Below are 72,089 nucleotides of genomic sequence, written 5' to 3' on the forward strand. Positions count from 1 at the left end.
TACTGTGTGGCTGATGTACTGTGTTTGGGAGACAGTTTATGGGCATTATAGTATATGTGGGGGCACATTGCTATGTGTGAGGCAGTATGGGACATCATACTGTATGAGGGGGCACTGTGGGGACATCATACTGTGTGTGGGAGGCAATGTGGGGGCAACATACTGTGCGTCAAGGGCACTGCTGGGGCACCATACTGTTAGGGGGCAGTGAGGGGGCACCATACTGTGTGTGAGGCTCTTTGGGGCATTGCACTGTGGGTGGGACTGTGGGAGCATCTTACTTTGTGGGGGGGGCACCACACTGTGTTAGGGGGCACTGAGGAGACACCATACTGTGTGTGAGGCACTTTGGGGGCATCGTACTGTGGGTGGGAGTGACTGTGGAAGCATTGTACTGTGGGTGAGGTCACAATACTGTGTTAGGGGGACTGTGGAGATATCATACTGCGTGTGGGACACACTTTTTGGACATCATACAGTTCGTGGGCGGCAGTGTGAAGGCATCATACTGTAGCGCCATCATATGGTATGTGGGATGCATTGGGGGTGGTATTGGGTCGCGCTCCCAGGGCTGTGGGGTACTCGGTACCGGGCCGGTCCTTCAGAGGGGAATGTCACAGCAGCGGTGACGCGGTCCGTGGCCATGGGCGCCCATGTAAAAGTGATTCGTGACGCCACCTGTGGTGTTCGACAAAGGAGGTGTTAAGCCGACGCTGCAGACAGATACTCTGGGACAGATGGTGGGGTGCAGCAGTGATGTTATAGCCCTCCACAGGCAGGGCTGTAGTCCCAGGGCAGAGTAGATGAAGAGGATAGGTGTTGAGGAAGAGGGTGCAGTGTCTGGAACAGAGATGTAGCAGTGCTGAAGAAGTTGCAGGAAGAAGGTAAGGACACAACAAAGTGTAGTTTCTTTACCTTTACTTTGTAAGTGCAGTCCAGGGTCCAGATTACAGATGGCACAGGAGCTGATTAGCCTGGAAGCAACTTAGGAATCTCTCTGTCAGACGGGTTGTGTGGTCTCCTCTCTAGCGCTGACTTGAGGTACATGCAGTACTGTGTTACACTGACGTTCCTCCTTCTTTCCTTTTGGATCTACCTCGTATGGCAGACAGCTGTAGCCTTCTATCTCCTTTGGCTCACACGTCGCTGTGGTGCCTCCGAGTCTTAGATGGGAATAGAGCATTTACAGCTTCCTATTCCTCTGGTTTCTGCTGCAGGACCGTCAGTATCCATACAAGCTTGGAGACCAGGCTCCAGATCATGCGCTCCAGCTGGGAATGAGCCTCAACTCTCTGCTCAATCTCCCAGCTCCTCTCTCCACGTCCACACACTTCACCCTCCTCACAGAACTGACTAATTTCCCCTCCTGGCCCCCAGAGAGAAACTCTTCCCCTTAGTATTGGTTTAGAGCTCCCTCTGCTGGCCTGGAGTGGGAACTGTGTTGTATGTAGAGATTACCTGTCAGAGAAACCCTTCATTGCTTCCAGGCATGACATCACACTTCCTACAAGGAAGGTAATGCCATTGTGGCGACCATACTCCTGGGGGCGCCACATTATCATATTTTGTGTGTAATAAAAAAATCGGATCTTTATTTCTCCATTTTAGATAAAATAAATGGGTTTTCCTCTAAATTTTGAAGACAGACCAAAATGATTCTTAACCCTACAACAGTTTTCATAAATTTGCCTTTTTGTCTTCATGCATGAAAACATGTGTTGCCCAGAACAACTAATCAGATTAATTTTCCCATGTCCACGTGATTGGTTGCTCATTGTTACTTTGTATCCATCTCGAGACTAATATTCACGCTCTCTGTGGTGGGAACCACCCATTTGTGGCATCAGAGGGACACATGAATCACCTCCTTTTCCAGTTTCAGAGGTTTTCGATAGTCACCAATATTACCTGTATGACAACTGCCAAGTATCCATTTAATAGCACAGTGTTAGCCAGCTATGAAACCTCTATATCGACAAGTGACATGGAGACTCGAAGACTCCGCCACCTGATTGTGACGTCACAGGATGAGCTGTAGTATGGAGTATGACAGCAGACTGTGGAGGATGTCACCATTATTGGAAAGGACCAACACCTTATATAGACAATGGAGAAATCATTTTAAAGGGAATCTATCAGCATGTTTTTGCTATATAATCTGACATCAGCATAATATAGGAGCAGAGACCCTGATTCCAGTGATGTATCACTTAGTTTACTCGGTGCATCAGTTGTGATAGAATCACAGTTTTCTCAGAATGTGGAGCTGTGTAAACCCCACCCACATCTTATTACGGTACACGATGACGCGCAGGGATTGCGGATGTATGGCGTTTGTATAGACTTTCCCTGGGCTATTCTGCCACCTGGAGGTAGAAGCAGGTTTCTCAAGTATCAGTAATACATGGCGACATGTGAGATCTTTGTGGTGCATTGCAACATCACATCTAATAAATTTCTATGGTGTCATATTGTAATCCGTGAGCTCTTGTGACTGTGACTGTGACACAGTCGCACATGTTTGCTGGTCACAGTTCCCACACATCACACTTACCATAGATTCCCATGCAAACCACAGATGCCTGCTGTGCAACTTATCTGTCAATGGACCATTTTTTTTCCAGAAAATCAGAGCTGTTAGGCCATGTGCACACGATGCAGATGTCCAGCGGATCCGCAACGGATTTTACCGCGCAGAAACGCTGCATATCCACATTGTGATGTATAGTAGCATGTAAGTCAATAGAAAAAAAAACGCTGTGCAGACGCTGCGGATTTTTACGCGTGGTTTTCTTGTGGTTCAAAATATGCAGCATGTCACTTCTTTTGTGCGGTTTTCCACCTGCTCCATTCTCCAAATCCGCAGGGAGAAATCCGCAGGGAAAACCACACAAACACCGCAAGAAAAAAGGAAGAAATCCGCAGGAAAAATGCAGGTCATTTGACCTGCGGATTTCTTCATTTCTGTGCAGAAAAATCCGCAGAGCTGAAAAGTACGTGTGCACTTAACCTAAAATAGTCACAAACAAGCTGTCTGAAAAAAAGAGGATGTCCCAGTAAGGGAACTTACATCTAGCTCGAAAATGGGGCCTTGTCACTCACCCGTTAGTGTAGAGGTGTTCAAAATTCCCATGCAAAAGTGGATTCTTTCTGACCATCCCCACCTCTGGTTCTTATCATAACCTTAGTGTTTGTGCCTTATTCACTATTTAACCCCTTAAGCCCCAAGGGTAGTTTGCAAATTCATGACCGGGCCAATTTTTACAATTCTGACCACTGTCCCTTTATGAGGTTATAACTCTGAAACGCTTCTTTGGATCCCGGTGATTCTGACATTGTTTTCTCGTGACATATTGTACTTCATGTTAGTGGTAAAATTTCATTCATATAACTTGTGTTTATTTGTGAAAAAACGGAAATTTGGCGAAAATTTTGAAAATTTCGCAATTTTCCAAATTTGAATTTTTATGCCCTTAAATCACAGAGATACGGCACACAAAAAACTTAATAAATAACATTTCCCACATGTTTACTTTACATCAGCACAATTTTGGAACCAAAATTTTTTTTTGTTAGGAAGTTATAAGGGTTAAAAATTGACCAGCGATTTCTCATTTTTGCAACACCATTTTATTTTTACGGACCACATCACATTTGAAGCCACTTTGAGGGGTCTATATGATAGAAAATACCCAAAAATGACGCCATTCTAAAAACTGCACCCCTTAGGGTACGTGCACACGCTGCGGATTCCGCTGCGGATTAATCCGCACTGATTTTGCAAAAACCACAGATAATCCGCAGGTCCAAAGACCTGCGGATTATCTGCGGTTTTGCCTGCGGTTTGGTCCTGCGGATTCACTATCTCCACAATGGTGGAGATAGGAACCCGCAGCGGTTTCCGCAGAAAGAATTGACATGCAATTCTTTCTGCGGATTCAAAACCGCAGCAAATCCGCGCGGATTTTTCCGCAGCGTCGGCACAGCGGTTTTTATTTCCCATTCATTAGAATGGTACTGTACACCGCAGCTTAACTTTTTTTCACAAAAAAATACTTCAGGTTCAATTTTTTTTTATTTTACCAAGGGTAACAGGAGAAATTGGACTGCAAAAGTTATTGTGCAATTTGTCCTGAGTACGATGATACCTGATATGTGGGGGGGAACCACTGTTTTGGCGCATGGCAGACCTCAGAAGGGAAGTAGCGCCGTTTGACTTTTTCAATGCAAAATAGGCTGGAATTCAGATCGGACGCCATGTCGCGTTTGGAGAGCCCCTGATGTACCTAAACAGTGGAAACCCCCCACAAGTGACCCCATTTTGGAAACTAGACCCCCCAAGGAACTTATCTAGATGTGTGGTGAGAACTTTGAACCCCCAAGGGCCCACAACGTGGGCGCCGCTGATCGCGCTAGACGTACTATCCCGTCCCTGGGAATTAAGTCCCAGGGCACATGGACGGGATAGTACGTCTGCTGGCAGAAAGGGGTTAATCTGCACATTTTTTAAGTAAACTTGGGCAGCTTTGTCTTATCTAGATGTTTTGTACCAATTCATCACTTGCAACGTTTTCGAAACGTCAGACATTGTTTATGCTCAATTGTACTCCAGTACCCAACCGGAGTACAAAATCTGTCTAATTTTACTTTTAGGGTTACCAAAGGGGGTGGGGAAGTCCAGAGCTGCTTGAATGATCCAAGGGGATGGGATGTAAGTGGTTTAACTGTCAACGCGTTTCAAAGTCAACCACATGTAGCAAGACAGGTACAATGTCATGCTGTAATATATATATCTTTTATGGACTATATATATATATATATATATATATATATATTGCTAAAAAAAGGGAACACTATTCCATTTGCAACAGGCTGTTTGTGTTCCCTTTATTTCCTTTAGCAGTATATATATATGTATATATAGAGAGAGAGCTCTGGCAAAAATTAAGAGACCACTGCACAGTTTTATAAAAATCACCTTCTCTCATTCTACTTAATGTGCTTCTGATTAGGTGATCACCTGAACCAAATCTTATTTAACGAAGGAAAGTATAAAAAACCCTGCTGTGGTGTTCACAATCCTCTTGCAATAGGACAAGCTGGATGGCAAAACATGTGCTAGTAATATCCCAAAAGTAATAGGAATGAAAAAATAACTATTAACCATGCCAAAGGAGTTGAAAAGTATTGAGTGAGGAAAAGAAGTGCTCAACTCTGGCTTTACTATCAGAGGGATACAGTGAGCGTCATGTTGCCTCCATCCTTAAAATTTCTAAGACTGTAGTCCATTACAACAAGGTCAAGCAGCAGACTTTGGGGATAAAGAAGCTACAGACCGGCAGAGGGTGAAAACGACTCTCCACTGACCGGGATGACCGTCATCTTATTCGAATGTCACTCAGCAACCGCAGGATGACAACAAGTGACCTACAAAAGGAATGACAAATGGCAGCTGGGGTGAAGTGAACGGCAAGAACAGTTCATAACAGGCTCCTAGAGGCAGGGCTCAAGTCATGTAAAGCTAGAAAAAAGTATTTCATCAATGTGAAGCAAAGGAGAGCCAGGCTGAAGTTTGCAAAAGACCCTAAGGATTGGACTATAGAGGACTGGAGTAAGGTAATCTTCTCTGATGAGTCTAATTTTCAGCTTTGCCAACACCTGGTCATCTAATGATTAGACGGAGACCTGGAGAGGCATACAAGCCACAGTGTCTTGCACACACTGTGAAATTTGATGGAGGATGGGTGATGATCTGGGGATGCTTCAACAAGGCTGGGATTTGGCAGGATAATCTTGCGCCATGCCACACAGCTAGGTCAATCAATGTGTGGATCAAGGACCACCACATCAAATCCCTGTCATGGCCAGCCCAATCTCCAGACCTGAACCCCATTGAAAACCTCTGGAATGTAATCAAGAGGAAGATGTATAGTTACAAGCCATCAAACAAAGAACTGCTTACATTTTTGTACCAGGAGTGGCATAAGGTCACCCAAAAGCAGTGTGAAAGTCTGGTGGAAAGCATGCCAAGATGCATGAAAGCTGTGATTAAAAATCATGGTTATTCCACAAAATATTGATTTCTGAACTCTTCCTGAGTTAAAACATTAGTATTGTTGTTTCTAAATTATTATGAACTTGTTTCCTTAGCATTATTTGAGGTCTGCAAGCACTGCATTTTTTGCTATTTTGAACATTTCTCATTTTCTGAAAATAAATACAAAATTTAGTGCTTGGAAATTCAAAGACATGTTGTCAGTAGTTTATAGAATAAAAGAGCAATTTACATTTTACTTAAAAATATACCTATAAAGAGAAAAATCAGACAAGCTGAAAATTTTGCAGTGGTCTCTTAATTTTTGCCAGAGCTGTATATACTGTATATATACTATATATATATATATACTGTATATATATATATATATATATATATATATATATCACAAAAACACAAACATCCTGTTGCAAATGGAATAGTGCTCCCTTTATTTTTTTGAGCAGTATATATATATATATATATATATATATATATATATTGTGGTGTAGTTACCACTATGTCAGCTAGGGGGCGCTGTGTGGGTGTCCCAGGACGGGTGTACAGGCACATTCAGTGTGGTAACAGGAGCAGGGTCCTAAATGACCATTATGGGTCTCAAGTTGGGTGGCCTTGGGATGCAGGCTCCAGGGTGTATTGATCAGCAGAGGTACTGCTGATCTTTCTGTTACACTGTGTCAGGGAAGCCTGTGTGTGTCTATACAACCTTTAGTGATGTCATAGCCATGTGATCACCTGTGGGTGTGGTTACAGGGCTATGTAATTGAGGTGTTTGGCACATGTGAGAGTGAGTCTGTCTGAGTGTGGACAGACTTCCATGTGTCCAGGTGGGACACTACAGAGAGTGTATATGGGGAGGACTACAGCTCCCAGCATGTGCTGAGACTCTCAGTCCGAGTCTGAAGCCACGGACATTTCTGTTCCTTTGCCTGAAGTGAAGGTTACATTTCAGTGTTATGCTGTCTATGGTTTATGGAGTAATAAACCTGGTGAAATTTTAAAGGAACCTGCCTCATGTTTGTCTCCCGCTGCACCTAAGCGAGTCGAATCCCTACAATTGGTGACAGACTGCGGGCAGCGATTCCCAGAAGCACGTGTGGCAGTGCTGGCGATTCTGAGCCAGGAGAGCGGACGGTCTGACAACCGTGAGTAATACTGACCGAGGTCAGAGAAAGTGACTGTATTAATATTTGTGGGATATCTCTGGAGGAGAAGAGGCGTCCAGGAACCTGTGTGGCCGACACAGGTAACAGACAGGAGTCTGTGTTGCACTGACCAGGGTCAGTGAGAGACGGATGTCCTGAAGAGCACTTGCTGAGCCCCTGGACCTGGTGAGGCCGGTGTGTTGGGAGACCCTGGGAGGAGGGTCGGCTCCCTGAATAGCACCCGGTGTGCCCTGTGTGTTGGACGTTCTCAGGTGGAGGCGGTACGTCCTGAACAGCACACGGACAGGACACGAGAGAGACTGTGCATGTGATGTTTTTTTTTTGTTTTTTTTTTTCTCTTTTCCTCTGCAAAACCTGAAGGCAGATTGCTGTGGCTCAGAGCAGTCACGAAGGTTTTTTTTGCAAGGCAGATTGCTGTGGCTCAGAGCAGTCACGAAGGTTTTTTTTGCAAGGCAGATTGCTGTGGCTCAGAGTGGTCACGAAGGTTTTTTTTGCAAGGCAGATTGCTGTGGCTCAGAGTGGTCACGAAGGTTTTTTTTGCAAGGCAGATTGCTGTGGCTCAGAGTGGTCACGAAGGTCTCGCAGCACAGGGACCTGGTGTTTTTCCTCTTTGAGCATTGGTAGCAGACGCTGTCTGTCTACACCATCCTGCTGCAGCTTTATTGCATATGACTAAGCGGGTACAGTAGTTGTGGCTTTACACAACTATTAAGGGTGAGTACCCTGTATTATTGCTGCATAACCCATTATACCTGCACTGGTAAGGCCCTATGGGCGCACTTTTGTGGCTTTTTTATCTTTGAGGGTGACAAGCGGCTTCCAGTAACCCGGCGGGGTTACGAAGGTGACAAGCGGCTTCCGGTGGATCGGCGGGTCCACGAAGATGGCGCAGCAGGAGCTGCAGTGACACCAGCCGCTGTGTATGTGTGTGAACAGCAGCCGGAGGTGCCGGTGATCAGTGACAGCAGGAGCTGTGGTGGTGCCAGCAAAGACTTGTGTGGTATCGTTAAAAGACAAACTGTACTGTGTGAACTGTGGCCTAAGAGGTTCTGCAGGACGGACATGGGGAAATCCCAAAAGGGGGCGGTGACCCAAAAGGGGGCGGTGACCCAAAAGGGGGGCGGTGACCCAAAAGGGGGCGGTGACCCAAAATGGAGTGGTAACCCAAAAAGGGGTGGAAACCCAAAAGGGGGCGGTGACCCAAATTGGAGTGGTAACCCAAAAAGGGGTGGAGTCCCAAAAGGGGGCGGTGACCCAAATTGGAGTGGTAACCCAAAAAGGGGTGGAGTTCCAAAAGGGGGCGGTGACCAAAATTGGGGTGGCAACCCAAAGCGGGGTGGTGGTCCAGAAAGGGGCCAAGTGTGAAGAAGTGACAGCACTGGGTGACTCAGTAGGTATGTCTGGAGTACCGCAGTGTATGTGCAGGTCTTTTTCAGAATGTGGAATATCCTTTCCGGGGAGTAATGATGGGCCACAGATGTGTACAGTGATGCTGCACCGGGAAGGAGCCTTTGGTCGGCTGGAATCAGAAAGTCAGGTGACTCTGACAGGAACTCCTCTCGTTTTCTCTCTGACCGAGAAAAACATCAGGGTTCGCTGTAAACACGGGGTCACGGTGAACTACGCAGTAGACAGAGTAGTGTTTGAGGGGACCAAAGGTGGTGAGTGCCAAGGTAGAGGAATACCACGGGACTTAGTCTATGCCTGGGAGAGGGGCCGGGACTTTCTTTTGTTTGATGACGTTTGGTCTGACGATGGAGATGCTTCGACTGTGGGGCAAGCGGACACTGAGACAGTGACGGCTCCTGACATGGACAGGTCAGAGGTAGAACTGACCAGAGGAAGAAGTACATCTGCCCAACTGACGGACCTGACGTCTCGTGATAAGACAGATGGTGGGCTGGGAGATGAGACGACTGGACTAGACACATTGGTGCTGGACGGTAACTGGAGGGTTCACTCGACTGGGGTGACTGACCCAGTGGTACCCTTTAACGATATAATTAAAGAGGTAGTAGTGAGACACGTGATGGACAAAAGAGAGCAGGATCGTGAGATACAGCTGATAAAGGAGACTGTAACAGAACATGTCGAACGGGAAAGAGTCCTAAGGCAAGCAGCTGAGCACAGAGTGGATGAGCTGGAGAAGGAAGTCTCTGAGCTCAGAGGTCACCTGTCAGCGTGTAAAACCATGAACAAGACCCTGTTGGAAGATATGGAGGTGCTCAGAGAGGCCCAAGAGAAGCATCAACAGGAGATTCTCAGGAGAGAGGATGAGCGTCGCTACCTGGCAGAGGAGAAAGATAAAGTTCTGCAAACTCAGTGGAGTAGTAAAAGGTCTTCTGCAGGAGAAGTGGAGGGGCGAAGACGTACAGCGGCCTTGCCCGACTGATAGCAAGGCAGAACTGCCAAAGCCCATCTTGGAAAAGGGTCCTGAAGACTGTAAATCTCAGGAAGATGGTGAGCCAAGAGCTGCACAAGACAGTCACCCGGTCTTGGCAGATACCTTGAGGGAAGTGTCCGTGGGGAACCCAGAGCCATCTGTCCAGGATGAGAGCAAGTCCATGACCTTCAAGTGTGTGATGGAGGTACCCGAAGACGTGCGAGAAGCGTGTGCCAGCGAAGGTGTGCATGAGACCTTTAAAAAGGCAGTAAAGGCCTATAGTGTGAGCTGGGCACCAGAAACAGACCAGTTGGTGATACTGGCAGAAACGGAAGACACAGAGAGAAGGGTGGCTGTCCAGAAGGAGATGCACCTACAATGTCTCCGCACGAAACAGATGCTCGTGAAGCGTAATTGGAAAGCCGCTCGACGTCTGGAGCTTGCAAGGGAAGCACAAAGTCGGCTGGGCTTTGTGGAAGACATAATTCCGGTGCCCAGAAATCTGGTGGGGAAAGTCGTTGGCAGACTTGGAAAGGTGATGCAGGAGATGGTGAATCGGTCCTGTGTGAAGAGAGTGAGGATCCCACCTGCTGGTGAAATCCAAGTCGTTATTGAAGATGACATGGTTCCTGTCATTGTGGTTGGTTCGGTAGAAAGCATTGGGAAGCTTCGCATGCTCCTGGAATATCGGGTAGCGTACCTGAAGGAGATTGAGCAGCTAAGACAGGATCGACTGCAGATGAATGAGCAGATAGAGAACGTCAGGTGGCGTCCCCCTCCAACCCAAGGTGTAAGGACCCGAAGGGATCCTCCAAGGAATGAAAGGACAGATAGTCGAAGGCAAGAACGTCGAGAGTCCGCAAGTGGCCGTTCTAATCTTAGTAACATAGGCACGAGACTCGGTGGTGGACATAGCGACAGAGGGTCAGACTCAGACCAGCCAGTTGGCCCAGCTGGACGTGGGACTCATGACCGTGCGAACTGGGAGAGCCAGCCAGTGAGAGAAAGGTCGCGTGATGAAGCACACTGCAGACAGGTGGAGACTAAAGAGTGTCTGGTCACACTGACGGACGTTGACGGGAAGGCCAAAGCCCAAGGCCGAGATACTGACCGCTGGGGGCAGGGGAGGCCTAACGTAAATATGCAGTATGACTACCGAAACAGACGGAGATGGTCCTCCCGACTGGTAGGGCAAGGTGACATGGGTGCCAGGTCTCAAGATCCCTGGGTGATGTCATGTGTTCAACCCCACAAGTTTGAGCAGAGGGGGGAGGTATGTGGTGTAGTTACCACTATGTCAGCTAGGGGGCGCTGTGTGGGTGTCCCAGGACGGGTGTACAGGCACATTCAGTGTGGTAACAGGAGCAGGGTCCTAAATGACCATTATGGGTCTCAAGTTGGGTGGCCTTGGGATGCAGGCTCCAGGGTGTATTGATCAGCAGAGGTACTGCTGATCTTTCTGTCACACTGTGTCAGGGAAGCCTGTGTGTGTCTATACAACCTTTAGTGATGTCATAGCCATGTGATCACCTGTGGGTGTGGTTACAGGGCTATGTAATTGAGGTGTTTGGCACATGTGAGAGAGTGTGAGAGTGAGTCTGTCTGAGTGTGGACAGACTTCCATGTGTCCAGGTGGGACACTACAGAGAGTGTATATGGGGAGGACTACAGCTCCCAGCATATGCTGAGACTCTCAGTCCGAGTCTGAAGCCACGGACATTTCTGTTCCTTTGCCTGAAGTGAAGGTTACATTTCAGTGTTATGCTGTCTATGGTTTATGGAGTAATAAACCTGGTGAAATTTTAAAGGAACGTGCCTCATGTTTGTCTCCCGCTGCACCTAAGCGAGTCGAATCCCTACTATATATATATATATATATATATATTATATACTGCTCAAAAAATAAAGGGAACACTTAAACAACAGAATATAATTCCAAGTAAATCGACTTCTGTGAAATCAAACTGTCCACTTAGGAAGCAACACTGATTGACAATCAATTTCACATGCTATTGTGCAAATGGAATAGACAACAGATGGAAATTATTGGCAATTATCAAGACACCTTCAATAAAGGTGTGGTTCTGCAGGTGGGGACCACAGACCACATCTCAGTAGCAATGCTTTCTGGTTCATGTTTTGGTCACTTTTGAATGTTGGCACTCGTGGTAGCATGAGACGGACTCTACAACCCACAGAAGTGGCTCAGGTAGTGCAGCTCATCCAGGATGGCACATCAATGCGAGCTGTGGCAAGACAGTTTTCTGTGTCTGTCAGCGTAGTGTCCAGAGGCTGGAGGCGCTACCAGGAGACAGGCCAGTACACCAGGAGATGTGGAGGGGGTAGTAGGAGGGCAACAACCCAGCAGCAGGACCGCTACCTCCACCTTTGTGCAAGGATGAACAGGAGGAGCATTGCCAGAGTCCTGCAAAATGACCTCCAGCAGGCCACAAATGTGCATGTGTCTGCACAAGCGGTTAGAAACAGACTCCATGAGGATGGTCTGAGGGCTCGACGTCCACAGATGAGGGTTGTGCTCACAGCTGAACACCGTGTAGGACACTTGGTATTTGCCACAGAACACCAGGATTGGCAAATTCACCACTGGCACCCTGTGCTCTTCACATATGAAGGCAGGTTCACACTGAGCACATGTGACAGACAAGACAGAGTCTGGAGACGCTGTGGAGGGCGATCTGCTGCCTGCAACATCCTTCAGCATGACTGGTTTGGCAGTGGGTCAGTAATGGTGTGGGGTGGCATTTCATTGGAGGGCCGCACAGTGTTGGGCTGTGAGCACAACCCCCATCTGTGGATGTCGGGCACTCAGAAACTGACTCCATGAGGATGGTCTAACTGTTTGTGCAGACACATGGTCATTTTGCAGGGCTCTGGCAGTGCTCCTCATTGCACAAAGGCTGAGGTAGCGGTCCTGCTGCTGGGTTGTTGCCCTCCTACGGCCTCCTCCACATCTCTTGGTGTACTGGCCTGTCTCCTGGTAGCCCCTCCAGTCTCTGGACACTACGCTGACAGACACAGCAAACCTTCTTGCCACAGCTCGCATTGATGTGCCATCCTGGATGAGCTGCACTACCTGAGCCACTTGTGTGGGTTGCAGAGTCTGTCTCATGCTACCACGAGTGTGAAAGCACAACCAACATTCAAAAGTGACCAAAACATCAGCCAGAAAGCATTGGTACTGAGATGTGTTCTGTGGTCCCCACCTGCAGAACCATACCTTTATTGAGGGTGTCTTGATAATTGCCAATAATTTCCATCTGTTGTCTATTCCATTTGCACAACAGCATGTGAAATTGATCATCAATCAGTGGACAGTTTGATTTCACAGAAGTTTGATTTACTTTGGAGTTATATTCTGTTGTTTAAGTGTTCCCTTTACTTTTTTGAGCAGTGTATATATACACACAAGACAAAAACATGAAAAGCATATACCCTGCAGTAAATTAATAAACAGCAACAGTGCCAGAAAATAATATAAGGTACTTAAGTAAACATTATTATGATTTTAAAAAAAATGTAAAAGCCGTCCCACCACGTCACGGTGACCCTATTCAGGATGGTACTAAACATTTGTCAAGTGATTGCGTGTGGATAAGGACTGAGAAGGACAGACACAGCTAAAGGACACCCAGCCAAGGGGAACTACATGAATATAATGTCCTGTTAAAAAAATATCGAGTGGCCTTTTTACCTCTCTTACATAACATATTATTTTATTGCAATATTTTATTCTAAGATCTATAAATTAAAATGAAATTTGTTCGTGGGAGGACCCATTTAAGTTTGCTTCCATATGAAAAAGTTCATTGTTATATTTGATGGTAAGGAAAAACTTCCTCATTTGTAGACTTTTTTTTAATAAATTTCAAGGTTGGCCCGTGACTTTTTCCAAGCTTTTAATTTTGTCCCTCTGTATTTGAGTTTGACATCTCTGCTCTATCTCTTTGTGGAATAAAAACATTTAATGTAATGAACGGGACGAGAACCTGATGAGTTGACAGAACGGCAAGTGAAAAGTGTGTTGGTGTTATTAGCGTATAGGACTAGAGTGTTGGGGAAAAAAAAAAAATTAAGAGCGGTGATTTCCCTAAGCTACATCATACACAAGAAGTAGGTCAACCCATGGGAATGGAAGTCCCCTCTTGGCAGCTGCTATGACTATGTGGAGAGGGGGGTCATTTGAGGGCCAATATCTGGAGCTGTGCACTTGAAAAACGGGAATAGCGTGAAGAAACACACTCTTCGAATACGAGTTAAAAACTTTATATATATATATATATATTTTAGGTGGTCAGCAATGCATCCATAAAAAATATATTACCAAGTGTATTCATAAAGAGGATTTTATCTAAAGGTTATGAAAAATCGGGTTCGGGATACTCATAAATACGGAAAAAATAATTATATAATAGTAAATATTTATTATTTAGTGTTGTTGAGAAAATAAATATGAGCAATATAAGGCCGGTTTCACATTTGCGCTTTATAGCGCAGTGACGGCCTGCGCACGGCCGCCGCTAAGCCCCGCCCCCTCCCGACTCCCTGCCCACCCCATCCGGTCATCGCCGCCTACTAGCGCACATGGGCGCTTGCGATCTGCGCACCCAATCTTTAGCATAGGGTGCGCAGATCGTGTGCTAGCAGGATTTTGCCGCGCGCTGCGCACTTTTGAAGGTGCGCCGTGCGCGCCGAAATGCAATGTGCTGCGTTCGGCGCACATGGGCGCACCTTCAAAAGTGCGCAGCGCACGGCAAAATCCTGCTAGCGCACGTTCAGCGCACGATCTGCGCACCCTATGCTAAAGATAGGGTGCGCAGATCGCAAGTGCCCATGTGCGCTAGTAGGCGGCGATGACCGGATGGGGCGGGCAGGGAGCCGGGAGGGGGCGGGGCTTAGCGGCGGCCATGCGCAGGCCGTCGCTGCGCTATAAAGCGCAAATGTGAAACCGGCCTAAATGGTAGAAAAAAATTGCATGTGTTGTGTCAGGTTAGATTGCAATTTTTCCAGTTGACACGCTCCATTAGAATAATTACAATTAGTGATGAATGAATATGGTCAGATAAGGTGTTATCTGAGCATGCTCGGCTTCTAACGGAGTGTCTTTGGCATGCTTGAAAAATATGTTCTAGTCCCCGCGGCTGCGTGTCTTGCTTCTGTTCGACAGGAGCAACACAAGAAGGGATTGTTTAACAACAGGCAATCCCTGCATGTGTTGTGGTTGTTGAACAGCCGCAAGTCATGCAGGTGCGGGGACTAGAGCATATTTTTCAAGCACGCCGAAGACACTTGGTTAGCACCCGAGCATGCTCAGATAACACCTTATCCCAGCATGTTTGCTCATCACTAATTACAATCTAACTTGGCAACACACCCAATTTTTTTTCCCCCATTTATATTAAAGTGATAATTATTTTCTTAGAAAACAAAAATATATTAATTATTGCAGCTTTCTACGAGTGCATTTTTTCCGCCGGGAGGGGAATTCCATTCCCATGGGTTGACCTACTTCCTGTGTATACTGTAGATGAGGGAAATCACCACTCAATTTTCAATTGCCATTCTGTCAATTTATAAGGTTCTCATCCTGTTCGTTACATTAACTATTTTATGGGATAAAAACATTTAAAGACATATAGCTAAAGTTTTTTATTTGCTCACCAACTTTTTTTTTATGATGATAACCTTTCTTTATGAGGTCCCATTGTAATATATTTTCTGTAACTTTATGTGTTTCATTCCTTATACTTTTTTTTTTTCCTGTTTTTGACAGTAGGCTTCCTTTGGATATTTTCTTCTGTATTCTGTCTCCACTTTGGAGATCGCACCCTACCTATGACACATCTATGAGTTTGAACCCAGCACTTTTTATGGACACATAAGCAAATACACTTTTTTTATTGACACATACAGATTCAAGCACAAACTTTTTTTATATATTTCCTTCACAAACTCCAAACAGAAAAGAACTCCTACACTTTAACAATGCTAATAAACAGTTTTTCCTTACTTTGCAATTAAAATATGTTTTAATGAAATGTAAAAAAAAAAAAAACACCTGTATCTCGTTACTGTTGGCCTTTCCCTTTGGCGTCTTTTTTGGCATTTATGTATTTAACTGCTTGCAATTGTATATGTCACTCTACATATGGTTGTCCGGAGGGAGGAGTCAGGTTTCCTAAATACATTGACTACTGTGGTAGACACAAGAACACTGTCTCTTTAAGATCTTCACTAGATTATTATACAGTCATATGTTAAAGTTTGGGCACCCCTATTAATGTTAACCTTTTTTCTTTATAACAATTTTGGTTTTTGCAACAGCTATTTCAGTTTCATATATCTAATAACTGATGGACTCAGTTATATTTCTGGATTCAAATGAGGTTTATTGTACTAACAGAAAATGTGCAATCTGCATTTAAACGAAATTTGACTGGTGCAAAAGTATGGGCCCCCTTATCATTTTCTTGATTTGAACACTCCTAACTACTTTTTACTGACTTCCTGAAGCACTAAATTGGTTTTGTATCCTCATTGAGCTTTGAACTTCATAGTCAGGTGTATCAAATCATGAGAAAAGGTATTTAAGGTGGCCACTTGCAAGTAGTTCTCCTATTTGATTCTCCTATGAAGAGTGGCATCATGGGCTCCTCAAAACAACTCTCAAATGATCTGAAAACAAAGATTATTCAACATAGCTTTTCAGGGGAAGGATACAAAAAGTTGTCTCAGAGATTTAACCTGTCAGTTTCCACTGTGAGGAACATAGTAAGGAAATGGAAGAACACAGGTACAGTTCTTGTTAAGCCCAGAAGTGGCAGGCCAAGAAAAATATCAGAAAGGCAGAGAAGAAGAATGGTGAGAACAGTAAAGGACAATCCACAGACCACCTCCAAAGACCTGCAGCATCATCTTGCTGCAGATGGTGTAACTGTTTATCGGTCGACAATACAGCGCACTTTGCACAAGGAGAAGCTGTATGGGAGAGTGATACGAAAGTATTAAGTTACGTACCGGTAACGGTATTTTTCGGAAGCCCATGAACGCACCACGAGAGAGGGGATCCGCCCTTTAGGAACAGGAAACCTACAGATACAAAAGGGCGGCACCTCTCCAACGCATCAGTTGGATTACAGAGCTTGAGAGGCTACCATGGTTAGTACACAACATATAATATATACAACCTATCTACCCTATTTACCAGAAATATTTTTATACCATCTCCCACATACAGTAAATTGTGGACAATCTTCTAAAGGAGTGCACCCCTATATGTGAACAAGGGAGGGAACTAAGGGTGCTGTCATGGGCTTCCGAAAAATACCGTTACCGGTACGTAACTTAATACTTTATTCGGACTCCCATGACAGCACCACGAGAGAATTACAGAGATGTAAACTAATTTAGGGAGGGACTACAGCCTGCAGCACCCTTAGCCCAAAGGTGAGATCCGAGGAGGCACCCATATCTAACCGATAGTGGTTAAAAAAGGTGGAAGGAGATGACCAGGTGGCCGCCTTACATATCTGATCAATTGACACTCCAGATCTTTCTGCCCAAGATGATGCCATGGCACGAGTGGAATGCGCCCTCAGGTTCTGCGGAGCCGGACCTCCACCTGCTGTGTAGGCAAGAGAGATAGCCTCCCTAATCCACCTTGCTAATGTGCATTTCGATACCCTACAACCTTTCCTGGGACCTTGGAAGGATAGGAATAATGCATTCTCCTTCTTCCAAGGATCCGTGGCTGCTAAATATTTAAGTAAGCATCTCCTAATATCTAATGCCTGAAGTTTTTGATCCTTAGGGTTGGTCGGATTAGGGAGGAAGGAAGGCAGAACTATCTCTTGTGTCCTGTGAAATTGTGATCCTACCTTGGGAAGGTATGCTGGATCTGGCCTTAGGATTACTCTATCCTGTAAGAACTCTGTGTAAGTGGGCAATCTGGAAAGTGCCTGTATGTCGCTCACTCTACGTGCGGATGTTATCGCTACCAGAAATGCTGCCTTAAGAGATATAATCTTTAGTGAGGCAGAATCCAAAGGTTCAAACGGACTTTCTGTCATGGCTGTAAGGACTAAGTTTAAGTCCCAAGGCACACATCTGTCCTTGTGTATGGGTCTCGATCTAGCCGCCGCTTTGATGAACCTTGCTACCCAATAGTTATTGGCAATATCACATGCAAACAAGGCTCCTAAGGCTGAAACCTGTACTTTTAATGTACTTGTGGAGAGACCCAATTCGAGACCCTTCTGGAGAAATTCCAGAATATGTTTCGTGGGAATTCCGTCTCTGACATCAAACTGAAAGGTGGACAGGAATCGCTTCCAGGTCCTAGCATAGATGTTAGTGGTAGTTAGTTTCCTGCTTTTTAGGAGGGTATCAATTAAATTCTTGGAGAACCCTCTATCCTTTAATAGTGTCCTCTCAAACACCACGCCGTCAAATGGAGTCCCGCTACTTGTGGGTGGCTGACTGGCCCCTGGTAGAGAAGATCCGGAAGGTTCGGCAGTACCCAGGGATCGCATACCGACATGGTCCTCAACCATGCGAACCAGGTCCTCCTGGGCCAAAAGGGGGCAATTAATATGACTCTTGCCCGATCTTCCCTGATCTTCCTTACTACCAGAGGTAGAAGATTTAATGGCGGGAAGGCGTATGCCAGAGAAAAGTTCCATCTTATCAGGAGGGCATCCACTGCCAGTGGATTTTCCCTGGGATTCAGAGAGCAGAACGATTTTTCTTTCCTGTTTTCTCTGGTGGCAAAGAGGTCTACCTCTGGCTGACCCCATCTGCGGACAATCTGGTGGTAAATATCCCTGTTCAAAGCCCATTCTCCTTGCTTTAGAGCCTTGCGGCTTAGAAAGTCTGCCTTTACGTTGTCCTTTCCTCTGATGTGGAGCGCCGTTAAAGATAGAAAATTTTCCTCTGCTATCTGAAGGAGACGTTCTGTTATCCGCATCAGGGCGTCGGAGCGGGTTCCACCTTGGTGGTTGACATATGCTACCGCTACCTGGTTGTCCGAGAGTATCCTCACGTGATGGCCCTGTAGGTACATAATGAGTTTTTTGACTGCCCGCTCTATCGCCAATAGCTCTCTCTGGTTGGATGAGATCTCAGCATCAGAATCCCAATGTCCCTGTACCACTATGTCCCCCATATGGGCCCCCCAACCGAAGGGACTAGCATCTGTGGTTATAATACGGGTTATCTGCGTTACCCAGGGCACCCCTGAGGCTAGGTTCTCGTCATCGAGCCACCATCTAAGCGATGTAACAGCTGAGGGGCTTAGCAACACTCGACCCTGTAAGGAGCCTTTCAAGGCCCTGCTATTAACCAGGACGTCCTTCTGAAGGGCTCTAGTATGGAATTGTGCCCACCTGACTGCTGGGATGCATGAGGTTAGAGAGCCTAACAGGGACATGGCCTGTCTGAGGGTCATAGAAGGATTATCAATCGCCCGAAGAACCTGCTGCTGTATCTTTTGCAATTTATCCAATGGCAACAGACACTGCTGAGTTTCTGAATTTAATAGTAAGCCTAGAAACGTCTGTATCTTTAAGGGCTGGAGTCGGGATTTCTCGTAGTTTAATATCCATCCGAGGTTTTCTAACCTGAACTTAGCTCTTTCTATCTGGGATATACAATGGCTCACCGATTTTCCCACAATCAAAAAATCATCTAAATATGGAACAATTAAGATGTCAACTTCCCGTAAATGAGCCATAACTTCGGCCACTACCTTTGTAAATACCCGGGGCGCTGCTGAGAGACCAAAGGAAAGGGCTCTATAATGATAATGACGGACTGTGCCGTCTACTGAAACTGCCACTCTCAGGAACTGCTGGAAATCTGTATGGATAGGTACATGATAGTACGCATCTTTCAAATCTATGACTGCCATAAAACACCCTTTAAACAATATTTTTATTGTTGTATTGATGGACTCCATCTTAAAAGTACGATTAACCAAAAACTCATTAAGGAAACGTAAATTAATAATCGTTCTAAATGTTTTATCAGGTTTTTGGATTAGGAATAAGGGAGAGTAGAACCCTCTTCCTCTCTCAGATTCTGGAACCTCTATCAGGACGTTTTTCTGGCATAGGCTCAAGACCTCCACTTCTAAAGCTGCTTGTTCGAGGGGTGACGATCTTAAAGGAGTTGGTTTAAAGGTATCGCGCGGGACCTGGGTAAACTCCAATCTAAGCCCGGTGGATATTACCTTGCGCACCCAGTCACTATTTGTAATCTGTAACCATGCCGGGAGGAAGGATGACAGTCTACCCCCCGCGGGAATTACTAGTCATTGATTCTGTCTCTTTCGATCTCTCGACGAGCGTCTGAACATGTAGCCCGTACCTCTTCTCCTTCTATCTTCCCATCTGGGACGGTCTCTAACAGGCGAAGAATTGCGCCTTCTCCCCTGACCGAATCTCCTTCTACCAAATGGATGTCGGTAGGACGCAGACCAGAGATTTGGGAATTTTTTCTTGTCGTCCCCAGCCTTCTCAAGCAGTTCGTCCAGGACTGCACCGAACAAATATTCACCCTCACACGGAATAGTACAGAGCTTCGCCCTGGACTGAATGTCTCCCTGCCAGCACTTTAGCCACAGGGCTCTACGAGCCGCATTGGAGAGACCTGCTGCCCTGGCGGCCATTCTTACTGCATCCGCCAAGGCATCTGCTAGGAAGGCTGCTCCCTCTTGGATTGTTGGTAGGACCCCAAGAATTGTTTGCCTCGACGTACCCTGTTTTAATTGCGACTCCAACTGGTCCAACCAGACCATCATGGACCTGACCGTGCATGTTGATGCCACTGCTGGTCTTAAGGACCCGGCAGCCATTTCCCAGGTATTCTTAAGGAAGGTATCTGCCTTCCTGTCTAGGGGATCTTTAAGGGATCCCATGTCCTCAAAGGGTAGCGAGGATCTTTTCGATGCCTTCGCAATGGCTGCATCTAATTTGGGGGCCTTGTCCCAAGTATTCACTGCCGGATCGTTGAAGGGATATCTGCGTTTGAGGGCTGGTGGTAGCGACCCTCTTTTATCCGTTTTTTTCCACTCTCTGTGGAGCAGATCCTGGATCTTCTGATTTAATGGGAAGACTCTACGCTTCCTCTGCTCCAGCCCCCCGAACATGACATCCTGCATGGATAACTGGGGCTTAGGCTCCTCTACTTCCATTGTCCCTCTGACTGCTTTGACCAGCTTGTCTACTCGGTCAAGTGGCAGACAAAATCGCCCAGAGTCCTCTTCTCCTGAGGAAGATGAGGGAGATGAAGCCTGGGAGTCTCTACTTCTCCTCCATTCTGTCGAGGAATCGGACTCCACCGGGACCCCGCCCCTTAGACTTTCCGGCTGGGACAAAGACTTTAGGGTTTCCTTCATCTCTGCCCTGACTATGTCCTTTAAACTCGCCGCTACCGCAGGCGACTCTTCCGCCACTGTCTGCTGAACACAGGGGGGGCACAATTTTTTGGGGCATGAGTCTGGTAATGGGCATGTACAGAGTGCGCATTCCCTGTGTTTAGTTTTACTTGTAGCCTTCTTCCCCTAAAATAAAACACAGAAGGGGGGTCCCATCACTGAGTGAACTTTCACGAAGATCACTTACCAGTGCCACAATCAAGTACCGGAGAATAAGGGGGATTCTTCTCAGTCGATGCTCCTGTCTGCCTAGAGGAGCTTTTATGACTGGATTGGTCACTTCGTCCCGCACGTTCCTTACTGTCACGGGACTCTTTCTTTTTCTGCTTGACCTGCCGAAGGTCATCCAGGGGCGGCAGTGATGCTTGTCGCTGCTGCCGCCGTTGCTGCTGCCGCTGCTGCTGCTGTTGCTCCTGATCGCTCTCCATTACTGCTCGCAATAATGTGGCCAAGGCAAGGCACCCTGCCAGGGTCCTGCCTATATACCCCTCCTCCGGACAGCAGTATTCCTGCCGTGCCCCTCCCCCCCTAATAGGGCACCCTTCCCCAGCTGGCGCCGCACCCGGCCGGAGAGCCGACGCTTATCGGCGTTTATGATGGGCGCCGCCATCTTGGTTTCTCGCACCTGCGCAGTGGCGCCGCCGACCCGGAAGCGCATCCTCCGCCCGCCCCCTGACGTCACCGCGACCCCGACGTGACCGGAAGTCAGGCGGGACGCCTGGGCGCTCCGGAATGCAGCGCTCCCCGGTCTCAGCACCCCACAGCCGCGCCGGCCCCCGTTACCACCGCACTGCGCCGCCGGAGCCGGGAGCCCCCGGGGGGGCATACTCACCGGCGGCGGCCTTTCCCTGGAGACGGACCTCCTCCGGACGCCGCTCCCTGCTGCATACGCCACCGCCGTGCCACCCATCCTGGGCCACCGTGGCGTCTTCCAGGAGTTCCGCACCAGGCCGAGGTAGGAGACCCCCTCGCTACCTGTATCGGCCGGCCGGCCGGCCTGGGATCCGGTCTTCTGTAGGATCCCGTCCCCTCAGGAACAGGAAACCAACTGATGCGTGGGAGAGGTGCCGCCCTTTTGTATCTGTAGGTTTCCTGTTCCTAAAGGGCGGATCCCCTCTCTCGTGGTGCTGTCATGCCAGTCCGAATAAAGAAGTCGTTTCTGCAAGCACGCCACAAACAGAGTCGCCTGAGGTATGCAAAAGCACATTTGGACAAGCCAATTACATTTTGGAAGAAGGTCCTGTGGACTGATGAAACAAAGATTGAGTTGTTTGGTCATACAAAAAGGCGTGGAGACATGGAGGCTAAAAAACACAGCATTCCAAGAAAAACACTTGCTACCCACAGTAAAATTTGGTGGAAGTTCCATCATGCTTTGGGGCTGTGTGGCCAATGCCGGCACCGGGAATCTTGTTAAAGTTGAGGGTCGCATGGATTCAACTCAGTATCAGCAGATTCTTGACAATAATGTACTAGAATCAGTGATGAAGTTGAAGTTACGCAGGGGATGGATATTTCAGCAAGACAATGATCCAAAACACCGCTCCAAATCTACTCAGGCATTCATGCAGAGGAACAATTACAATGTTCTGGAATGGCCATCCCAGTCCCCAGACCTGAATATCATTGAACATCTGTGGGATGATTTGAAGCGGGCTGTCCATGCTCGGCGACCATCAAACTTAACTGAACTGGAATTGTTTTGTAAACCGGAATGGTCACAAATACCTTCATCCAGGATCCAGGAACTCATTAATAGCTACAGGAAGTGACTAGAGGCTGTTATTTTTGCAAAAGGAAGGATCTACGAAATATTAATGTCACTTTTATGTTGAGGTGCCCATACTTTTGCACCGGTCAAATTTTGTTTAAATGCAGATTGCACATTTTCTGTTAGTACAATAAACCTCATTTGAATCCAGAAATATAACTGAGTCCATCAGTTATTAGATATATGAAACTGAAATAGCTGTTGCAAAAACCAAAATTATTATAAAGAAAAAAGGTTAACATTAATAGGGGTGCCCAAACTTTAACATATGACTGTATATGATACATAAACCATGGGGAAGTAAAAATAAACACGTCCCTCTGGGCAAAAACAGGAAAACAAAACAAAGTAGCAGCACAAAGCACAGTCCGTGTGGTAGCAGGGATCTTGGAGTTAGCCTCTCCAGACACACTCAACCCTGAATATCTCAGGAGGCCTTCTATTTAAACCCCAGACCATACCTTATGGGGGAGATAACATGGACAACCGCCCAACCACTCCATGGTTGTCCACAAATGGCTGATTAACCTCTCTCAACTTATGTTGTGCCAGAGCAAACTTCGGGGTTTCAAATCACTGAAGCTAATAGCCTCAGTGAAACCCATCTCCCCTCTAGCACTATGCCAGTGACTTTGCCACACCATTGAACCACTTATATCGTATCGATCCTTTGATCTGTTGTCATTTAGATTTTACGGTTTTAATTTTATTTTTACATAGTTCAAGACTAACGTGCAATAATTTAAAGGATCATGCAAATTTTTAATTAAAAAAAGCGCAAAAAGGCAAGAAAAAAAATAAGCACGTGCTAGCTCACCGACTAGTGTGTGATGTCACCATGCACTGGAACTTCACACTGCTACTCCAACATGCCCGTCAGTATTCTCATCAGTCTCCACACATAACTGAAGAGGGGGCATGGATGTCTAACATTTGTGCAGTTCTCCAAGACTTTGAGAACTCCACATGATGAGCGGCGATGATGCCATAGAGCAACCATCCCACTTCTGTGCCTACTGTCACTGCTCACAATTAAACATGAAGCTATGCATAAGGACCAGGTGGAGATTGAGGATGACATGAGACAGGGAACTACAACGTAGACCAGCATCATCTCATCTGCTCAGCATGGATTAGGTAACAATGAGGTGGAGGCTGAGGAGTAGGAGAAAAAGGCACTGGTGTCTAGTACAATAGAGGCTAGTAGCTACACAACATTCATCCCATCTCTACTAAATCAATGGACTGAGGATGAGCATGAGGAGGAGATGGAGAGTCAGTATCATGGTGGAGACAGGGAAGGGTTGAACATAGAGAGCTTTGCCCATACTGCAGACTTCATGTACAGATGCCTTTCCGTCGACCCTCGTGTTATATTCATCTTCACCCTATTAGACCCACAATACAAGAACTTTGCATCTCTTCTTCCTGAGGTAGAGAGGTCTTCTAAAATGGTGCTATACCAGAAGGCCATTGTGAAAAATATGATAAACACTAGATGCAGGGGGCAAGCTTCCAAGCCCAACCAAGGAGAGGCAAGGGAGACAACACAACAGGAACAGCAGAGTCAGAGGTACACTGTAAAATGTCTGGGCCAATTTCATGACACCCTTCCTACATCTATGCCCTGATGGCTGGGAAATTTTGACGAGAGGGAAGTTTTTAAAGATGGTCAAGAAATACCTGTCCGACACAACCCGCATACTCCCTAAGTCCTTTGCAACTTTCATCTATCATACACTGGGCATGAGCTGTCCCTCTATGCCTTAGAGGTGTTGTCCTGCCCTGCCCCTAGAGGTCCAAACAGACAGGTGCTTTAGCCAGTCAGCACAAAGTGCCGACAGGCTCACTCTGATAACAATGAACAAAGCCTGGATTAGCCCCAATGTTTCCACATTGTCAGATGACAACAGCACAAACTGTTTTTAATATTCAATATTTTAACGTGGACCCCCCAATTGTTGCCTTCAATGGTCTATGGATAACGGAATTAACTTTTTTTTTTTTTTTTACGGCTTTGCACTTTGTTCGGAGCCTTTATGAATGTAGGAGCACATCAACTACACTTTTATATTTTAATGAGGTCATCCAGTTGGTGCCTTGCATGGATGACCCCCGCTTGTAATTTTTGGCAGGCTTTGAACTTACTGTATAGCCTTTATGAGTCTAGGAGTACCACTACTTGACAATGAACAGAATGGGTATGAGGCCCTCCTTTATCTCTAATACAGGATGTATCTGAGTCCCTCTTCCATTATAGTTTTGGCAGTTACTTCCTTCATAAATTACAATTTAATAAAAATTTAAATTTTGGTTTACTTATTTTTTTTAAATCCTTTTTAAATTTTGCTTTATTGAACATTTTTTTTCCCTGTAAAATGCAATTTCTCTTGGGTTTGGAATGTTTTATTCTCAGTCCTTAAAGTGGAATAAAAGTGACACCATTGTTCTCAGCAGTGATCTGGGAGTCAGATGCTTCCAGGGGTCTTCCCTATGCTGTTCTCCTTCCATTCAGCACTTTTCCCATCCATTTGAACATTTTCCCTGCCCCCTCCTCCCCCCCCAAACCTCTTTGTAGGGTCTGCAGGAAAAATGCTTGGATTCCCCATTGACTCCCATTATATTCGATGCGAGTATTAGGCCGGGGTCATGCTAACCGACGCAAAATACGGTCAGTATTTTACATGCGTAATACGGATGAATGGCCCCTAAACAGTGCTCCGTATGTCATCCGTAATCAAGGTGTGGTCGCGTATTTTGCGCATGTAAGCATCCGTATGGCATCTGTATGGCGAGATTTTCTCTCAGGCTTGCAAAATGGACATATAATGGAGCCCTATGACAGGGTTTCTAACAGAAACGAAAGGATATATATATATATATATATATATATATATATATCTCTGTCTCAATGACATTATATTATATATATATATATATATATATATATACACACATACATACAATGTGTCTATATGTATTCTTTCGTTTCTTTATTAAACCTGTCAGTGTGAGTTTACTGTATAGCTCACTGAATTGCCGGCTTTGCTAAAAGACACCGGGAGCGTATTTCTCGCAAGTCACATGTGTGGTCCGTGTGTAATCCGTATTTTATGTGCACCCATAGACTTGCATTGGTGTACTACGGGCGTAGTACGCTGACAATCGCAGCATGCTGCGATTGGCACAGACCGTAGAATACGGATGAGAAATATACGGCTGGTGCGAGGGACCCCATAGAGAATCTTTGGTCCGTGTCTAATGCGTGCTTTTAGCGCCTCTCACTCGCCCGTATTCCTCGCCAGTGTGACTCCGGCCTTAGGAATTGCTTGGTTCGAGTAACGCGCTCCCAAGTATTTTAGTGCTCGCTCATCTCAAATGGTAACAAATATGTGCCAGAGTGGGCAGGTTTAGATTACCAACCAAAGCTGCACCTTAATCCCTGACTGCCAAGAAATATATAATTTACTGTATATGCTCCTGAAAATGGAGAAAGAAAAAAAAAGAAAATAAAAATACTATTTTACATAATAGTAATAATAAATACCAGAGTCTTTATTATTCTCTATATGTTGGCCCAGATGGCAACTCAAGAGGCACTGACTCACAAAAAAAACAAACACAAACTTCAGATAAATCTGATATTCAAGATTTTATTCAATTGGACTGAACACAAGTGAAAACCACAATTAAAAAGCCAAAGAAAAAAAACAAAAAAAAACAATGGTACACACTCCTGAAAAAAAAAAAACAAAAAAAAAGAAAAAAGTTTATTGGTATTAGCATCTTGCAGAAATGGATGGTTCGCATAGAGCCCACCCTTCTACATTGCAAAGAGCCTGCAATGATTGAGCAGAGGAAGCACCTGGTACAGAAAGAAGTTCTGTGTGACAGATAACCAGAGACCGTTGTTTTATTCCAGAAAGGAGTTCGGTACAGAAACGAACGTCACACAATGCACCAATATTGTAATGTAATTTCGCTCTCAGTTCAGTTTCCAACCACTAGATGGCGCACAGTGAAAACAAGATATATGTAAACCTGCATATTGCTCCCTCTTGTGGCGGCAAAGTGTAAGTACAATTTTTAAATGGAACATTTCCTGTTACTGACTCTGCATAACAGAAGCAGGTACACAGAATCCCTGGGTGTCCCACATTGAGCTTACTTTATACAATAATTTCAATAGCATCTGTATAATACTTTATTTACCCTGCAAGGGCTCCACAGGAAAAAAAAATGGAGTATGTTGTTCCCAACAGTTTTAAATCATTGTGTAAAAAAACAAAACCAAGAACTGCATTATATTATTAAAAGGAAGTTTTCCACTTTTGGGGGGGGACTTTTATTTTTAAATTAAACGTATGTATTTGGGGTTAAAATTCATTTCTGCTTGCTTTTTGTGTTGCACTCTCTATTACTGGCTGCAGAAGGGAGTTAACTCAGAATCCTTCAGCGAGTTCTTTCTGTGAGAGTTTTTAGAACTTTTTTTCTGAGCTGATTTATGACCACAGACCAAGTCAAAGTTGAATGTGTGGGAAAGCAAGGCACCTGTAAAAGCTAAACTGGGCAAAATTTATAGTGAAACTCAATCGAAGTATTGATTTATAACCCCAAGTACATGCAATTAAGAAAAAAAAAAAATGACCTTCAAAAAGTGGGCAACCTAAAGTTGATCACTGATGATGATGCCAAGAGCAGGCTGATATGTCTTTTGCAGTGCCACCATTGGAGCAAATGCACAATTACAAGCAGGAGCAATAGAGAAGCGAGCGAGCAGACTTCCAAAATCTGCCCTCCTGGTACTGCCATTGCAATACAGGCTGCCCCAAAAGGTGGAGAAAAAAAATATATATAGTCATTTATTGCCCTTGTAACATAGTCGTTTGATTTCCATACAAAGGAGAAATAAAAGGCAGAATATGGCAACGGAAATAAAGTCGTAAATGGCAACAAAAGAAAAAAGAAGTCTAAAACATCAAATGATTGTCTATTCCTATAATAAAGAAAAAAAAAAAAAAAAAAAATAGTTCAGTTGTTATGTGTTCAGTTCCAATAAAGCTGGTATCGAGTGATCATCGCCCCCACCATCCGGAAAAGGCTGCACAGCGTGTGGCTGAGGTATAGTGGCATCAAGTATTTGTCCAGTCAAAGTTCATCATTGCACTGACACATCCATCTACACCTTCTACCGGTAGAAAAAGAAAAAAATTATCCACAAAAAGAATGAAAAAAAATAATACAGGAGTGTTTAATAAAAAACTAAAAATAAGATGAGAAAATTCACAGATGGGATCAAATCGTTATTCCAAAGTGGCCTCTTTTCCCATGTTAAGTCCTTCACATAAGAAGTGGTCATCAATCCAGAAATTAAAGTGACGCTACTTTACGAAAAAGAGAAAGCATTATGACATGTGGCCCCTTCAAAATGTACCAACTCCTGTTATTAAAGCTGCAGACACATCTGCTATTCTGCCCATGGCCTCTAGGTGGTGCTGCCACTCTGCAGTTCATGATAAAAGCAACTCCTACATGGGCACAGAGTTTAAGGTTTTTAAAGGGACACTGATAGAGATAGATATATATATATATATATATATATATATATATATATATAAAATTTCTTTTTTCTTCATGTATATAACACCCATGTCCACAGGCATTGACTAACATTACAGCTATGGCCTATTTAAATTAGTAGGGCAGAACGGAAGAGCAGACAGACTTTTCATCTGTTCAGCTGAGTATTTAAAAAAAAAAAAAAAAAAAAATCAAGTTCGGAAAAAAATTTAGTAAAAAAACCCAATTACCGCAAGTAGATTTTAGCATACAGAAAACTCAATAAAAATAGATATTTAATATAAATCTGAAGAAAATAAGTAGATATTAAGTAGATATTCTTTTTTTTTTTTTTTTTTTTTTTTTTTTTTTAAAAGCTAAAGAAAAAAGCAATCTAGTTATAAAAAAAGACAGGAAAGTAAAAAAATAAAAGTAGTATAAAAAAAACAAATTGATAATTTTTTTGTGCTGAATGTATTTTTTTTCTTATTTATTTTTTTAAAGGAGGGCACAGCTACAAATTTTGCATTTTTTATTACTCAAAAACTACAACTCCCATTATACCCTGATACTGCTGGAGAGCCACAGCTTGGGCACAGCACTGCCCTAACACAACCGTGTGCACAGGAGGCAGCTGTCAATCAAGTAGGCTCCTTTAAGATCCCTATATGAACAGCTGGTGCTTTATATGGTGCAGATCAGCGCTGGTTCATACACAATAAATCTCTTTCCAATAGAAAAAAAATCTGGAATAAAGTTAGATTTTTAAAATTATTTTTTTTTTCATTTTACACCCTGATTTCTCAGCCACAGGGCAGTATACAGAATGACTAATTAGCCTGACGATTTGGGTCTCAGTAATAAGCACCAACTCCAGAGCGGCTATTTATTAAAAATATTAAATCCATCCCTGCTTCTTCCCAATAGACCAAATGTAAAATGCCTTCTCATTCCCGTGTGACACCTGTATAGTTTCCGGACTAACCTGGGAAAAGCCTCTTCACTGTACAAGCCGGTATCTCCAGGAGACGACCGCGGTTCACCCCAACGTTCAGTACTGTATAATGAGGCTACTGATAATGACACACCACGCCGCCTTGTACAGAACGGACGCTGTAACCATTTTCCCTTTACTTAAATAACGGAATTCATCTTCCCAAAGGAAAAAAAAAAAAAAGGTGCAAACTCAGCAATGTCAAAAATTAAAAAACCCCCGTAAAACCACCGGATTCCGGGAGAGGCGGCGGATAGGGGAGGATGGGTTTACATTCTACGACTATTGTCCTCACCCCCCTGAACACAAAGGTAAGGGGCACAACTTCAAGTATTAAATTAAAAAGAGGCTTATTAAAAAGGCACGTGTTTTAATGCAAAAAGTAAAAAACAAAAAAAGAGGGGGAGGGGGTAGACGTCTCAAAAACTGTCACCAGAGGCCACGTAAGAGCAGTTTCCGTGGAGCGTGGTGGAGTCCCTGATGGAAGCACTCGCTTTCAAGCTTTGCCGTCCATGCTGGAGTGAACCCGGGATTAAAGTTTGTGCTTCCAGATGAGCTTGTGAAAGCTTCAGGTCTGCGAGAGACCTTCCTAAGAGTATCGGAGGTAGACAAAAGTGGCAGTGAGAAGACCGGCTACGAAGACCCCAACGGTCTGCAAGGTCGGCGTGCCAAAGTAAGACAGAAGCCCCTCCTGTGGAGAAAACAAAATAGAGAAGTAGTGAGGATCGGTGTTTTGGAGCTAATGACTGAGCGACACAGACAGGACAGGAAACAAGAGATGGGATCGAAGGAATCAGCCCATAAACTTCCAACAACAAGAGAAGCAACTGCATGGACGAGCAAGAACACACGTAATCACTGAGCAAGGTGTATCATTGAGTATACACCGTCCTCCCCCTCAACTGTCCCCCCCCCCCCGTATACACCGTCCGACCGTCAACTTTCTCCCCTCCCCCCCGTATACACCGTCCGACCTATCAGCTGCTCTCTGGTATACACCATTCGACCTATCAGCTGCTCTCTGGTATACACCATTTGACCTCTCAACGCTCCCCCTTAACCAGCCCCCTCAACTGCCAACCACCGGTATACACCATCAGGCCTTCCACAACTGCCTTCCCCCGCCGTGTATACTATCCAACCCCTCAACTCCCCCTCCTCTCCAACCCTGGTGTTTAACATTCAGCCCCTCCTCTGTAGGTGTAACGTGCAGGTGCCTGACCACCGGAACTCCAGATAATTCTGAAAATCAGAGATCACCCCTCCCCCAAAGTCACCTTCTTCACCTCTATGGAAGCAGTAGCGTGCATCTGTGAGCATTGATCCTAGTTATACAGCGATAGAAGCAGTGTCAACAAATGTGGTCTATCACTCCACTAACTCAGGGGGCACCTTCGGTACCCGTTGTTGTGATCATTGAGGGTCACAGAAGTCGGGCCCCCAGTGTTCTCACATTTATACACAGGACAGCCCTTTAAAAGCAGTGGCCATGGTGCAAGACATACATAGAAAACAGATGATCTGGGATGATGCCACAACATAAAGACGAGTGATCAATGATGAAATCTATAGCGCCCATATACTGGCAGCCACTCCCCCCGTGATGCCACCTGCAGGTCCTAGAGTGCAGCTGTGATTGCCTTGGATATAACAGTACACAACTCTCTGCATGGTCTCCCATTGTTCTCTGGGGAGGCTGATGGCTGTCCTGGAGGCGGTAAGTCAGCACCTAATACTTAGTAACACAGGACACAAGTGCCATAGTAAGCCCTGTGTACGGTCCAGGACCTGCTGTATACTGCACGCGAGCTCATCAGGACACCTCTGCTAGTACACAAGGAAAATAAATCTGCACCGATTAAATATGTAAAAAATAAAAGAACTCCCAACTCACCCAGCCGCCTTGATCTCGTATCCACTGGACAACATGGTCTCTGAGATAATCCATAGTCCAGTCTATGATTGTGCGAATCATTTGTGGCACGTGCGACCATAGAGCCTGCGGGAGATTCACAGTGATGAGCTAATTCATAAATAAGCGGTGCTGTTTTTGAAAAATAACACTTTTTTCTGACTCTGGACCTATACATTAAAAAAAGGCCATAATCTTCTGTGGAATAATGTCAAGTCACACATTATATATATATATATATATATATATGTGTGTGTGTGTGTGTGTGTGTGTGTGAAGGTGTGTGTGTGTGTGTGTGAAGGTGTGTGTGTGTGTGTGTGTGAAGGTGTGTGTGTGTGTGTGAAGGTGTGTGTGTGTGTGTGAAGGTGTGTGTGTGTGTGTGAAGGTGTGTGTGTGTGTGTGAAGGTGTGTGTGTGTGTGTGAAGGTGTGTGTGTGTGTGTGAAGGTGTGTGTGTGTGAAGGTGTGTGTGTGTGAAGGTGTGTGTGTGTGTGTGTGTGAAGGTGTGTGTGTGTGTGTGTGTGAAGGTGTGTGTGTGTGTGAAGGTGTGTGTGTGTGTGAAGGTGTGTGTGTGTGTGAAGGTGTGTGTGTGTGTGAAGGTGTGTGTGTGTGTGAAGGTGTGTGTGTGTGTGAAGGTGTGTGTGTGTGTGAAGGTGTGTGTGTGTGTGAAGGTGTGTGTGTGTGTGTGTGTAGGTGTGTGTGTGTGTGTGTGTGAAGGTGTGTGTGTGTGTGTGTGTGTGAAGGTGTGTGTGTGTGTGTGTGTGTGTGAAGGTGTGTGAAGGTGTGTGTGTGTGTGTGAAGGTGTGTGAAGGTGTGTGTGTGTGTGTGAAGGTGTGTGAAGGTGTGTGAAGGTGTGTGAAGGTGTGTGAAGGTGTGTGTGTGTGTGAAGGTGTGTGTGTGTGTGAAGGTGTGTGTGTGTGTGAAGGTGTGTGTGTGTGTGAAGGTGTGTGTGTGTGTGAAGGTGTGTGTGTGTGTGAAGGTGTGTGTGTGTGTGAAGGTGTGTGTGTGTGTGAAGGTGTGTGTGTGTGTGAAGGTGTGTGTGTGTGTGTGTGAAGGTGTGTGTGTGTGTGTGAAGGTGTGTGTGTGTGTGTGAAGGTGTGTGTGTGTGTGTGAAGGTGTGTGTGTGTGTGTGTAGGTGTGTGTGTGTGTGTGTGAAGGTGTGTGTGTGTGTGTGTGTAGGTGTGTGTGTGTGTGTGTGAAGGTGTGTGTGTGTGTGTGTGTGTGTGTGAAGGTGTGTGTGTGTGTGTGTGTGAAGGTGTGTGTGTGTGTGTGTGTGTGTGAAGGTGTGTGTGTGTGTGAAGGTGTGTGTGTGTAGGTGTGTGTGTGTGTGAAGGTGTGTGTGTGTGTGTGTGTGTGTGTGAAGGTGTGTGTGTGTGTGTGTGTGTGAAGGTGTGTGTGTGTGTGTGTGTGTGAAGGTGTGTGTGTGTGTGTGTGTGTGAAGGTGTGTGTGTGTGTGTGTGTGAAGGTGTGTGTGTGTGTGTGTGAAGGTGTGTGTGTGTGTGTGAAGGTGTGTGTGTGTGTGTGAAGGTGTGTGTGTGTGTGTGAAGGTGTGTGTGTGTGTGTGAAGGTGTGTGTGTGTGTGTGAAGGTGTGTGTGTGTGTGTGAAGGTGTGTGTGTGTGTGTGAAGGTGTGTGTGTGTGTGTGAAGGTGTGTGTGTGTGTGTGAAGGTGTGTGTGTGTGTGTGAAGGTGTGTGTGTGTGTGTGAAGGTGTGTGTGTGTGTGTGAAGGTGTGTGTGTGTGTGTGAAGGTGTGTGTGTGTGTGTGAAGGTGTGTGTGTGTGTGTGAAGGTGTGTGTGTGTGTGTGAAGGTGTGTGTGTGTGTGTGAAGGTGTGTGTGTGTGTGTGAAGGTGTGTGTGTGTGTGTGAAGGTGTGTGTGTGTGTGTGAAGGTGTGTGTGTGTGTGTGAAGGTGTGTGTGTGTGTGAAGGTGTGTGAAGGTGTGTGTGTGTGTGTGTGAAGGTGTGTGTGTGTGTGTGTGAAGGTGTGTGTGTGTGTGTGAAGGTGTGTGTGTGTGTGTGTGTGAAGGTGTGTGTGTGTGTGTGTGAAGGTGTGTGTGTGTGTGTGAAGGTGTGTGTGTGTGTGAAGGTGTGTGTGTGTGTGAAGGTGTGTGTGTGTGTGTGTGAAGGTGTGTGTGTGTGTGTGTGAAGGTGTGTGTGTGTGTGTGTGAAGGTGTGTGTGTGTGTGAAGGTGTGTGTGTGTGTGAAGGTGTGTGTGTGTGTGTAGGTGTGTGTGTGTGTGTGTGTGAAGGTGTGTGTGTGTGTGTGTGTGTGAAGGTGTGTGTGTGTGTGTGTGTGTGAAGGTGTGTGTGTGTGTGTGTGTGTGAAGGTGTGTGTGTGTGTGTGTGTGTGAAGGTGTGTGTGTGTGTGTGTGAAGGTGTGTGTGTGTGTGTGTGAAGGTGTGTGTGTGTGTGTGTGTGTGAAGGTGTGTGTGTGTGTGAAGGTGTGTGAAGGTGTGTGTGTGTGTGTGTGTGAAGGTGTGTGTGTGTGTGTGTGAAGGTGTGTGTGTGTGTGTGTGTGAAGGTGTGTGTGTGTGTGTGTGTGAAGGTGTGTGTGTGTGTGTGAAGGTGTGTGTGTGTGTGTGTGTGTGAAGGTGTGTGTGTGTGTGTGTGTGTGAAGGTGTGTGTGTGTGTGTGTGTGTGAAGGTGTGTGTGTGTGTGTGTGAAGGTGTGTGTGTGTGAAGGTGTGTGTGTGTGTGTGTGTGAAGGTGTGTGTGTGTGTGTGTGAAGGTGTGTGTGTGTGTGTGTGTGAAGGTGTGTGTGTGTGTGTGTGTGAAGGTGTGTGTGTGTGTGTGTGTGTGTGAAGGTGTGTGTGTGTGTGTGTGAAGGTGTGTGTGTGAAGGTGTGTGTGTGTGTGTGTGTGAAGGTGTGTGTGTGTGTGTGAAGGTGTGTGTGTGTGTGTGTGAAGGTGTGTGTGTGTGTGAAGGTGTGTGTGTGTGTGAAGGTGTGTGTGTGTGTGAAGGTGTGTGTGTGTGTGTGTGTGTGAAGGTGTGTGTGTGTGTGTGTGAAGGTGTGTGTGTGTGTGTGTGTGTGTGAAGGTGTGTGTGTGTGTAGGTGTGTGTGTGTGTGTGTGTGAAGGTGTGTGTGTGAAGGTGTGTGTGTGTGTGTGTGTGTGTGTGAAGGTGTGTGTGTGTGTGTGTGAAGGTGTGTGTGTGTGTGTGTGAAGGTGTGTGTGTGTGTGTGTGAAGGTGTGTGTGTGTGTGTGTGAAGGTGTGTGTGTGTGTGTGTGAAGGTGTGTGTGTGTGTGTGTGAAGGTGTGTGTGTGTGTGTGTGAAGGTGTGTGTGTGTGTGTGTGTGAAGGTGTGTGAAGGTGTGTGTGTGAAGGTGTGTGTGTGAAGGTGTGTGTGTGAAGGTGTGTGTGTGTGTGTGAAGGTGTGTGTGTGTGTGTGTGAAGGTGTGTGTGTGTGTGTGTGAAGGTGTGTGTGTGTGTGTGTGAAGGTGTGTGTGTGTGTGTGTGTGTGAAGGTGTGTGTGTGTGTGTGTGAAGGTGTGTGTGTGTGTGTGTGTGTGTGTGAAGGTGTGTGTGTGTGTGTGTGAAGGTGTGTGTGTGTGTGAAGGTGTGTGTGTGTGTGAAGGTGTGTGTGTGTGTGAAGGTGTGTGTGTGTGTGAAGGTGTGTGTGTGTGAAGGTGTGTGTGTGTGAAGGTGTGTGTGTGTGAAGGTGTGTGTGTGTGAAGGTGTGTGTGTGTGAAGGTGTGTGTGTGTGAAGGTGTGTGTGTGTGAAGGTGTGTGTGTGTGAAGGTGTGTGTGTGTGAAGGTGTGAGTGTCCCCGGGATTGGCATCTGCAACGTCGCAGCTACAGCCACAAAATTTTACAGTCACACGTCTGGACCCCGAGAGCGTCATAGGCTATGTTGTGAGGCGAAATTTTAACCCCGCGCATTCCAATTCACCAAACAATTTTGCCCCTATGTACATAACGGGGAAAAATTGTATGTATGTATGTCCGGGATTGGCACCCGCACCATCGCAGCTACAGCCACAAAATTTGGCATAGTCACACGTCTGGACCCCCGAGAGTGTCATAGGCTATGTTGTGATGCGAAATTTTAACCCTGCGCGTTCCAATTCACCAAACAATTTTGCCTATTATTCTTCTCATTTCTATGGTGTTATCGTCCTTCTGTAAAGCTGGAAATAACACAATTTATTATCGTGCCAACACAGACCACCCTCTGACACAGACTGCAGGGGGAGCCCAGTATCACACAGGATAGGATTAGATACACAGCTCTGCAGTCAGTATCACACAGGATAGGATTAGATACACAGCTGAGCAGTCAGTAACATACAAGATAGGATTAGATACTTTCTGCTGAGCTGTGCATCACACAGGAGAGGATTAGGTACACAGCTCAGCAGACATCACACAGGATAGGGTTAGATACACATGTTGTTTATCAAAAGGCTCTTGAATGAGTTGAAAATAAAATACTAGCAATACTTGGGTAATCGTTTAGTTAATTTGCGTTGCAAATCTGTAGTGTTGAATATATGATGTGAAATGTTTTTATGTGCAATATAATCATAATTTATATAACTAACCACATTTGGTTACTATGCCCAGGCAACGCTGGGCTCTTCAGCTAGTGTCTGCAGACTTGTAGAATCCTTACTGTGCGCACGTAAGGATTTTTCAGCGCTGGAAACATAAGCGTGACCGCTAGTATGTGATTTCCATACATGCAGTCACATATCAACTAGACTTGAGAGATCTCAATACAAGTGAATGGAGAAAGGCCGGACAAGTCTAGTCAGAATGTGGCTGGAAGTATGCAAATTACAAGCTGGGGTCGCATGTGACTGCCCACTCCTGGCACCATTCCACACTTTAAGTATTCACAGGTCTAATGTCTCATAAAATGATTGCAGACTTCAGCCTCAAGTCTAGACAAACCTTTTAAATGCTAGTATTATGCTACAGAAATCAGGAAATATATGACGCTCACCTTAAGAACCAGTTTGCTGGCAAAGTAAAACAGGGCTACCACACGACCCCAGTTGAAGTTGCCATCTGAAAACATTTCAGCAGCCACTTTTAAGAAGACCTCCTTCGGGGGGTTGCCCTGGACCTGCTCAATCATCCTAGCCAGAAATAGGAGACAATACAGATGTCAGGTGCATGACAGGTAGATGTAGGAAGTCACAGATTAAGGTTCAGTTATTGCAAACATGTAGTCACTTTACTAATGCAGATGCCACACAAAAAGCAGCAAGACATGGGACACCCAACCTTTCCTCGTGCAATACAGTAGGTCTGGGGGTAACCAGTCCCATGAACGCCGGCCTCCCCAAGTTTATACACAACTTTCCAAATTGTGAACAGAAAACTTGCAGGTATAAAAAAAAAAAAAAAAAGTACAGGAGATGCTGCAGAGTGCCATATCCAGCACCAAGCACGTCACCGGCAGGGTGCAATCTGTGGCCCATTACAGAGCTGGACTGGCAAAAGAAATTGGAAATAGCATGAGGATGACATACAGGGGCCCAGGGATCTGTGGCCCTTAGTCAGTGCATTCCTACATTGCTGCTGTGCAAGAAATCGCACACGTCTCATCCAATACATGAAGAGTGAGAAACTGGATAGTGATAGGAGCTGCGCCAGTAGCCACGATTTCTACAAAACTCATCCCACCAAGGACACCTGCAAGGAGTTTGTGTGCTCTTCCCGTGTTTAGAGGGGGGTACCTCCGGGTTCTCCGGTTTCCGCCCACAGTCATACTGATAGGGAATCTAGATTGTGAACCCCATCGGAGACACCGCCAATAATGTCTGTAAAGCACTGTGAAATTAATGGTGCGATATAAAATGAGTAAAAAAAATAGTGAAAATAAAGAACTAGTAATGATTGTAATAAGAATGCTAATAACACTAACGCTAATAATGATTGTAGTATTAATGCTAACTATAATAAAGCTCATAGTAAAGCTAATAATTCTGATCATGATCAGTATTATTGTTAGCATCATTAGCTTTAAAATTATCAGCATCATTACTATTAAGATCATTATCATCAGTAACATCATCATCATCATTATTATTAATAATGCCAATAATTAAATTATATTATATTTGTATTGCATGTTATGTTTATATTTGTTTATAATATTAATATATAAAAATAATAAAATAAAAAATGAAAAACTATTTTATTCAATAGTAATATTTAATTTATAAGAATGTCCGATTCATCCCTCCTTCCCCCTTTAACCCTTTCACCCCCAAGGGTGGTTTGCACGTTCATGACCGGGCCAATTTTTACAATTCTGACCACAGTACCTTTATGAGGTCATAACTCAGGAACGCTTCCATGGATCCCGGTGATTCTGACGATGTTTTCTCGTGACATATTGTACTTCATGTTAGTGGTAAAATTTCATTCAAATAACTTGCGTTTATTTGTGAGAAAAACGGAAATTTGGCGAAAATTTTGAAAATTTCGCAATTTTCCAACTTTGAATTTTTATGCCCTTAAATCACAGAGATATGGCACACAAACTTGATAACTAACATTTCCCACATGTTTACTTTACATCAGCACAATTTTGGAACCAAAATTTTTTTTTGTTAGGAAGTTATAAGGGTTAAAAGTTGACCAGCGATTTCTCATTTTTACAACACCATTTTATTTTTAGGACCACATCACATTTGAAGCCACTTTGAGGGGTCTATATGATAGAAAATACCCAAAAGTGACACCATTCTAAAAACTGCACCCCTTAAGGTGCTCAAAACCACATTCAAGAAGTTTATTAACCCTTTAGGTGCGTCACAGGAATTTTTTTGAATATTTAAAAAAAAAAAAAAAATGAACATCTAACTTTTTTTCATAAAAAAAATACTTCAGGTTCAATTTTTTTTTATTTTACCAAGGGTAACAGGAGAAATTGGACTGCAAAAGTTATTGTGCAATATGTCCTGAGTACGCTGGTACCTGATATGTGGGGGGGGGGGGACGACTGTTTCGGCGCATGGCAGAGCTCAGAATGGAAGGAGCGCCGTTTGACTTTTTCACTGCAAAATTGCCTGGAATTCAGATTGGACGCCATGTCACGTTTGGAGAGTCCCTGATGTACCTAAACAGTGGAAACCCCCTACAAGTGACCCCATTTTGGAAACTAGACCCCCCAAGGAACTTATCTAGATATGTGGTGAGAACTTTGAACCACAAGGGCTTTACAGAAGTTTATAACATACAGCCGTACAATTAAAAAATCATATTTTTTCCACAAAAATGATCTTTTCACCCTCAATTCTTATTTTTCCAAGGGTAACAAGACCCTAAAAGTTATTGTACAATTTGTCCTGAGTACGCTGATACCCCACATGTGGGGGTAAACCACTATTTGGGCGCATGGCAGAGCTCGGAAGGGAAGCAGCGCCATTTGACGTTTTTGGCTGGAATTGAGATCGGACACCATGTCGCGTTTGGAAAACTCCTGATGTACCAAAACAGTGGAAACCCCCCACAAATGACACCATTTTGGAAACTAGACCCCCTAAGGAACTTATCTAGATGTGTGGTGAGCACTTTGAACCCCCAAGGGCTTCACAGAAGTTTATAATGCCTGGGCATGAAAATAAAAAAATCGTATTTTTTCCACAAACATGATCTTTTAGTCACCATTTTTTTATTTTCCCAAGGGTACCAGGAGAAATTGGACCCCAAAAGTTGTTGTCCAATTTGTCCTGAGTATGCTGATACCCCATATGTGGGAGAAAACTACTGTATGGGCACACGTCGGGGCTCGGAAGGGAAGTAGTGACGTTTTGGAATGCAGACTTTGATGGAATGGTCTGCGGGTGTCATGTTGCCTTTGGAGAGCCCCTAATGTACCTAAACAGTGGAAACCCCCACAAATGATCCCATTTTGGAAACGAGACCCCCTAAGGAACTTATCTAGATGTGTGGTGAGCACTTTGAACCCCCAAGGGCTTCACAGAAGTTTATAATGGCCGGGCATGAAAATAAAAAAATCGTATTTTTTCCACAAACATGATCAATTAGTCCCCAATTTTTTCATTTTCCCAAGGGTAACAGGAGAAATTGAACCCCAAAAGTTGTTGTCCAATTTGCCCTGAGTACGCTGACACCCCATATGTGGGAGAAAACTACTGTATGGACACACGTCGGGGCTCGGAAGGGAAGTAGTGACGTTTTGGAATGCAGACTTTGATGGAATGGTCTGCGGGTGTCCTGTTGCCTTTGGAGAGCCCCTGATGTACCTAAACTATTGAAACTCCCCACAAGTGACCCCATTTTGGACACTAGACCCCCCACGGAACTTATCTAGATATGTGGTGAGCACTTTGAACCCCCAAGTGCTTCACAGAAGTTTATAACGCTCGGACGTGAAAATAAAAAAATCATTTTTTTCCACAAAAATGATATTTTTGCCCCCAATTTTTTATTTTCCTAAGGGTAACAGGAGAAATTGGACCCCAAAAATTGTTTTGCAATTTGTCCTGAGTAGGCTGATACCCTACATGTGGGGGTAAAACACTGTTTGGGCGCATGGCAGAGCTTGGAAGGGAAGGAGCACCATTTGACTTTTTCAACTCAGAATTGGCTGGAATTGAGATCAGACGCAATGTTGCATTTGGAGAGCCCCTGATGTGCCCAAACAGTGGAAACCCCCAATTCTAACTCCAACACACCCCTAACCCTAATCTCAGCCCTAACCCTAGCCCTAACCCTAATGGAAAAATGGAAATAAATACATTTTTTTTATTTTATTATTTTTCCCTAACTAAGGGGGTGATAACGGGGGGTTTGATTTACTATTTATGGCGGTTTTTATATTTGGCAGCTGTCGCACGCTAAAAGACGCTTTTTATTGTAAAAATAGTTTTTGCATCAACACATATTGAGAGCTATAATTTTTCCGTATTTTGACACACCGAGTCATGTGAGGTCTTATTTTTTGCGGGACGAGTTGACGTTTTTATTGGTACCATTTTCGGGCACGTGATATTTTTTGATCGCTTTTTATTCCGATTTTTGGGACGCAGAATGAGCAAAAACCAGCGTTTCATGAATTTATTTTGGGGGGGTGCGTTTACACCGTTCCGCGTGCGGTAAAATTGATAAAGCGGTTTTATTCTTCGGGTCAGTACGGTTACAGCGATACCTCGTTTAGGTCGTTTTTTTATGTTTTGTCGGTTTTATGCAATGAAAACTATTTTATATAAAAAATTATTATTTTTGCATCGCTTTATTCTGCGAGCTATAACTTTTTTATTTTTTCGCTGATGATGCTGTGTGGCGGCTCGTTTTTTGCGGGACAAGATGACGTTTTCAGCGGTACCATGGATATTTATATGCGTCTTTTTGATCGTGTGTTATTACACTTTTTGTTTGGCGGTATGATAATAAATCATTATTTTTTGCTTCGTTTTTTATTTTTATTTTTTAAGGGGTTCACTAAAGGGGTTAACTAATGGGACAGTTTTATAGGGCAGGTCGTTACGGACGCGGCAATACCTAATATGTGTACTTTTATTGGTTTTTTTTATTTCCAAAAAATGGATTTATTGGGGGAATATATTTTTTTTTTTCTAATTTATTTGGCGATTTTTTTTTTTTAATTATTTTAACACTTTTTTTTTTATTTTTTTTTTTAACTTTATTAAATAGTCCCAGGTGGGACATCACTGTCCTGTGACAGATCGCTGATGTCACATCACAGATCACTGTGACAGATCAGCAATCTGTTACAGGCAGTGCAGAAGGCTTCCTCATGCCTGCGCTTTGCAGGCACTGAGGAAGCCAGCTTCCTGCAGGCCCGGAAGGCCCCTGTCGCCATCTTGGATTCGGGGGCCTGCAGGAAAGGAGCCCCCCGCAGCAGCGCTGCACATTGTGCTGCCGTGGGGGGCTCAGGGAAGCACGGAGGGAGCCCCCCTCCCTGCCGATGCTTCCCTTTAACCCCCCAGTACACCGCGATCATGTTTGAACGCGGTGTGCAAGGGGTTAACGTGTCGGGGGCGGTCCGTGACCGCCCCTGACACATTGTGCCGGGTGTCAGCTGTGATAATCAGCTGACACCCGGCCACGATCAGCGGCGCTCACCACGTGGGCACCGCTGATCGCGGTAGACGTACTATCCCGTCCATGGGCATAGGGGCCCGGGTCACATGGACGGGATAGTACGTCGGATGTCAGGAAGGGGATAAACATCAGCACCACCCTTGTTCGGGGCTGTCTCTCTGGTTTTGCAGCCCAGCCTCATTTATTAAATGAGATGATACCAGACACATCCCATGGACAAGGGCAGTGTTAATTCTGAAAAATGAAAAATAGGGGGTCAAATTCCTTCTTTGGGTATGTTCACATTGTAGGGAGGGGATTATACCATCTACCAGAGCCAAGTCCATACCTCTGCAGCTCCATGTTCCCGTCCAACTCGTCTCCGATTTTTCGCAGGCATTCGCACAGTCTTTTTGTGGAAGGATTCGCTTGCTCGACCACACCCAGCTCCGGAATTCCTGCAGTTTCCGTGGCCGCACTGCGCTGCACCCGATCCATGATGAACCTGACGAGGGAGAGGACGTATAACGATAGGACGGAGTGTAATCAAAGCAATGTAAGGAGGGGGAGAAGCTCAGGCATGACGATAATGCAAAGGATTACAATTCGACCTTGTAATTCCTTACTACTCACCCACGCAGCAGTACGTCGCCGGTTTGCATGATTTGCTCTGTCGATACGCCTGCGATGAGAGAAATAAAAAAAAAAAAGATTCTATTTCATCAAGACTGTAGGAAACAATAAGCAGATGTTTGTCTAGATTAGATCCACGGGATACTTATTTATGCCATAAACCCCTCATAGGTGGTGGTCCGAGAGGGTAGAGGAAGCAGGGAAGGGTAATAAAGGTACTAGGAGAGATGATTCATGGATTGTTTCGATTTATTCTAAACAAAATCCACAACTATTTAGTTTTCTTGCACAATTATAGGAAAAATAAGCAACAAATCTGCAACATAAGTTGAAATTGTTCAGAGAGGATCTGATCAAGTTTCATTGGACAAAATAACCGGACTTCTGTCTCATATGTGCACTATTGCGGGACAGCGAGGTCCTAATTTCACAGTGAGAAACTTGCAAAAGAAATAAAACAAAAGCTGGAGATGCTTCTAGACATCTTTTTCTCTGCTGCTCTTAGGATGAGAAGCAACATAAGAGGCCGGGGCAGATGGCGGCTGTTCGGCGGAGCTTCCGGGAATGAGTCACTGTCCCATCTCTGTATGTTGACGCACAGCCATCCGGTCTCCAAGACCACAGATGTCTCCCGTCCTCTACCTGGACCCAACCGCTTATCCTTACACAGCACCGAGCTCAGGTTACAAGACTAAAGTCTGCAAGAGCCAGGAAAGAAGTGAGGTCACCTTTCAACTTCATACAGATATGCCAGAAAAGTGCTAGTCAATGAGCAGAGACCCTGTAATTTTGCACACTAGACCGGGAGCAACGGCAGCAAAGAGCATGAGTTGGTGCCGGATGGCAGAAACCTGCGTTACCTGTGTTCAGTTACGCGTTTCATGTTTTCAAGTCATAAAAGTCAACAGAGACTGGAAAGCCATAAAACTCGATCTGAACTTCCCATCTGGTTTCTGTACAAAACTTGAATTAAGCTTCAATTAAATTCCATTACGTAAAGGCCCCTTTACATTTAGCGATGCACCAGCGATCCCGACCACGATACGACCCGGTCAGGATCGCTGGTGCGCTGCCACACAGGCAGATCTCAGCGATGCAGCGGTCGTTACCTACCTTTCAGAAGCGGCGATCCTGACGTTCTCCCGTCCGCGCGTCGCTCGTCATCACAGCAGAAAGCCCAGCAGGAAGCGCCCGACGAGAAATGGATCAGCGATGGACAGCAGGGGAGCCGGTCGGAGGTATCACACATAGCGATATCGCTGCTGCGTCACCAAATCGGTGATGCTTTAGCGATATTGTTAGCGATATCGCTATGTGTAAAACCCCCTTAAGAGAGGATGAGGAACATCTGAACTACGGATCCGGAAGGGCGACAACTACCCTGGGGGTCTGCGAGAGGCTCCACGGTCAGCGTACAAACTGCAATTCCTGGCCCAAACTTGACATGTACGAGGATGCTGAGCCGCAGTCAGGAGACCCGCGTCCGCTCCAGACATCGTGATCCACACAGGAAGTTTAAGCCGGCCTTATTGTTAGGCTAGGACTATAAATGACACAAATCGCTGGAGATTTTACCCCTGTACATTAAAAGGGGGAAAAAATAAATGACAAATCTGGAACAGAAATTGACAGATTGCAGATTAAGAAAGCCATCAGATTTTCTGTGCACAAATTTATGGAAATAAAAAATCTCAAGTTTGGAGAGTCAACTAGAAATTCCCAAATTGTTTATTTTTTCACTAGCAGGAATGATTTGGAAAACACTTGTGCACAATCCTGAGCAGGAATCTAATAATACGATGGAGGAATTCATGGTTGTGCAATCCCCGGAGATGTGGATTAATGAAGCTCCACAGTCAGTGAGCCGCACGACCCGTTCCACACTTCCAACAATTACTGGTTCGGGGGTGACCTGGAGTGATCGGACCGGCCGCGGGTATCCTTGCCGGAATGTAACAGCTTCCTATAGGTCTACGACGCTGCAGAGTTTGGGGTGAGGAGATCTGCAGGTCATCCTCAGACTGTCGCTGGCGTGAAAGATCTATGAACGTGCAGTCACGAATGATCGCACTGATGCGACGCCACATTTTACGATGAGTCCAACTAAACCAAAAAGGGATTTATTTTTTATTAAATGCATGCATTTTGGGCTAAAAAATTGTGTACTTAAAGTTTCAGAAGAAAAAAAAGTTGCACCGTCTAGCTTTTACAGGCTCTTCCGCTTTCTCTGCACGTTCACCTTTAATACAGTCTGTGGTCAAACAATAGGTAAGAGCAGGTTAGAAAACAACATATCAAAGTTAGCTCACTGAAATTCTTAGTTAATCCATTCTGCAGCCTACAAACAGTGCAAAATTTTTAATGATAATCAATTGCAAAAATGAACTGTTCTCTCTCTGCTGCTGGCCTCAAAGCGGCATCAATCGGCGGAGCGGCAGCAAACGGTGTGCTCCAGACAGCTTCAAAGCAGCGCTTCTCCGCTCTATAGCAAAGAGCTTGTAAGCACTGTACACATTCAGCCACCGCTGCTAAACTGCAGAAGAGGTCGTAACCTATGCAGCAAGCCGTAAAACAAGATAAAAAAAAATCCCTCTGTTCTAAAGACAAGCTGTTTCTTCCTACAATCAGTTTGCAATTTTACCAATAAAGGAACACCAGAACCACCCGTTAGATGCCAGGAAGCGCCAAAGGCAATTTAACAAGCAATTGTCTCTGACGTGTATAACACTGCCTCCTATTGGTCACTTGGGGCAGCACGGTGGCTCAGTGGTTAGCACTGCAGTGCTGGAGTCCTGGGTTCAAATCCCACCAAGGACAATATCTGCAAGGAGTTTGTATGTTCTCACGTGTTTGCGTGGGTTTCCTCCCACACTCCAAAGACATACTGATAGGGAATTTAGATTGTGAGCCCCATCGGGGACAGTGATGATAATGTGTGCAAAATGTAAAGTGCTGCGGAATATGTTAGCGCTATATAAAAATAAAGATTATTATTATTAGCCACTGTAAAAAAAACAACTAACTTGATGTTATATGCAAAGGTTTGTTCCTTTTTTATACAGGGATTTTGAAGCAGATTCCGCTCACAAATCCTCTCTGAACAATCCTCCTATCGGGCTCCCGTAGCTGTTTTTTACCATGCGGAAAAACCAGCAAAAACATCAATTATTATAAGTTGTTTGCAAGAAACAAACATTCCACATTTAATTACAGAAGCCGAAAACAAAAAGGTTAAGTGCAAAATAATTAAAATAGAAACAGACAAAAAAAAAATCCTACAACTATCATAACACACATCACAGATAGGGGGTCACACTCAGCTGCAGAGACAAGCTGGAGAGGTGAGGTATTCCCCCGTAACCCCTATACAGACAGTGTGGGGGGGGAGATTCTGGCTCCTCTACACAGATAAGGGAGGTGGGCTCCCACTCCCCTACAGACGGGGGGTTCAAGCTCCCCTACAGACAGTAGTTGGGGGGGGGGGGGGGGGGGGGGACTTCCCACTCCGCTCCCCTACCAGACAGTAGTTGGGGGGGTCCCCCCCGCTCTCCTACACAGATGCATACGGGGGGGGTCGTCCCCGCTCTCCTACGCAGATGCATACGGGGGGGGGGGGGGGGGTCGTCCCCGCTCTCCTACGCAGATGTATACGGGGGGGGGGGGGGGGGTCGTCCCCGCTCTCCTACGCAGATGTATATGGGGGGGGTTGTCCCCGCTCTCCTACGCAGATGTATATGGGGGGGGTTGTCCCCGCTCTCCTACGCAGATGTATATGGGGGGGGTTGTCCCCGCTCTCCTACGCAGATGTATATGGGGGGGGTTGTCCCCGCTCTCCTACGCAGATGTATATGGGGGGGGTTGTCCCCGCTCTCCTACGCAGATGTATATGGGGGGGGTTGTCCCCGCTCTCCTACGCAGATGTATATGGGGGGGGTTGTCCCCGCTCTCCTACGCAGATGTATATGGGGGGGGTTGTCCCCGCTCTCCTACGCAGATGTATATGGGGGGGGTTGTCCCCGCTCTCCTACGCAGATGTATATGGGGGGGGTTGTCCCCGCTCTCCTACGCAGATGTATATGGGGGGGTTGCCCCCGCTCTCCTACGCAGATGTATATGGGGGGGTTGCCCCCACTCTCCTACACAGATGTATATGGGGGGGTTGCCCCCACTCTCCTACACAGATGTATATGGGGGGGGTTGCCCCCGCTCTCCTACACAGATGTATATGGGGGGGTTGCCCCCACTCTCCTACACAGATGTATATGGGGGGGTTGCCCCCACTCTCCTACACAGATGTATATGGGGGGGTTGCCCCCACTCTCCTACACAGATGTATATGGGGGGGTTGCCCCCACTCTCCTACACAGATGTATATGGGGGGGTTGCCCCCACTCTCCTACACAGATGTATATGGGGGGGTTGCCCCCACTCTCCTACACAGATGTATATGGGGGGGTTGCCCCCACTCTCCTACACAGATGTATATGGGGGGGTTGCCCCCACTCTCCTACACAGATGTATATGGGGGGGTTGTCCCCACTCTCCTACACAGATGTATATGGGGGGGTTGCCCCCACTCTCCTACACAGATGTATATGGGGGGGTTGTCCCCACTCTCCTACACAGATGTATATGGGGGGGTTGTCCCCACTCTCCTACACAGATGTATATGGGGGGGTTGTCCCCACTCTCCTACACAGATGTATATGGGGGGGTTGTCCCCACTCTCCTACACAGATGTATATGGGGGGGTTGTCCCCACTCTCCTACACAGATGTATATGGGGGGGTTGTCCCCACTCTCCTACACAGATGTATATGGGGGGGTTGTCCCCACTCTCCTACACAGATGTATATGGGGGGGTTGTCCCCACTCTCCTACACAGATGTATATGGGGGGGTTGTCCCCACTCTCCTACACAGATGTATATGGGGGGGTTGTCCCCACTCTCCTACACAGATGTATATGGGGGGGTTGTCCCCACTCTCCTACACAGATGTATATGGGGGGGTTGTCCCCACTCTCCTACACAGATGTATATGGGGGGGTTGTCCCCACTCTCCTACACAGATGTATATGGGGGGGTTGTCCCCACTCTCCTACACAGATGTATATGGGGGGGTTGTCCCCACTCTCCTACACAGATGTATATGGGGGGGTTGTCCCCACTCTCCTACACAGATGTATATGGGGGGGTTGTCCCCACTCTCCTACACAGATGTATATGGGGGGGTTGTCCCCACTCTCCTACACAGATGTATATGGGGGGGTTGTCCCCACTCTCCTACACAGATGTATATGGGGGGGTTGTCCCCACTCTCCTACACAGATGTATATGGGGGGGTTGTCCCCACTCTCCTACACAGATGTATATGGGGGGGTTGTCCCCACTCTCCTACACAGATGTATATGGGGGGGTTGTCCCCACTCTCCTACACAGATGTATATGGGGGGGTTGTCCCCACTCTCCTACACAGATGTATATGGGGGGGTTGTCCCCACTCTCCTACACAGATGTATATGGGGGGGTTGTCCCCACTCTCCTACACAGATGTATATGGGGGGGTTGTCCCCACTCTCCTACACAGATGTATATGGGGGGGTTGTCCCCACTCTCCTACACAGATGTATATGGGGGGGTTGTCCCCACTCTCCTACACAGATGTATATGGGGGGGTTGTCCCCACTCTCCTACACAGATGTATATGGGGGGGTTGTCCCCACTCTCCTACACAGATGTATATGGGGGGGTTGTCCCCACTCTCCTACACAGATGTATATGGGGGGGTTGTCCCCACTCTCCTACACAGATGTATATGGGGGGGTTGTCCCCACTCTCCTACACAGATGTATATGGGGGGGTTGTCCCCACTCTCCTACACAGATGTATATGGGGGGGTTGTCCCCACTCTCCTACACAGATGTATATGGGGGGGTTGTCCCCACTCTCCTACACAGATGTATATGGGGGGGTTGTCCCCACTCTCCTACACAGATGTATATGGGGGGGTTGTCCCCACTCTCCTACACAGATGTATATGGGGGGGTTGTCCCCACTCTCCTACACAGATGTATATGGGGGGGTTGTCCCCACTCTCCTACACAGATGTATATGGGGGGGTTGTCCCCACTCTCCTACACAGATGTATATGGGGGGGTTGTCCCCACTCTCCTACACAGATGTATATGGGGGGGTTGTCCCCACTCTCCTACACAGATGTATATGGGGGGGTTGTCCCCACTCTCCTACACAGATGTATATGGGGGGGTTGTCCCCACTCTCCTACACAGATGTATATGGGGGGGTTGTCCCCACTCTCCTACACAGATGTATATGGGGGGGTTGTCCCCACTCTCCTACACAGATGTATATGGGGGGGTTGTCCCCACTCTCCTACACAGATGTATATGGGGGGGTTGTCCCCACTCTCCTACACAGATGTATATGGGGGGGTTGTCCCCACTCTCCTACACAGATGTATATGGGGGGGTTGTCCCCACTCTCCTACACAGATGTATATGGGGGGGTTGTCCCCACTCTCCTACACAGATGTATATGGGGGGGTTGTCCCCACTCTCCTACACAGATGTATATGGGGGGGTTGTCCCCACTCTCCTACACAGATGTATATGGGGGGGTTGTCCCCACTCTCCTACACAGATGTATATGGGGGGGTTGTCCCCACTCTCCTACACAGATGTATATGGGGGGGTTGTCCCCACTCTCCTACACAGATGTATATGGGGGGGTTGTCCCCACTCTCCTACACAGATGTATATGGGGGGGTTGTCCCCACTCTCCTACACAGATGTATATGGGGGGGTTGTCCCCACTCTCCTACACAGATGTATATGGGGGGGTTGTCCCCACTCTCCTACACAGATGTATATGGGGGGGTTGTCCCCACTCTCCTACACAGATGTATATGGGGGGGTTGTCCCCACTCTCCTACACAGATGTATATGGGGGGGTTGTCCCCACTCTCCTACACAGATGTATATGGGGGGGTTGTCCCCACTCTCCTACACAGATGTATATGGGGGGGTTGTCCCCACTCTCCTACACAGATGTATATGGGGGGGTTGTCCCCACTCTCCTACACAGATGTATATGGGGGGGTTGTCCCCACTCTCCTACACAGATGTATATGGGGGGGTTGTCCCCACTCTCCTACACAGATGTATATGGGGGGGTTGTCCCCACTCTCCTACACAGATGTATATGGGGGGGTTGTCCCCACTCTCCTACACAGATGTATATGGGGGGGTTGTCCCCACTCTCCTACACAGATGTATATGGGGGGGTTGTCCCCACTCTCCTACACAGATGTATATGGGGGGGTTGTCCCCACTCTCCTACACAGATGTATATGGGGGGGTTGTCCCCACTCTCCTACACAGATGTATATGGGGGGGTTGTCCCCACTCTCCTACACAGATGTATATGGGGGGGTTGTCCCCACTCTCCTACACAGATGTATATGGGGGGGTTGTCCCCACTCTCCTACACAGATGTATATGGGGGGGTTGTCCCCACTCTCCTACACAGATGTATATGGGGGGGTTGTCCCCACTCTCCTACACAGATGTATATGGGGGGGTTGTCCCCACTCTCCTACACAGATGTATATGGGGGGGTTGTCCCCACTCTCCTACACAGATGTATATGGGGGGGTTGTCCCCACTCTCCTACACAGATGTATATGGGGGGGTTGTCCCCACTCTCCTACACAGATGTATATGGGGGGGTTGTCCCCACTCTCCTACACAGATGTATATGGGGGGGTTGTCCCCACTCTCCTACACAGATGTATATGGGGGGGTTGTCCCCACTCTCCTACACAGATGTATATGGGGGGGTTGTCCCCACTCTCCTACACAGATGTATATGGGGGGGTTGTCCCCACTCTCCTACACAGATGTATATGGGGGGGTTGTCCCCACTCTCCTACACAGATGTATATGGGGGGGTTGTCCCCACTCTCCTACACAGATGTATATGGGGGGGTTGTCCCCACTCTCCTACACAGATGTATATGGGGGGGTTGTCCCCACTCTCCTACACAGATGTATATGGGGGGGTTGTCCCCACTCTCCTACACAGATGTATATGGGGGGGTTGTCCCCACTCTCCTACACAGATGTATATGGGGGGGTTGTCCCCACTCTCCTACACAGATGTATATGGGGGGGTTGTCCCCACTCTCCTACACAGATGTATATGGGGGGGTTGTCCCCACTCTCCTACACAGATGTATATGGGGGGGTTGTCCCCACTCTCCTACACAGATGTATATGGGGGGGTTGTCCCCACTCTCCTACACAGATGTATATGGGGGGGTTGTCCCCACTCTCCTACACAGATGTATATGGGGGGGTTGTCCCCACTCTCCTACACAGATGTATATGGGGGGGTTGTCCCCACTCTCCTACACAGATGTATATGGGGGGGTTGTCCCCACTCTCCTACACAGATGTATATGGGGGGGTTGTCCCCACTCTCCTACACAGATGTATATGGGGGGTTGTCCCCACTCTCCTACACAGATGTATATGGGGGGTTGTCCCCACTCTCCTACACAGATGTATATGGGGGGTTGTCCCCACTCTCCTACACAGATGTATATGGGGGGGTTGTCCCCACTCTCCTACACAGATGTATATGGGGGGTTGTCCCCACTCTCCTACACAGATGTATATGGGGGGTTGTCCCCACTCTCCTACACAGATGTATATGGGGGGGTCCCCACTCTCCTACACACCCTGGGCTCGCTCGCTATTTCAGCAGCATCATCCCCTCGCCCCGGCCAGCTCGCGCACCTTCAGGCTATGTGCACACATAGTTTTTTGGGTCTACGGATTTTGTAGAGAAAACCGCAGGACAAAAGTCCTGCGGTTTTACACCTCATAATGGATGAGGTGTAAAACTGCAGCGTTTCTGCACTAAACAATTGACATGCTGCGGATTGTAAACCGCAGCAAAACCACGCGGAAAAAAACGCCGCATGTGCACTGCTTTTTTTCTATTTCCACAGGAAATAAAGGTACTGTACAACGTAGCAGAATCCGCACCGTGTGCACATACCCGTAGAGTCTCATAAACCGCACAGTTCAAGGTCAGAGCTGCTTTTTATGACTGCTTGCTGACTGGTCTCTTCTGCCTCTTCCTCACTGCCCCCGGCTTCAGAGAACTCCATTTACACAGGACTGCACAGAACACGCACCGTCCCCTCGTATAGAGCATCAGCTCTTGGGGCAGGATCTTCTCATTACTGACAGAACACATCACGTGACCACAAGCCAAAACAAGAAGCGGCTGGGAGTAGTAGTCCCACAGCAGCTGCTGAGAATAACCCTGTAACACACTACACAGGGCAGAGGCCCGGGCACGGCCATGTACAGGGCTCCCTTCCACCACATTGCTGTGTGTATGCTCCTCACCTGCTCCGCCGCTGCTCTCCCTCCGTCCAGTTCTTTCCGGGGCTCCCCCGCTGGCTCCTTCGCTCTCTTTCTGGGGCCAATCCCCGCCGGCTCCCTGCTCCGCCATGCTTCCGTCCTTCGCACAGTGACTATCTAATTACGTTGCTGCCGCCAAGATACTACAGTGAGGCTAGCTAAACCACGCCTCTCAGGTGACATCATCACGTCGCTACGTCATGACGTAAATACGGCTAAGCTGCAGCGAGCGCCATCTTGACTACTGGCGAGCGAAGAGATGTGCAGTGTCATTGCCTGCTAGTTCCTGTCTGGGATCCTGTGATGTCATCGTCACGTGTGAGGGGGGGAACGAAAGAAATACTTGAGGGCAGAAGTGCGAAGGCTGCAGCAGTCACGTGACCGCCGGCCGGCTGCTGCTTTCCCTGCCCCTCCCGCCGGCCGGCTGCTGCTTTCCCTGCCCCTCCCGCCTTGTAAGGGAGAAAACTTTTAGTCATTTTTGTTGTCACCGTTTTGGGGTCCGAGGGACTTTTTGATCTCGTCATAGTTATTTTTATTATTGTGAAATTATTAAAAAACAACAATTCTGCCGTCTAGAGTTTAATCATGTCGTTCATTGTATCAGATAAATTTATTTTGTGAATTTGGATAGTTACGCAGCCAGCTACCCCAAATAAGTACATGTTTGTTTATTCTGTGATGTGAGCGTTTACATATATATATATATATATGTATATACATTATCATTTTTTTATTATTACAATTTGTTTATATTTTGTGTATTTTGTGAATAGGGTGCAATAAATATATAAAGTTTTTGTCTTTTTTACTACTTTATTTTTTTATTATATATATTTTTAATATATTTCATTTGCTTTCGGAAAAAAGGAGGTGATAAGAACATTTATACATTGTATTATTTTATTTATTACTGTAGTGTAAAAATAATAATAAATAATAAATTTTATTTCTATAGCGCTGACATATTCCGCAGCACTTTACATTTCAGAGGGGACTTGTACAGGCAATAGACATTACAGCATAACAATAATCACATAGATCATAACAGATACCAAGAGGAATGAGGGCCCTGCTCGCAAGCTTACAGTCTATGAGGAAAGAGGTAGACACGAAAGGTGGATGGTAACAGTTGCCCTGATTGTATGTATATTATTTTATCTACATTCTTATTTTATAATTTTTTTTATTATAGTTATTATTTATATTCTGGAAAGAGGGAATGAGATTAACTTTTACACATTTTATTATTTATTAGATTTTGTTTGCATTCTTAAAAGGGGAGGTGATCAAAACTTATAGATTTTGTTTTATTTATTACAACAGCACGCACACACGCACGCACACACGCACGCACACACGCACGCACACACACGGTACGGAAAGTATTCAGACCCCTTTACATTTTTCACTCTTTGTTTCATTGCAGCCATTTGATAAATTCATAGAAGTTAATTTTTTTTCTCACTAATGTACACCCTGCACCCCATCTTGACTGAAAAAAAAAACAAATGTAGAAATTTTTGCAAATTTGTTAAAAAAGAAAAACTGAAATATCACATGGTCATAAGTATTCAGACCCTTTGCTCAGACACTCATATTTAAGTCCCATGCTGTCCATTTCCTTGTGATCCTCCTTGAGATGGTTCTACTCCTTCATAGTAGTCCAGCTGTGTTTAGTTAAACTGATAGGATTTGATTTGTAAAGGCACACACCTGTCTATATAAGACCTCACAGCTCACAGTGCATGTCAGACCAAATGAGAATCATGAGGTCAAAGGAACTGGCCAAGGAGCTCAGAGACAGAATTGTGACAAGGCACAGATCTGACCAAGGTTACAAAAGAATTTGTGCAGTACTAAAGGTTCCTAAGAGCACACTGGCCTCCACAATCCTTAAAGGGAATCTGTCACCCTTTTTTTTGGCTTGCAGCTGCATAGACATCGGGGGCTTATCTACAGCATTCTGTAATGCTGTAGATAAGCCTCCGATGTAACCTGAAAGATAAGAAAAACGAGCTAGATTATACTCACTGGGGTGGGCGGTCCGGTCCGGTTGGTGTTGCGGTCCGGTTTGACGCTTCCCTTCATGCGATGACGTCCTCTTCTCCCGTCCTGTAATGGCTGTGGCGCAAGCGCACTGCTCTGCCCTGTTGAGGACAGAGCAGAATTCTGCAGTGTGCAGGCGCCGGACCTCTCCCGATGCCTGCTCACTGCAGGACTCTGCTCTGCCCTCAACAGTGGAAAAGAGACTGCCCCTGAGCTCATGGATGTAGGCGCCCTCTCCCTGAAGGATACGGAGATGAAACGCCAGAAGGACAAGCAGTTATGCTTTTACTGCGGTAAAATGGGACATTGGAAAAGGGAGTGGCGGGAAACGACTAGGTCTGGGTAGTCAACGGGGAGACTACTCAGACCCTCAGGTACTCTTTTCCTCGTTTTCTAAAGTATTACTGCCTGTGGAACTGTTTGTGGACAGTAGTTCTTTTTCCTCTACAGCCTTCGTGGACTGCGGATCATCGATTAACCTCATTGACTCCCAATTTGTCACACACTGTAAGATAGGGACAGTTAGGCTCAAGGTTCCGATCAAGGTGATGGCCATTGACTCCTCTCCCCTCACTAAGGAGGGAATTCTCTTTATGTTTTCGCTCAGAGTGGGCGCTACTCATGTGGAAAACCTAAGTTGTTTTGTTCTGGACAATCTACCTGCAGGGTTGGTGTTGGGCATGCCCTGGTTACAAGGTCATAACCCAATTAACTGGAAAACGGGGGAGATTGTTCAATGGGGGTTTAATGATTTTAAGTTATGTGATAAATCCGCACTGCTGGTTGAACCTGTTAAATCTGTGTCTGTATCATCTGTCGAGCTGGAAGGTATTGCGGAATGCCTGAAGGACTTCGAAGATGTATTCTCCGAAAGCGAGGCCGAGACATTACAGCCACATAGACCCTTTGACTGCGCTATTGAGCTGGTCCCGGGGGCTAAATTACCCAAAGCCCGTCTGTTTAATTTGTCCGGTCCTGAGCGCTTGGCTATGAAGGAGTACATTGCTGAAAGTCTGCGCAAAGGACACATACGTCCTTCAGTCTCACCTGTGGCGGCAGGTTTCTTTTTTGTAAAGAAAAAAGATGGCGGGTTACGTCCCTGTCTCGATTTTCGGGAGCTTAATCAGATTACGGTACGGAATGCGTACCCCCTTCCGTTGATTCCCGATTTGTGTAACCAACTATCAGGGGCAAAGTGGTTTTCTAAACTGGATCTTCGGGGGGGCATATAATTTGATAAGCGTCCGAGAGGGGGATGAATGGAAAACCGCGTTCCTCACGACCGAGGGACTGTTTGAAAATTTAGTCATGCCATTTGGTCTTACCAACGCCCCCGCCATATTTCAGAATTTCATCAACGTGGTATTCTCGGATCACATTGGTCGTTTTGTCGTTATCTACTTAGATGATATTTTGATATACTCCTCCGACAAGCATTCTCATTTGGAACATGTACAAACTGTTCTCCAAACACTGAGAGAAAATCATCTGTATGCCAAATTGGAGAAATGTGTATTCTGTGTGCAAGAATTGTCTTTTTTGGGATTAATTGTATCCAGTGAGGGTTTTCGCATGGACCCCAAGAACGTGCAGGCCATTGCGGATTGGGTGCAACCCCGAGATCTTAAGGGTCTTCAGCGCTTCTTGGGGGTTCGCCAATTATTACCGCAAATTTATCCGGGGGTTTTCGCAAGTGGTCAAACCTCTCACGGATCTAACATGCAAAGGTGCGGATGTGAGATATTGGTCCTCACTCACAAAAGAGGCCTTTGCGACGCTGAAAAAATGTTTTATGTCTGCTCTTGTCTTGGTACAGCCAGATCCTTCCAAACCATTTGTGGTGGAGGTGGATGCCTCCGAGGTGGGAGTGGGGGCAGTGTTATCTCAAGGGTCCGCCACTCTAACCAACCTCAGGCCATGTGCTTTCTTTTCCAGGAAGTTCTCTGCTGCTGAAAGAAATTACGATGTAGGCAGTAGAGAGCTTCTTGCGGTCAAGTTGGCGTTTGAGGAATGGAGGCACTTTTTGGAGGGGGCCAGTCACCCGGTTACTGTGATCACTGATCACAAAAATTTATCATACATTGAGTCTGCTAAAAGATTAACGCCCAGACAGGCCCTTTGGTCACTTTTTTTTACTCGTTTCCCGTTTACTATTACATTCCGTCCAGGGTCAAAGAATGTCAAGGCTGACTCCTTATCTCGTAGTTTTCACCCTGAGCCACCGTCCTCCATCCTGCACCCTGGGGTGGTGTTAGCAGGGATCTCGTCTGAATTGGAACGGGAAATTGAGGGGGCCCAGTCACTGGCTCCTGCGGCCAAGCCAGGGGGCAAGTTGTTTGTCCCAGAGCAACTTCGCCTTAAACCCTTGCAAGAGTTCCACGAATCCAAGTTGTGTGCTCACCGTGGTATATCAGCCACGCGACTGGCGGTGGCTAGGATCTTTTGGTAGCCTACCCTTGGTTCTAATATAAAGAAATTCATTTCTGGTTGTGGGGTCTGCGCTCGTTCTAAAAGCTCCCATAGCCGGTCGGCGGGGGAGGTGATGTCCTTGGAAGTTCCCGAAAGACCGTGGACCCATCTGTCCATGGATTTTGTTACCAATCTTCCCTGTTCCAGGGGTAATACTGTGGTATGGGTAGTGGTGGACAGATTTTCAAAGCAGGCTCATTTTGTACCCCTGTCCGCATTACCTTCTGCTGAGACCTTATCCAGATTGTTTGTGCAGCATGTGGTCCGCTTGCATGGGGTACCCCTGAATGTGGTTTCTGATTGTGGTGTGCAGTTTGTGGCTAAGTTTTGGCGTGCTTTCTGAAAAAATTAGGGATATCTCTGTCCTTTTCATCGGCATACAATCCTGAGAGTAATGATCAGAAGGAACACACTAATCAGTCTCTGGAACAGATCCTCAGATGTCTGACTTCTGCTAGACAGAATGACTGGTGTGATATACTGCTGTTGGCTGAATTTGCCTTCAATAGTCGGGTGAGTCAATCCACTGGTATGTCCCCTTTCTTGATCAACTATGGGTTCAGTCCTCATTTTGGTGAGTTTTCTCGTCTGGATACGGGGTGCCCCGGGGCTGAGGACTCTGTTCAGTGGTTAAAAGATACATGGGCAGAAGTCCAGCGGCGTATATCTAGGTCTCAAGGCAGGTATAAGTTTTTCGCGGACAGGAAACGAAAACCTGGTCCCATGTTTCAGGTTGGAAAGAAAGTTTGGCTCTCCACGCGAAACATTAAGTTAAAGATTCCGTCAGCCAAGTTGGGCCCCAAATTCATTGGCCCATACAAGATTGTGGAAAAAATCAACCCAGTAGCGTACAGGCTGTGCCTTCCACCCTCTTTCAAGATCCCTAACGTCTTCCATAGATCTCTACTGAAACCATTTGAAGCAGTCAGGGGAGAATCCGAGTCCGCTGCTCCTCCGGTTTCGGTTGAGGGACATGTGGAATATGAGATTGGTCACATCGTAGATTCTAGGTTGGTACGGCGGTCAGTACAGTACCTAGCTCATTGGAAGGGGTATGGGCCGGAGGACAGGTCCTGGGTGCCGGCCCAGTTGATGCATGCGGATCGTCTGGTTCGGGCTTTCCATGCTAGATACCCGGGCAAGCCTGGGGGTCCAGAGGTCCCCCCGTTAAGAGGGGGGTACTGTCATGATACCAGTGCTGGGTGGCCTCTCATTGGTTCTGGGGAGGCTTCTTATAGCCTCAGGAAGCTCCCATCCCCCATCAGTTATACTTTCGCCCTTGGCATTGTGTGGTGACCCCTGAGTGTGTTAGTGCTGTGTTCTGGTTGCATGATTCTCTGTGTATGACTCGGTCTGTTCTCTGGATATTGCTTTGGATTCTGCTTGGTACCTTCTACGTCTGTTTGGTTTTGATCTCTGCTTGGCCCTGACTATCCGTTCTGTCTCATCCCTGGTACTGTACTGATATCTTGTGTATGACCTTTGGCTTTGTCTGACCTCCCGTCTGTTTACCTGTACCTCTCTTGCCTGTACTGTGCATGACCCCCGCTTTGCCCGACTTTGAGTTTTGTACCTTCTTTGAAAGCAGGACACTAAGCCCCGCCCCCTTGCAGTCACATGACCGTTCACATGACCATAGGTCCTGTGCCGGCTTGCTAAACTTTTACATTCAGGTCCTGTGCATCTTTAATTCTAGATGTTCTTGTCCCCAGGGGTCCCTACGGTGCGGGTGAGTCCCTGTTTAGCGGAGGCTGTACGCCGGCGCTGTCAGGACCCTGACATGTCATACCTGCAATGTAGGCGCTGTGTCTCTTGACGGCGACTGATTGTCTGCAGCCTTTCAGTATTCCATCTGGCTTCAGTTGGTCAGTGGCTGCTGATTGGCTGTTGTCATATGACATAACATCATGTGATCATCAGGCGAAAGCGCAGGCATCACTAAAACAGCAATAGTAGGCGATATCAGGGGCTGAAGTGGGAATCGGAAGAGCAAGTTAACATTTTAACACCTTATATGTTGGGCTGGGCATATACGGTAAGTCATACACCATGACAAGACTGAGCACAGCAACAAGACACAAGGTAATTATTCTGCATTAGCAAGGTATCTCCCAGGCAAAGATATCAAGGCAGACTGGGGTCATTATTTGCAACAATTTATAACTATGTTATTGATTTTCCTTCTTAATTTTCTTTTTTTTCTCTTCCTGGAGAACACCTTGATGAGTGCAGTTTTCATTAAACTTAGAGTAGATTAGGGGCAGGATTGACAAGAGACATTTGTGTGGTTTCATTGTTTTGGAGACCTTTTTGACCCCTTAACGATGGACAATACGCCTTTTAACAGCGGACTTTTTAACCCCTTAATGACGGACAATACGCCTTTTAACAGCAGACGTTAAGGGTACTTCTTCCTCAGCACCGCTTTTTAACGGCGCTGTAAAATAAGTGTATAGTCCCCCCCATGTTGGAAAATCTCCAGGGTGTCGGCTACCGGGGACAACTGAGTCCACGGAGAACATGATTCGGGTCAGTTTTTCCCTTCCCTTGTCACGTGATCACTGTTATTCACTGAATAACGGCGATAGCAAAAAAAGTACAGTTTCCAACCAATTATCTCTCCTCTGATATAATCTACCATACCAGAGGAGAGAGAAATGGGGTCCCCCGGTACCTCTGCCATCCCCGGACCCTCCTGCTTCGTCCCCCGGCCCTCCACGTCATCTTCCTAAAAGAAAATGGCGGGTGCATGCGCAATGCGCTGACCGAGATCTGCCGGCTGGTACCTGGAGAGCATAGGAGATTTTTCCTATTTGTTCATTTTTTTCATTTTTCCCATTCTTTGTAGTTAGGGTTAGAGCTGGGGATAGGGTTGTGTTGAGGTTAGGGTTAGGGTTGGGGTTGGGATTAGAGTTGTGTTGGGGTTAGGGTTGGGATTAGAGTTAGGGGTGTGTTGGGGTTTGGGTTGGGTTTAGGGCTGTGTTAGGGTTGAGTTAGAATTGGGGGGTTTCCTTCCACTGTTTGCACATTATGGAGTCTCCAAACGCGACACGGCGCCCGCCATTGTTTCCAGCCAATTTTGTGTTCAAAAAGTCAAGCGGTGCTCCCTTCCTTCTGACCCCTGACATTTGCCCAAACAGTGGCTTTTCCCCTCATACGGGGTATCGGCGTACTAAAGAGAAATTGCACAACAAATTTTGTGGTCCATTTTCTCCTGATACCTTTGTGAAAGTAAAAAAGTTTGGGTCTAAAGTAAATTTTTTGCGAAAAAAGTCAAATGTAAATTGTTTCCTTCCAAATTGCTTTAGTTCTCGTGTAGCACCTGAAGGGTTAATAAACTTCTTGAATGTGATTTTGAACGCCTTGAGGGGTGCAGTTTTTTAGAATGGTGTCTCTTTTGAGTCTTGTATGTCATATTGACCCGTGAAAGTCACTTCAAATGTGAGGTGGTCCCTAAAAAAAATGGTTTTGTAAATTATGGTGGAAAAATTATAAATCGCTGGTCAACTTTTAACCCTTATATAACTTCATTAAAAAAATTATGTTTCCAAAATTGTGCGGATGTAAAGTCAACATGTGGGAAATGTTATTTATTAACTATTTTGTGTGACATGACTCCCTGATTTAAGGGCACCATAATTAAATGTTTGAAAATTGCAAAATTTTTAACATTTTTGCCAAATTTCCATTTTTTTCTTAAATAAGCGCAAATCATATCGAAGAAATTTTACCACTAACATGAAGTACAATATGTCACGAAAAAACATTCTCAGAATCAGTGGGATACGTTGAAGCGTTCTGCACCTGACTTTTGAGCTTGTTGTATCTGGTTCTTACCATTTGTGAGAATTCTTGGCAGATTGTCTACTGGAGTCTGAGATACCTGGCTGACCACTGGCTTTCCTGAAAACAATTACTTTATCTGAAGGGGAAATACTCTGTAAATAAGCAGTATATTAAGGAGTGAGATTCCTTACTTCCTTTCCCGTTAAGGGGGTTTTACACTAAGCAATATCGCTAGCAATATCGCTAAAACGTCACCGATTTTGTGACGTTATAGCGATATTGCTAACGATATCGCTATGTGTGATACTTACCAGCGACCGGCTCCCCCGCTGTCCATCGCTGATCGCGCGAGAATGTCCGTCTCCATTTCTCGTCGGGCGCTTCCTGCTGAGACTTCCTGCTGTGACGACGAGCGACGCTGGACGCGGGCGGGAGGACGCAGGATCGCTGTGTGTGAAAGGTGAGTATCGTGCGCTGCGTCGCTGCTGCATCGCAGTGAGATCTTTCTGTATGAAAGCTCACTAGCGATCATTTAGCGATGCACCAGCGATCCTGACCGGGTCGGATCGCTCGTCGGATCGCTGGTGCATCGCTAAATGTAAAAGGGCCTTTAGTTGATGACACGCGGTGTTTACGGCTTTATTATCACATGTGATAAGTGGTGGAGGGTTAGAGACAGTTCTTCCGCTTCTACATTCCGTACATTACTCACTCTCATCTCGGGGTCATGATGACTCATGCTGTTGTTTGTGTCAGGTTTAGGTGCGGCCGCTAATTACATCTATTAGGTAATGTTTACATAATAATTCCAAACCTGATGGTAAATCTGTCTGTTCCTAATAACATTTGGTGCAAAAAGGTTCCGTACACCAGAGACTAGCAAATAAACTCCAGTGGAATTGAATTGTACTTGAGTTTTCACATAATATCCACATTTGCTAAAATGTGAATTCTTTTTTGCAACTTGTAAAAAGGGCCATCAAAAGGATAAAATAAATCCCTATGCCCCCCACGCCACACTGTCACCCATCCGGTCCTCATTACATCTTCTGATCCTTGCCAACCCCCGACCCCTGCCTGTCAAGACCTCCAGGTCTGATAAGGACTGGGACTGTTCTGGTCATGCATGCACAAGGTCATGTCCTTTAGCCAGATTAGAGCCGAAGTCCCAGCTCAGTGTGATTTCAGTGCAAAGGGAGGGGATGAGAAGATGCTACAAGGACCGGACAGCTGACGGTAAGGGAAGTATACATTTTTAAAAATTTCTGCAGAAACGCTGGAATATGATAAGGAACACTAAAATTGCACAGAATAACATCTCCACAAATAAATTTCCAGGGAAAATCCACACAAACTGGCAAATTTTAATTTTGCCTGATCCGCTCATCTCTGCCGTACACCTTTTGGCAGGGTCTACTGTTTTCATTCAGCCTATATTACTGGGAGAGAAACACAGCTCACATCCAGCCTATATTACAGGGAGAGACACACAGCTCACATCCAGCCTATATTACAGGGAGAGACACACAGCTCACATCCAGCCTATATTACTGTGAGACACACAGAGCTTACATCCAACCTATATTACTGGGAGACACATGAAGCTCACATCCAATCTGTATTACTGGAAGACACACTATTAGGCGCTGGGATTCTCCAGCTGCACAGGGTAGATCTCAAGCCTTGTCTGGTGCTGTGGTCTCCCATTCAGGCTCAGCCGCTGGGATGACTGCTTAGCACAGACTCCAGTCCCAGTACCTTGCTGCTGGCTCTCCAGCTAAGCCTATGGTAACTACTGGTATACACGTGCAGTGTTGTGCTCTGGATTTCACCCTACTGAGCATGTCCGTGATGTGGCGCCCTCTTATTGGTGCTCGGACGTCAGCTACTCTGGTGAGATGGCAGCTTCTGATTGGTCCATAGGCAAGGTCCTGTGTGGACTTGAGATGAAGGTACTATAAAAGGCTCTCAATGGCGCATGCTTGTGCACTAGTATCGTACTTATTTAGTCTTTGTGTGTAGGTAGGACAGCTACCACCCTGTGTGCACGTGTGCCACTAATAGCACTGCGAGAGTATTTCTAGACAGGCAGTGTAGGGTGGGAACTCCCGCTTGAACTTAGCGTCTGCACCGGGCGTCTAAGGCACGGGCTCAAAAGCCACAGTGTGTCAGAGCAGGGACAATCACCAGCGTAGTGGGGGGTGAGTTATAGGGACCCCACTAGCGTTTATCCCTCTATGCTCCTGTGACGTCTAACAGGGCATAGTTTAGAGTGCTCTCAGTTTTCGTACTGCTCTGTGGAGTAACAGTCAGTCGCTTTGCACTCTGTTTACACCGAGTGACGTTTAACTCGGTGTGTTTACGGTGCTTACTGACGGCTACACTCCCCCACTGTCCTCTAGCTGTGGTTTCACCATCATCGCACCTTATTTTAATTTACATTTGGTGTGTTCCACCAATCCTAACAGTATACTAGTGTGGCGCCCCTGAGGCTCAGTCGCCACAGAGGTACTGCACCTTCTCCTAAGGTGTAGTGCCCCACCGCCTAGGTAAGTTGGGAACTCCTTTCCACACTCCACACCTGCATCCCACACACAGGATAGTTCAGCACTGATCACATTGTGGCTCATGCTTAGAGGGTAGCAGAGCACCTCTGGTGATTCCTTGCTTCGTAACACGAGATGTGCTGGGAGGTGGGTGGAGTTGAGATCCATATAAAAGAGGGGGAAGGTTTAGAATGGCGGGTCAGTCTGACAGAAGGTCAGTGTGGGGTGAGTCCCAGAGAAAGAGGAGTTCAGTTCTGAAGTTAGTTTTGAGTTCAGCTTGAGTTCAGTTTAGAAGGAGTGCTGCAGCTGCCTCACGGGAAAGGGAAGAGAAGGAGAAAGACGTAGAACTGCAACCTAAGCTTCCATAAGAGAGAGAAGGAACAGCGTGGAACGAAGGAGTAGGAGAACAGAGAGGAGTTGTGGGTTGGAAGAGGAACCCTGCCTATAGGTTCTCAGCGCAAGGCCGGGGCCCGGTCCCCGAGGTTGTATGGACACTTATGGTTCTGCAGCAGACACTGGTGGAGTAGTTGGCTGTAAATGCACTACTCCCATCTAAGACTTGGGACACAACATCAGCACGGATAGAGAGCCGGGATCCAGGAGGTCCCTGATCGGGCTACAGCTGTCTGTCATACAAGTGAGGTTCTAGGAACATCTGACAGGAGGAACTTCAGAGTAACCACGGTACTGGAGTTCTTCACACTAAAAGACGCAATAGAGGAGTCGTTCAGGAAAGGCACATGTTGGCAGAGTGTTGGAGAGGAGAACCCTGACTTGCCCGGGAGGTTGATTGAGTCTCTATCCCAGAGGACACGGCACGGAGGCAGGCACCAGGGGTACCACGAACTGTGAGTAAAGCTTTGAAACTGCAAGCCCTGGTGTCCTCCATTCATTCGCCGCTAACACCTTCAGCACCGCTACATCTGGGTACCAGCATCTATACCATTCTGCGCCTCTCCTCATCCATTGCACCTACACTGCCCTGGGACTACAGCTCCACCTGTGGGGAGCTACACCATCTTTGCTGCACCACATCATCAGTCTCAGTGGATCTGCATGCAGCATTGGCTCAACATCTTACATGCCAAACACCACGGGTGGCGTTACGAACTATCCATATAAACTATACTATTAACATCACCGCCATTGATATTGGGCGCCCAGGGCCACAGACCGGGTCACTGCTGCTGTGACACATCCCCCTGACACCGGCCCGGTACCAAGTACCCCGCTGCCCTGGGTGTGAGGGCGACCCACTAGCACCAGGGTCTGGCAAGCAATGGCGGACGATCAGTGTCTTTAGTGGTACGTCCAGCAGCTTGAGAGCAGGTTGACCATTCTCGAACGGGCAACTTCAGCTGTAGATCTTGCCGCAATGGTAGCAAAAGCAGCTGCCGAAGCCACTACTAAGGTTACTGCTGCGGCTTCTGTTTCCTTATTGCCACGTTCTTCGCTGCCCGAAAAAATTTCCGGGGACAGCAAGGTTTGTAGAGGGTTTGTGACTCAGTACTCAATCCACCTGGAGTTACTGGCTTCACGATTCCCAACAGAGCGTACCAAGGTGGGATTTATAATTTCCCTTTTGTCAGGCAGAGCGTTGGAATGGGCTACGCCATTATGGGAATGAGACGATGACGTGATCCTTAGCGCCACTCGTTTTTTGGTGGCCCTGAAAGAGTTTTTTTGGGGGCCACAAGTAACCCATGATACCGCACTGCAGCTCCTGGCTCTAACTCAGGGTTCGTCCTTGATTAGCCAGTTTGCCAACAAATTTCATACATTGGCTACTGAGTTGGGAGTGGCCAGATAATGTCCTGATACCTATTTTTTGGAGGGACTTAGCAGCTCATGTCATTGATGCTTTTGCCACTATTGAGATACCAACATTCCTGGAAGAGTTAATATCAGTGGCCACTCGCATAGATCTGCTGTATGCTGAGCATGATTTGGAGCTTGCTCATACTAAATCTAGGGTTCTGTTTGCTCTGAACTTCACCAATCCCATGTGTCCCCCAACTCAGGTTGACTATCCTGTAGAGCCCATGGATGTCTCTCGAGCGGAGCCAATCTCCTGCTCTGTATGTCCACAATCGACTTGCTTTGCCTGCGGGCAAGTCGGTCACTTTGCCAATAAATGTACCAAACATCAGAAAGAGTCACAGCGTCAAGTGGCCTTGGGGAGAGGTTCACTAGTTCCTGTTGTGGTGTCACCCAAGTGGGTTTTTGGGGTTTCTCTGATGTTTGGGTCAGCTACTTTCACAGCGCAGACTTGCGTGGACTCCGGGGCTGAGGGCAATTTCATGTCAGCTTCCTTCGCCCAATGGCACTATATCCAATTAGTAATGCTGCCTAAGCCGATGTCTTTTCGGGTAGCTAATAGGTCGGTTTTGCCAACCCCATTTTCCCATCGGACAGTACCCCTTACCCTCACTGTGTCTCCAAACCATCAGGAGATAATCTCTTTTCTGGTTATTCCGGAGGGTATGGATGAGGTACTTTTGGGGATACCATGACTGCGCCTCCATTCTCCCCAGATAGATTGGGCAATGGGGAGCATACAAAAATTGGGTAGCTTCTGTGAGAGTCTGTGTATGAAGGCCTAGGTACCCCCGAGCAATTTCTATATACCATCTAGAGCTTTAGCCAATTAGCAAAAACACTTCCATGCCTCCCAGCATATGTCAGCTTCTAAGCATGGCAAACATCGCCGGGGAGGGGGTGTTAGGGGAGTAAATGTTAGGCGGCAGGATTCTTCTGCTCCCCGGGATAGATCCCAAGCCTTGTCAGGTGCAGCAGTCTCCCTTTCAGGCTCAGCCACAGGGATGACTGCTCGGCACAGACTCTGGACCCAGCGCTTTGCCCAAGCTCATGCTGCATGTGTAGTTGCTGCTGGCTCTCCAGTTAAGCCTATGGTGACTAGTCCCAGGGCAGTGTAGATGTGGTTGGCACGGGGATGTAGTGGTGCCGGAAAGGTAGGAAGCAGACAAGACACAGCGGGGTGCAATTTCTGTACCTTTACTTGATAACTGCAGTCCAGGTCCTAATTACAGATGGTATTGGAGCAGGCTAGCCTGGAAGCAATTCAGGGATTCTCTCTCAGCAGATGGGTTGTGCAGTCTCCTTACTAGCGCTTGTTTGCGGGATCTCCAGTACCGAGTTACACTGAAGTTCCTCCTGTTAGATGTTCTCAAGAACCTCACTTGCACGTCAGACAGCTGTAGCCTATCTCGGGGACTCCTCTCTCCTGAGTCCCGGCTCACTATCCAAGCTGCTGTTGTGGCCTCAAGTCTTAGATGGGAGTAGGGCATTTACAGCCTCCTACTCCTCTGGTGTCTGTTGCAGGACCGTTAGTATCCATACAACCGTGGAGACCAGGCTCCAGTTCATGCGCTCTCTCCAGAGATGAGCTCGTCCTCTCTGCTCTATCTCAGCGCTCCTTCCACATGTCTGCACACTTCACCCTCTGCAGACTAACTACTCCCTCATCTTGGCCCTCAGAGAGCACTCCTCCCCTTAATCCCGGTTCAGAGTTCCCCCTGCTGGCCTGGAGTGGAACTGTGTTGCATGCATAGATTGACTGCGAGAGAGACCCATCATTGTGTCCAAGCCTGACAATACCCTCCCCTGCAGGAAGGCAAAGGCACTGTGGCGACCATACCCCTGGGGGCGCCACACTCCCCCCTAGTGCAAGTCAGCACTCCTAGGCTGAACAAAAACATGAAACATATAAACAGTTAAACAATAATAATTGTACAAGAGTTAAAAATGAAAATGTTACAAAAACCAAGAGCTTCAAAAATGGTCCTATGATGATAAGTCCAAGCATCAATGTCCATGGTCCATTCCTGGGCAAATGGTGAACTATATATAGGAAAGTTTTTGACCACACAAGTCCTGTGGTACAATGTCCATAAAACAAAATTGGCAAATCTAAAGGAAACTTTTACAGGTTACCTGTAGGCACAAAACTTGAAAAACAGTTACATATATACACATACAATTTCAACATTTACATTTATCTATATACGATATCTGATGGGTGGTATCCCTTGTGTAATGCAGGTAGACCTGCGTAATACTGGTGTAGTGGGTAATGTACTGGATATGTCGGGGTAGCTATTGAGGGAGGGCTAAATTAACCCGTCATGGTTGAGCCAGTGATGTCCAAATTATTCCACAGAGTGTTGCTAGCAACTCAAATGACCACATAGAGACGGGGGTCTCTGTACGGGAGGATCGAGACAGATCACTAAGCCCCTTTATTTTAGTCACTTCTTTTATAATCTTTTGCTTAATTATGCAAAGTTCTCAACTACCAATAGCATCATTTCACTTTATAAGCCAATAATATTGCAAGAAAACCGTAAACTACATATATGTCCGTATCCAAATAGAAAATAGTATAATGGCACATTCTTCAGAGTTCTACACCCCCTCCTCCCTTATCTTGCACCTGATGGGAACAGTCTGGTTTCATGACAGCCCATCCCAATTACAAAAATGTATCTTACAGCAACAAAAATGGAGAAACGAAACATTCAGAGAAATGGAGAAATAAAACTTCAGCTCTGATTTTAGTTTTAACCCTTCTCATTCCCCCAGATACATTTTTTTAACACATATGCAGCATCAGAGGTGCTTTCCCAAGCTAACAGCTTGAGGGGTACTGGTCTTCACATGACTGATGCCGTGTTACCAGTCATGGCTGTCGCAGCGCACCCATCCCACTGTATACTGCAGTTCACGAAAAGCAATTTTTGATGACGGTGGTGGAGATCTTTTGTAGGTAGCCGTGTGCTTGGCTTCAACATCTTCATCAAGTAGCCTTTTGACTTGAGATCGGTGCAGAGAAGAGCAGGGGCAAAGACGCCTTTGGTATCATCATTAGCTGTCCTAGTGCAGAATTTCCTAATACATACAGAAATACACCAAAGAACAAGTTTTAGTATCACATATGCAACAAGGATACAGGTAGCAATGTGTAACAAGCTTTGCAAGATCCCAGCTATCCAGCTCCCAATTCCCTTAAACCAATTGGCTGGATTGAGAAAGGAGAAGGTGTCTGACCACCAACTGTCCTTATTACAATCATTGTCTTTATCGTCTTGATCTCTGAGTCTTTGAATATCTTCTAACTTTAACTTTTAACTTCTACCAATAATAATATGGAAAATGCGGAAAACTAAAACATTATGCCCCCTTTATTTGCTATTGGCTGGTTGGGTGATGAGGAGAACTTGATAGGGACCGTCATACAAGGGTTCTAGTCCGTGCTTTCTGACATGCCTTTTCACGACTACCAAATCACCAGGCTTCAGGTTATGACAGGTGTCAGTTTCTGCTGAATCTGGAAAAGAAGAAGAAACTAGAGCATGGGTGTTAGCAAGATTTTTACGAAGCTGAATAACATATTGAACAGCATGGTCAGTTTCTTCTGATAACTGCTGAGGCTGGAAATTTGCAACTGGGGGCCTAGCACCAAACAATATCTTATATGGGAACAAATCATATTTTGTAATAGGGGTAGTACGACTGTGGTATAGTACAATGGGTAGGAGCTCTGGCCATGGAGCCGTAGTCTCCAGCATCATTTTGGTCAATTGTTCCCTCAGTGTGCCGTTCAGCCTCTCAACTTTCCCACTGGATTGTGGGTGGTACGGAGTATGGAGGGCTACAGTGGATCCAAGCATTGTCAGAACTTCTTGGTACACATGAGAAGAAAAGGCCGGACCTTGATCACTTTCAACAACTTCTGGAACCCCATATCTGCATATGACTTCCATCACCAGTTTCTTCGCTGTGGTCTTTGCAGTCATGTTGGTAACAGGGAATGCTTCCGGCAAACTGGAGAACCAGGGCCCAGTAGAATTTTTGCACCAGTGAGAGGGCCTGATTCTTTCCTCGATGTGTAGGTCCATGTGCTCATATGGCAATAGCAGGGTACATCCGCTTAGGGAGACACACGAGTTGGTCCTTTTTTCCAGAGACCCCATCAGTCTTCCATTGCTTCACCTCTTCCTGTGGAGACATTCTCTGCATCGTCATTAAGCGGTCTCGCCGGGTCCGACAGAAAACTTCAGTCTGTTGTAGATTATCAGGTTCTTGTAGGGTCAATGCTTCTTGTAACTGTTTACGCTGAGAGCGTGTGGTCACCACAGTTGGTATGGTTGGTTCAACGGGTAAGAGAGCGGCGGCTTTTGCTTGCATATCTGCAAATGCGTTGCCAACAGTCTGTGGACTGATCCTAGGACCGTGCGCCTTAACTTTGATAATAGCCACCTGAGTAGGTACTTTGATCGAGTCCATGAGGGTTTTAACAGCTTCAGCATTTTTCACTGGGGTTCCGGCAGTAGTAATAAACCCTCGATTGGCCCATAGAGCCCCGAAATCGTGAGCAATACAAATGCATACCGTGAGTCCGTGTATATATTAGCCCGTCTGTTCTTGGCCAAAGTACATGCAGTAGACAGAGCCTGGAGTTCTGCTTCTTGTGCTGACTGTGAGGGCGGGATTGCAGCTGCGTGCACTACAGTGTCCTCTGTGGTAACAGCATATCCCGTGTGGAATTTACCAAACTCGTCAGCATATCTTGAACCATCCGTGTATAACACCAGATCAGGATTTGGAAGTGGATTCTCACTGACATTTGGCGGAGTAGCTGTTTCTTCAGTCAGAAGTTGGGAACAGTCATGTTGGAGAAAATCCTCATCACTGCCATCTTTCCTTATAGTTCATTATACCGTCTTTCAAGGCATTGTAAAGGGGTTGCATTATGCGGGATGCATCTGGTATCCACTGACAAAAATAAATGCATAGTCCAAGAAAACACTGGAGTTCAGTTTAATCTAGTTTCATCTTTTGGGAAAGGAAGGGAGCTGACAGCTATTTTTCTTTCTTCTGCGAGGTGTCTGGCACCCTGAAGGAGACAGTGACCCAAGAATATCACTTTACCAAGGCAGAACTGAAGTTTCGAGGCTGAAACCCGACAGTTCAGAGCTGCCAGATGCTTGAGGAGGCTAACAGTGGCAACAATGGCTTCCTGCACCGTCCGTGCACACAACAAAAGATCATCCACATACTGAAGCAGCGTAACCTGAGGGTGATCTAACTGCCAGGGCAAGAGACACTCGCTTCATGTTTTTTGCAAACTGGTTGGGACTGTTTTGGGCCCCTTGTGGCATCTGTGGGAAAGGCATGAAAAATACAGATTTCCTCACTGTCTTCATCTACATAGGGATTATATAACGTAAGAACCATCTGACCATCATCTTGGAATTGTATTTCGGAGCGGAACTGTGATAATAAATCTGCCCTTAGTAAATTTACAGGACATGTGGGAGAGATTACAAACTGAGTAGTAACCTCGGGGGAAGGGTCCCACAGGGATAGGATTTATAAAAGTATGTTAATTGGGTCTGCCTTCTACCCCGATTAAAACAGTAGGGGAATGACAATCTCTCTGAAAGTGTCCGAGTCGGGCACAGCACCAGAATTGCAGACGAGAATTAGCAGGGAGGGCTGGGGTTTGCTGTGTGTGAACGAGCTGCGGTGGGGGCGATGTGGGAGGGGGAGCTGGGATTGGAGGGAGAACTGGAGCAGCTGCAGTTGCTAGCTTGCTTTATTTTTTCTTACCCTGCTGATACAGAGCTGGTTAAAGTCTTCTGAAAACTTTTTTTTCTGGATCTGGAAGGGGGTGGATACTCATAACCACCTGCAATATTAGGCATAACAGGGACTGAGGCTGGCGGCGGTGGCTGATAATACATACCGTGAGCATTTAACAAAGAAAAGGTGGGGGCTGCGACTCTCGGTCTCCTTGTACAATTGTCATCTAGCAGGGAGACCTCTTCTTTCAAATCATCACTTTTAACTATTTGTCTGCCTGACACATTAGTATCAATCTTTGTTCCTTCTTAACCAATCACTTTCTCACACCACAGTCACTTTCTTGAACCACAATACATCCAGTCCTTGCCATAATAATAGACAATTTTTCCTTCTTCAACATAGCAGTAACAGAAACAATCAGAATTCACTTCCTCTGTTCTTCCTAACACCTTTGTCACACAATTCATGTGCCAAGCCACAAAATTCTTCTTTTCCTTCCACGGATTCTCTCATTTAGAGCTAAATATCCTTACTTCAGTTGTGCACAGATCTGGAGCGGCTGTTTCAGTCTCTGTTCCACTGGGTCAATAATCCCCCTCTGGGATTGCCCAAGATTCAATGCGGTACTCAGTGAAAGGAGGAGGGCGTCTCAGACTATCCCTCCAGACACCTCTGATTATATATATCTATCTATATATACCTGAGTTACGTATCCTACCCAGTCTTTGATCACATCACCACGCCTGACTTTAACAGTGAATTCAGGGTTTCAGGATATTTTCACTATAAAGAGAGCCACATACACTGGTCAATCCGGTGGTGTCCGTCCCTTATGAGCTACGGTTTGAGCACTGGGCCCCCAACGGGACTGCACCTCTATATGATTCCACCCATGAATCACCCCACCACGGGGACAAACCTCAGATCCTCTTTGCAGCAACAAGCACAGGAAAACCACACCAACGGTCAGTCTGAACAGTATAACTGCCAACTTACCGTGGTTGTTGTGGGGGATGATCAGTCCCAATTTTACAGCACCTGTGTCTGCTCCGAGGGTACTTTGTCTTGTTGTCCTCCGGGGGCAGAGGCGTCCCTGTTCGGGGGCCCCACGCTGGGTGGCCAGCTGTCGGGGTAGCTATTGAGGGAGGGCTAAATTAACCCTTCACGGTTGAGCCAGTGATGTCCAAATTATTCCACAGAGTGTTGCTAGCAACTTAAATGACCACACGGAGATGGGGGTCTCTGTACGGGAGGATCGAGACAGATCACTAAGTCCCTTTATTTTAGTCACTTCTTTTATAATCTTTTGCTTAATTATGCAAAGTTCTCAACTACCAATAGCATCATTTCACTTTATAAGCCAATAATATTGCAAGAAAACCGGAAAGTACATATATGTCCGTATCCAAATAGAAAATAGTATAATGGCATATTCTTCAGAGTTCTACACCCCCTCCTCCCTTATCTTGCACCTGATGGGAACAGTCTGGTTTCATGACAGCCCATCCCAATTACAAAAATTTATCTTACAGCAACAAAAATGGAGAAACGAAACCTTCAGAGAAATGGAGAAATGAAACTTCAGCTCTTACTTTTGTTTTAACCCTTCACAGATACACTACTGGGGGTTCTGCATGGCACAAGGATCCTAGATTGTGAACTCTTAGACTCACCAGGGGCATAACAGGTTCACCTCTGGCAGGGCGAGGGTTCTCTGGCTCCACTGCTGGTGTGGCATCTGCTGCCTGATTTTCCTGATCCTCAGGATTTCCTTGAGTCACGTCTTCCTGTGCTACCAATTGGGGAAATGTCAACACCGGTACCACTATAGCATCAATTACTTTAGTCCAATTCGCAGGGAATTCCCCAAGTATTGTGCTGACCTTCTCTTCTTCCTCTATAGGTTGGATGTTATCTGGTTCTTCCACTCTTTCCTTCAGCAGGTCAGGACATAGTTTCAGGTGATCTCTTGATATTGCTGCTGAGGTTGCTCCTCCATCTTTGCTAATAAGTAGAGTTGAGCGAAACGGGTCGAAAAAATTCAAAAGTCGCCGACTTTTGGCAAAGTCGGGTTTCATGAAACGAAACTCGACCCTAGGATGAGGTCGGCCACGAGGTCGGCGACTTACGCGCCAAAGTCGCGTTTCAAAAGTTTGTTTTGCGCTCTTTTTCAGCCAATCAGGATCCATGGACACTGTGGGCAACGTGATGACCTAGGCACGGGTCACCACCATCTTT

General features: G+C 46.3%; 1 protein-coding gene across 2 annotated transcripts; it reads right to left on the reverse strand.

The window, feature by feature from the left end:
- Positions 1 to 26,724: 26,724 nt before the first annotated feature.
- BAX (BCL2 associated X, apoptosis regulator) lies at positions 26,725 to 51,686 on the reverse strand. 2 transcript variants are annotated; one of them, XR_012231318.1, is made up of 7 exons: positions 51,382 to 51,686; positions 41,941 to 41,989; positions 41,657 to 41,812; positions 36,230 to 36,365; positions 31,275 to 31,379; positions 29,372 to 30,071; positions 26,725 to 28,015 (listed from the first exon to the last, which is right to left on the reverse strand). XR_012231318.1 is itself a non-coding variant. In XM_073570895.1 (6 exons), exons 1-6 carry the CDS (start codon positions 51,485 to 51,487, stop codon positions 29,970 to 29,972), a joined length of 654 nt encoding a protein of 217 aa, XP_073426996.1. In that variant the 5' UTR covers positions 51,488 to 51,686; the 3' UTR covers positions 26,725 to 29,969. The 2 variants fall into 2 exon arrangements, 1 of the variants encoding a protein (XP_073426996.1); XM_073570895.1 differs by having other exon boundaries at positions 26,725 to 30,071.
- Between the last annotated feature and the right edge of the window lie 20,403 nt (positions 51,687 to 72,089).

The sequence above is a fragment of the Dendrobates tinctorius genome, unplaced genomic scaffold, assembly GCF_039654945.1.
Source record: "Dendrobates tinctorius isolate UK_male_01 unplaced genomic scaffold, ASM3965494v1 ptg000028l, whole genome shotgun sequence".
Lineage (NCBI taxonomy): Eukaryota > Metazoa > Chordata > Amphibia > Anura > Dendrobatidae > Dendrobates > Dendrobates tinctorius.

Excerpts from the sequence above, each read along its gene's own strand:
- BAX (XM_073570895.1), bottom strand. The coding sequence starts at position 51,487 with ATGGCGGAGCAGGGAGCCGGCGGGGATTGGCCCCAGAAAGAGAGCGAA. Across the intron at positions 36,366-41,656 it reads GGGAACATGGAGCTGCAGAG|GATGATTGAGCAGGTCCAGG; the intron begins GTATGGACTTGG and ends ATTTCTGGCTAG. Across the intron at positions 31,380-36,229 it reads CCAGCAAACTGGTTCTTAAG|GCTCTATGGTCGCACGTGCC; the intron begins GTGAGCGTCATA and ends AATCTCCCGCAG.